We start from the raw sequence: 72,089 nt of genomic DNA, 5'->3' as shown, positions 1-72,089 counted from the left end.
CTGTACCAGGAAGAAGAGAGATGACCTTATCCCTAGAAACTCTTAATGGGGAAGGCAAGAACTTAAGTTGGTTGCTGTCTGGCAATCTCATGTAACTGATTTAGGGTGGTGGCTTCTGACCTTTACTTAATCCAATTTGATTCTTGTCTAAAAGTCATGGGATCACCCAACGACCAGACCCCACCTGCACTGATACCATTTTAACTTTTTTTCATGTTGTTTCCTTTGTCTTGTAAAGAAATGACTCACATACCCATGCCTTATAAAATTAGCCCTAACCCTCAACTCGGGGCAGCAGCAGGAGCTCTGACTGCCCGTGGGTCCTGTCCCCATACCAGCAGGGGCAGCAGAAGCAGCAGCAGCAGAAGCTCTCACTGTCCATGGGTTCTGTCCCCATGCTATTCTATTCTCTAAATAAAAGAGCACTACTGCCAGATCTTGAGAGTCCAAGAAATCTTTCTTTCGACTCCTCGGCTCACCGACCCCGTATCATCTTCTTCCCCTACAAGTCCAACCTTCCATCCATCCATCCATCCATCCATTCATTTACAAAGGTGCGCTACCAGCTACGTGGGTATCTTATACTCTTTCCTGAATTCATCATCCATTCACCAAGTGGTTTTGAGCACCTTCTTTGTTCTAGGCACTGTGGAATATGCACTGGTTATATAGCAGTGAACAAAATGCGTAGGATCTCAGCCATCACCTATCAGACCCTAAATGGATAATCATGCAATTATTACAACTATGGTAAATGTTACAAAGAAAAAAGTAAAGCTTACTGTGAAAGCATATTCCAGGGGATAAGTACCATAATTTAAGGATTCAAAGCAGGTTTTCCTGAGGACATGATATTAATTAACTAGGGTCCATAGGTGACTGACCATTCCTTTTCCAACCCTGGTCTTTTTCACTATATTTTCACTTACCAACTGAAAAAAAGTAACAGTAGTTAATATAAACTAAGGACTTATCGTATGCTCAGTTTTGTGATGAGTGTTTTAAACAGATCAACTATTTAACCCTCATACCAATTCTGTTTTAAGCCTGATGCTCTTACTGTCCCCACTTTGTAGATGAAGGAGCAAGCAGAGACATGGAGGGATTAAGTGCTTGCCCAAAGCTGGAAAACTAAAGCCAAAACTCAAATCTAGCTCTGCCTTTCTTGAGTGGCCACACCCTTAACCTTTGACTTTCTTATAAAGGAGCCACATTTTTTCTGAAGAAGTCTATCTCAAATAGCTGCATGTTAAATACACACACACACCCCTCAGAGCAGCTTTTCCCAAAAGAATAAATGCCAATACAGCTTAACCCACTTTTATAGTAAAGAGTTGATCCAGCAAGAACAAGAATATTCTTCCTGTAATGCCTTTTGATTAAGGACAAATATATACGTTAGAAGACACGGTGCAGTATCCAACCTCAGAAAGCCATTTTCAAAGATTGAGTATCTCCACTTTATGTTGCAAAATAATGAACACATGGACACCCCAGAATGCTTATCCAACATAGTTTGCCATGTTAGCATTTAAAATAGGTGAGCATGTGCTGAGAGATACAAAGAAATGTGCCTGTACAGATGATTTCTTCCCCATTTAGCTCAACATTGATCATTCGTTGTTAAGTAAACACGTTAAAGTAAAAGGAGTCAAAGGGAATTTAGATCTTTCCGAAGAAATTGCATGGCAAAAGCTCACTGTGGGGAGGTGAGAAAAGAGTAAGCAAAAGAGCCTCTGGGAGGCTGAAGGGAATGCCAAAAGGCTGATAACCTTGACTGAGAAAATCCTTTCAGAGTGAGTCATTTCCATATTCAAAGAGGATCACTTTTTATGCAGTTGCATTATGACACAGGGACAAAGCTTTTTCTCCTTATGCACACAGGGAAGATGATCCCCTAGATTAACATTAGAAGCATAAAAATATTTCCTTCCCAGATTTCCCTCCAGTGCAAGCTCTTATGGCCTGTCTTAACCCTTCGATACTCACATCTCTGTAAATATTGATTCTTGGGAAATTTTGTAATACAGCTTGAATCCCAATCCTTATGGGGAGCAGCCAAGGCCAGAAAGGCCTCAGGAAACCCTGGAAAATTTTTTTCTCTCTCCTCCAAGGACAACCAAACCTCTCTGAAGCTTGAGTTTCCTCTGCATCTTTCAGAGTTGGGAAATCGGGACCTACTACCGCGAGATAGCGCGTACACAGTCTGCCTAAATTTGATGAACATTTGAAAGGTTTTACAAAAAGCCAAAGCAATGCAATAGGACAGGGGTCTTTTTGCTTGTTTGTTTTGTAGGTTTTCTGGGTTTTTTGCCTATTGAGAGGGTGGAGGAGAAAGAAATGTTTTCAAGCACTATGATGTGTGATAATTAGAGCACTATTTCTGAAGTATATTTAATTACAAATTGTCTTAAGCTGTCAAAAGGACAAAGCTTGTAGATAGATGCATCCTGAATATGAAACATTATGGTATTAATCATGTATTAAATCATTTTTTTAAAACAAAAACCCCACTACTTCTAGAGTATGTAAAAAAAAGTGTCCACAGCTTTTCATATATACTTTGTGAAGGAAAGGGGTTTTGCAAAATTTTAAACATCAGTGAGTTCAAGGGAATAAGATCATCTGTCCAAAGCCTTGTGAGGGTCTAGGTTTCATTCATTCATCCCACAAGTATTTTTGGGGGCCCAGTTGGGCCACCCTTCTAGGTTCTGAGGATGCAGCAGTGAATGAAACAAAGTCTCTCTTCTCCTAGGGCAGGTCTATTACGGGGAAACATTATAAACAGAGAGCAAATAAAAGTGCAATAAAATGTGAAGGAGGAATACAGTCTCTGAAGATGAATACAGCAGCCAAAGAGGAGGTAAGTGAAGGAAGGGCTTATGAAAACGGTCTGCCAATGTCTTATCTTCTGACGTCATCCCCCAGGAAGCGAATGGTGAAACTAAGAAACAGCTCTGGGTTAGGAGCCAGGACATATGGGCTGTAGTTACACCCTTCTCAGCAAGGGCTCATCTTTGTTAGAGACAGTTATATTCAAGATCTCAGGCAAGTCTGGAAAAATGAGAAGGCCTGAGAAATTAAGAAACAAGAAAGAACTCCCTTGACACTGTTTGTTGAAGGCCAGGTCTGTTACTTTATTGGGAGGCAGGAAAGAACACGGGCCATGAAGCAGAAAAGCCTAGTTCAATCTCTTCCTAGCTGTGTGACCTCTGGCAAGTTGCTTCATCACTGTAAGCCAGTATCCTCATCCATCATATAGAGTTATATACCTACCTCAGAAGGTTTCCGTGAGAATTAAACGGGAATCGGGCATGCAAAATTAGCTCAATGCTTGGCTCATGGTAACCACTCAATAAATGGGATACCGTGTTATTACAGTAGATAACAAATAACACAATGACTAACACCTTCAAAACACAGCCAACAAGCCTTTTTTATTTTCTCAAGATGTCCCTTTTTTCCAGGTGAAATAAACTGATCATTGTAAATTGCTTTCTTTAGGCTGGTAAATGGTACCTGTCATGTTATAGATTGGTCCACTAAATATTTTCATTTTTAAAATAATAGAATCCATTTGCAGCTATTCAGATAAGCAGAAGGGGAAAGAATCACTGAAAACTAATGCTAGTCATTTAGATACTGGGTCTGAATCATTTACAGCTGCAGGGGCTGGATTTCCCTAGGTTTGGACTCACATGCAGACATCAGCCACGGAGAGAGGAGCTCTGGTACTAAGTGAGTGTGTTTACATGTGTGAGACTGACTGCATCCAAAATACAAATATAAAAATAAATGGTAACTCTGACTCTTTTGTGGATTATTATTACCCAGAGCTTTCTGCTAAAGCTGACAAAGATATTTGTGTTGACTTGAAATATATTTCTGTCATTTATATACCCTGCTCAGAAACAAAAAAGAAGGAAATAGAGAAACGTTTTTAAAACTTTTCAAGAAAACAGCGTGCAGCAAACAGAAGATTAGCCATTTGGCAACAGAAGGCAGACAGAGGAAAGCTTACGGCAGGAATGTAGACAGAATATGACAGAGAGACATGGTGTATTGGGATAGATGGAGTTCCCAAGCAGTATCTCTTACTTTTGATCCCTGAAGCGACAGGTGTTCCTGGAAATAGGATCCCATGTTTGGCTCGGGCCGTGTCCTCTGTCAAAAGGGGGACAAAGGATTGGAAAAATCACCACCACATCGACAATTCCCATTAACCTCTCGCATGGAATGACATGCTATTATCTACCAGCAACTGCTGCCTGGTCTGCAACCCACCTCTTATCTTCGTTTGCAGGCTGCGGAATTACCCCAGCCTCTGAAAATGCACCAAGAGCAAATATTGCTGCAACCTGAACTTCTTTGGTGATTAAGACCTCCCTGAGGCCCAGAGAGGAGGGTTGCAGATAAATGTTTATCTTGATGAGCACACATCACACTGTCTGAGCTTTTTTATCCAGGCCAGTAATTGTTCTTTGTTCCAAAAATTCACAGGGACTGAATATCAGTCAAACTAAGAGAGGAAGGGAAAGGAGAGTAGCAGTAAGAAGAGGGTTGTTGTCACATGCCCGTGGCCATCCTGCTGTCTCAGTCAGCAAGGCGAGCATTTGGGACAGAAGTGACATCCTTCTTTCACCTGTAAGAAGCCTCTAAAGAAGGAATGGCCAGAGCAGGACATTGCCCAATCACTCACCTAGGACAGACACCCCAAATCAGTGAGGCCTCTTTCACTTGGTCGTACATAAAGAGTCAATCTCGACCCAGTAGTCCAGCAATCACTTCCAACCGATCCAAATGGGCACACGAGAAGAAATGTGCTTCATATGTTTTAGATAAGGACACAGTATAATTACCACGCACACTTTTCCCTATGGGGGATGAAATCCTAAAACAACCTTAAGCTTAGGAATCTTAAACACCATTCCTGGCTAGATATTGACTCACGTGACATCATTTTAGAAACCACATGGTCTATAAAGGAAAATGTTATTACAAAGTAGCAGATGTGAAGCCTTGAAATGTCAAGTGGATTTAGAGAAAAACTGTACTCTTAAATGGCAACAGGTGGCCTTTACTTTTCGTACTCATTTTAAGAGAGAAGATGACAAAAGAGAATACATTTTCTCGTCAAGATGATGATGGATAATCAGGCAAGAGCTGAAAATATAATGCTACAAGTCAAAACATTTGAAAAACTTAAAAAAATTTGTTTTCCATGATCCTGAGTGGTTTTCAATCCTTTTGCGGGAGGAGCGTGCACGAGCATGCATTGTGTCATTTCAACTGTGATTTCTCCTTTCAGGTAGAAAAAAATGGGTTTCGCAGAGAAGGCTCAACTTGTATTTCACGAGCAAAGCAAACGGAGATGGTAGAGAATGAATGACAATGAAAATACTGCATGTGTCTTCTCTACAGTCTAATCCAACTCTCTGACGAAAGTTGCGTTTATCCACATTTCACTAGATTCACAAGTGGTCTCCTACTTGGCAGAAAATCAAGCCTTGCATTCAGCAAGGGGCTCATTGTGAAGCCAAGTCATTTGGTTTTGTGCACAAGTCATTGTCCTGCAGCTTTTTATTGGCTGTGTTTTCAATTACTCAAAGCTAGCCATTTTGCATAAGCAATTTTCTCAGTACACGATATGATGAACTAATGTCTTGTGCTACCAAAATAGAGAACTTCAAGGTGGAGAAACTCTACGGAGGCACTGACCCATCTTCCTGCCCAAGTGGTAGTCTTGCTTGGCAGGTATTTTCTAGTGCTTTGTTTAGTCTTGTTTTAAATATATCAAGCAAGGAGGTTTCCACTGCCTAAGACTTCTCATTGTTCAAGGTTTCCTTTCTTACCTTTAAATGTACACTGGACTATGTTCATCCCATTATTTCCTTTTACTGCTTCTCACCAGCACTCATTTTGTCCCCATCAAAAGTAGGTACAGAGAGATAGAGAAAAAGAGGGACAGAGAATTGATTGTCAGAAGGATTTGAAAGGAAAAACAGAGTTGAAGAAATAGCTCTTAATTCTGCCAAAGAATGAAGAATACATGAAGTGCTTTATAATCATCAGCTAGTTGATCTCCTGCAGCAGCAGGTGAATTTCCTACTCTGTGCCCCAAATTTTTAATGCCTTTTTCTGCTTTCTTTACTTCCAGATGTAAAGTCTCACCCCACTACATTTTCCAGATGTTGATTCCCGCAACTGACTTAACCCAAGACAAAAGAGTCACAGAAATTCTGAAAGAATTTCAAAATTATATCCATATGACAATTGTGAATAATTTTTTTCTGCCAAAAATTCCTAAAGGAATATTTTTATCTTCGGTTATTCATTTTAATGACTTTCAACAATTTTTTTATTTTATTGTATAATTAAATTCTACACAGTTAATAATCAAAATGAATTCACAAATTAGGTAAAGCAACATTTACGTTTTGATATTTGTTGCATTCTTGCCGTGTTTAATTAATGACATTTCAATGAAAATAAATAAATGAATCTTGAATGATAAAATTACAGGGGCTGGCTCCGTGGCCAAGAGGTTAGATTCATACGCTCTGCTTCGTCAGCCCAGGGTTTCACCAGTTCGGATCCTGGGTGCAGACATGGCACCGTTCATCAGGCCATGTTGAGGTGGCATCCCACATGCCACAACCAGAGGGACCCACAACTAAAATATGCAGCTATGTATTGAGGAACTTTGGGGAGAAAAAGCAAAAGAAAAAAAGATTGGCAAAAGTTGTTAACTTAGGTGCCAATCTTTAAAAAAAAAAAGATAAAATTACAGATCAGAGTCATATGATATGATGATTTCTAAGCTCCAGAGAGACCACTCAAAATTCTAACATCTTTTTCTTTAATTTTGCAACAATCTGAATTCAAGAGCAAAGAGGGATGAAAGGACTGACTATCAGAGAGGCCATTTCTTACGGAGAATTTATAATAGCCAAGGCCCCTCCTTTATAAATTATACCTTTGGAAAGACTCAGAATTTTTCACATGTCTCCTTTCCATTTCATGTCCTGTTTCTATCCTGTGTTCCTTTTAAGAATATGTGTATGTGTTTATTGGAGAATACAAAAATACTAAGAATAATAACAAATGACATCTAATGGGAATTTACTCCAGTCCAACTACTAGTTTAAGCTCTGTATGTGATAATGCATTTCACTTGATTATTATGCCCATTTTATGAATAAAGAAATTGAGGTACAAAAAATTAAGTAACTTCTCCAATCTCATCCAGCCATGACGGTGGATCCAGAGTCTAAATTCCTAACCACCACATTTCACTGTATTCCTCAAAAGAGCAAGCTAAATTGAAGTCATCTATTATTCCCTTGTTTTTTCCTTTCAGTCTATTCAACATGAAGAAGCAAACACTTGGTAGGAATTATCTGAGTTGTTTGCCTTCAAATGCTGCTGAGGCCAGAAGATAATTCTAAATTGCTCTGCCTAGCTCTACAAGTCCCTACACGTTGAATGTTATTTCACTCCAACTAAAATGCTATACCACCTCAAAATGGTGTGCTTGGAAATAATTGGCACTATCTTGTCCATTTCTGAAACCTAAGTAGAAGTTAGAACTCCTGATTAAGAGTCAAGGCAGTATTCCAAAGAATGGTGGGGAGATATCTTGCACTGACATTGACCTTGGAGAGAATTAAAAATACCAACAAAATAAAACAAGAATAAAAAGCATTTCTGACATCAACCCTTCACCTTCTCTACTCTCCCTTTTGTTTCGGCTTCATCCAAGAAACCTGTCCCTAACAGTCTGATTCCCACAGATCTCTTCTTCTCACAATCTCTGCAGAGTTGATGTGCCATCCTTGCTTTCGCTGTCATCCTATGAAACTTGCGTAGTTACTGAATGGTTCCATGCATGTGCCCTCCCTACAAACTCCCCTGAGGGTTTCTTCTATATGTTTAATGGATTGCTTATGATCATGATATTCTAGAACAAGAAGGAACTCATGGAAAGCATCTGGTAGATCCCATTATTTGCAGAGGAATGAACTAACGCTAAGGAGGCTAGATAGCACATCATAGGTCACATAGCTAGTTAAGGAGCAGATTAACCACCAGCATCTAGATGTTTTTATTCCTGGTCCTGAACTCTTAACCTGAAATCAAGTCTTTCAGCTGAAGAGAAGCCCCATAGAAAAGAAACGATACAGAAATACCTGGCTGCTTCCATATGTCCATATCTACACATTCAAGCAAATTATATATTAGAAGGTCTGAAAATGAAAAGACCATCAGCAACATTTGAGAATTTAAATAAACAGGAGACTAGCCAAAGAATTGAGTCAGATATATAGGATGACAAATTTCACCCAAGATTAGACTGCAGAAACGCAGGGACAGTATATATATGACATCAAACCCATGCGAACTACAAAAATCAGTGATCAAAAAATGATACACGGGCATTTAGAAACAAATTTCCTCTCCCCTGGGTGCCATTGTGAATTTGTTAAGAACAAGTCATCCTAAAATAATCTCATTCTTTTCTTGACAATCTCATTCCTGATAATAATTAAAGCTACCATTTACGGAGAGTTGCTATATATAATGCTGTGTTCTAATTGCTTTAGTAAGTGAGGCACCCTCGATTCACAGCATCCTTACCACCATGATGAGGGGTAGAAAACCACTGTCTTAGGGGAAGTGGCAGACACTGTTTGAACTCAGGTACCTCTGATGCCTAAGATTTCTCCTTTGACCCTGCCGTACTCACAGACAGCCTGATGGGAACCAATAAGCTGCTGGATCAGGGGAAGGGCTTAGATACAGTTTGTATCCACCTTAGCAAAGCACTTCACACAGTCTTCCATAATCACCTGTTGGGTTAGCAATCCACCCACAAGGATTAGCAATTATTTGAACCATTCCCAGCGAGTGCTGCTTAATAGAGCAATATTGAATTGGAAAGAAGTCTCTAGCATAGTGCCACGAAGCTGTTGGAGGTCCAATTCTCTTGAATATTTTAATCAATACATCAGGTTGAGATGTAGAATGTGTGTCTGCAAAAAAAAGTTTTAGAACACACACACAACTCTGGGAAAGACAACAGTAATTTTCAAAGCCGTCTCCACAGACACACTGGGCTGAAACCAATCAAGAAATTTCACAGGCATTAAAGCAGATTCCTATAGTTAAGCTTCAAACAAACAACAGCAAAAAACCAACTACACAAATGTAAGATGAGAGAGGCCGAGCTTGAGACCCCTCCTTTTAAAAACATTAATGACTTTTATCTCTTCACTGTCTAAGCTCCCTTTTCACAAGAGAGTACAAGGGGTGCTGTCATGGACGGAACGTTTGTGTGCTCCCAACCTTCATGGGTTGAAATTTTAACCTCCCAATGTGATAGTATTAAGAGGTGGGGCCTGTGGGAGGTGATTAGGCCATGAGGGTAGAGCATCATGAATGGGATTAGTGCTCTTAAAAATGAGATCCCAGGGGCCAGCCCGGTAGCCTAGTGGTTAAGTTCCTACACTCCACTTTGGCGGCCTTGGGTTCTCAGGTTCGGATCCCAGGTGCAGACTTAGCATCACTCATCAAGCCACGCTGTGGTGGCATCCCATATAAAATAGAGGAAGATCGGCACAGATGTTAGCTCAGTGACAATCTTCCTCCCTGTCCCCCCGCCCCAAAAAAGAGATCCAGAGAGCTCTCTCGCTCCTTTCCACCATGTGAGGACACAGCAAGAAGATGGCTATCTATAAAGCAGGAAGCAGGCCCTCAACTGACACTGGATGTGCCAGGACCCTGATATTGGACTTCCCAGCCTCTAGAACTGTCAGAAGTGTTTATCGTTTAAGCCACCCAGTCACTGGTATTTTTTATAGCAGCCCAAGCTGACTAATAAGACAGATGGCATACTGGCAGATGAGCTGGAGTCAGGGGTGGGTAAGGCTAGATCATGGGCTGGAGAGCTATCCTGAAAGGAAAAAATTGGGGATTGGGCCATGCAGAGTCCTAGTGGAATATCACACAAAAGGGGCAGGAAGAACAGAGGAAAAGAGATGCAGGGTAACGGGATGTGACAGGAACAAGAGGTCTTAGGGCAGTGCTAGAGAATTTGCAACTGTGAGAAGTAGGCACAACTCCTGAGGTCCTAGACTGGACATGTGGCGTTTATAGGCCATGACCTGCCAGAGATAATATGTAAACAGATGAGTGTGGCTGTGTTCCAATAAAACTCTATTAGGACACTGAAATACGAATTTTATATAATTTTCACATGTCACAAAATATCATTCTTCTTTCATTTTTTTTCCCCTAACCATTTAAAAAATGAAAAAACATTCTTAGCTCACAAGTAGCACAAACACAGGCTGGGGCTTTAGTCTGTCAACTCCAGTGGTAGACTATAGCTGAATGAATGAATGAAAATGACTTATTAGGTGTTTTAGGGAACAGAGAAAGATAACACCGGGACCAATGGAAGCTGGACTTCAAGAAGAGAAAATAATTCTATGATAATCCAGCTACTATAGGAAAATTCTGGGGGGAAATGCTAATTTGTGAAAAATACTAAAAAAAAAAATCACAACTGTGCAGTAGAAACCTAGGCCAAAAATTCACCCCTGGAAATGTGGAGCTGCTTCCTTCAAAAGAAAGGAATTTCATCATTCCGCAGCTTAAGACATTCCTTGAAGCTGAAGTCAGGAGAGACACATGAGGGTTGAACATGTGCAAAGGACAGAGGACAGCAGCTCCTCTAGGACAGGACTGAATTCCTATGACATTACTTCAGACTGGCAACACAACACTTTCTTCCCCAGAAGAAAGCCTTTTTAGAAATAAACACAAATTAAATTCTCTTCCAGAACACTTCCGAATTACCATAAGGTTAGTTTCTACCCCAACTCATTTGACTATTTTAATTTCATTCTCCTTGTACTTAGAAGTTGAATGAAACTTAGCAGCAGAAATGGCAGCTGTTCCCTTGCTGAAAGAGAAATATGAGAGCAAAGCTAATGGGCTTCCTTATTAGATGTGTGCTTTACACAGAAAAATGTGCTCCCAAGTTTTAATACCACGGAATTGCTTAGACTTAAAGATTTTCCCATGAATCATGTACTGCAATTAAACACTTGAATGCTATTTTCAACAAATATTGCTTTTATGTCAAATATTATGTTCATAAATATGGTGGGTAGTTTACTAGTTTCTAAATGAACAATGTTAATACAAATTCTAGGGTAAGAGTGACAGTCTGGTTGTATATTACACTGCAGAGTTTGCCATCATCCTTTTTACTTTAAAAAATAATGAATCTGGTCTCATTTGTAGGTTCTTAAAAGCAAGCATTATGTGGCCACGTGACCACGTGAAACCACAGCTCATAAATAGTAAATGCAAACAGGATTTTCTTACCTTTCTGAACAAGAACGACTGAAAGCTTTCTGGTCCTCCAGGGACTCAAACTTCTTTACAAAAAGTTTGGAAGTTAAAGGGGAAAATGAAAAAAAAAGAAACAACCCCAGAAGCCTCTGAGGAGTGTGATAGATCAAGGATTTGTTTTTCCCTCTTTTCCCTGGAAGTCTACCAGTCATTCTACAGCTAAAATAGTTTTTAGGATGGAAAAATCCAGTGACTCTGGAAAACCTCCATTTGCTCATTTTTATGAGTATCACAAAAGTTCTCTTTTTTCTAGAGTAACTTTGAGAAGTCACGGTCATTCAGTTGAGCGTAACACGTATCAATTTCTTAGGGCTGCCGTAACAAAGTACCACAAACTGGGTGGCTTAAAATCATTTAGAATGTATTTTCTCGCAGTTCTTGGGGCTAGAAGTTCAAAGTCAAGGCGTCAGCAGGGCCGTGCTCCCTCTGAGACTCTGGGTTGCAACCTTTCTTGCCTCTTCCCAGCTTCTGGTGGTGGCCATCAAGCCTTGCTGTTCCTCAGCTTACGGCTGCATTACTCCAGTCTCTGCCACCGTCATCTCGTGGCACTCCTCTCTGTGTGTCTCTTTCTCCTCTTCTAATAAGACATTGGTCATATTAGATTAGGGGCTCACCTTACTCTAGTATGACCTCATCTTTACTAATTACATCTGCAATGAGTCTATTTCCAAAAAGGTCATATTCTGAGGTTCTGGGGGTTAGGACTTCAATAAGTCTCTTTTGGGGACGCAATTCAACCATCACAGTACTTAAAGAAATCTGACTCCAAAAGATTTCAGGACATGTGAATGAAGAATACTGAACAGAGGCCTAGACCATATCAACAGACATTCGTGTTGAACTCCTTCCATGTAACACTAATCCTACCCACCTCTTCCTGAGCATCTTTTCCATCACAGGCACAGTGCAACATGTCCCTCACTCAACACTGTTAATTCTACGACTACACCGCATGGTAGATGTTTCATCTCAGGTTTACAGATGAGGAAAACGAGGATCTAAGAGATAGGTAGACCTGCCCAACGTCAACTCAAGAGAGCAAGAGAAGCAAGCAAGCTTCAAACCCAAGTTTGTCTGATAGGCAAAGCAGTGAGTAAACTTACAGAGCCACGTGGCTAAATAACAATAAAATAAATTGCTAATTGACAGTGAAGTGATCTCATTTGGAAAAGTTGTAAATGTTCAGAGAAATCAGTGTGTGGGCTGACCATTTTATGAGGCTTTCTTCTGAACCCTCTTACAGATTGAATTACATTGAGAATTACCAGTTCTTGAACACTTATTATCTGCCAGGCCTTGCAGCAGACACTGGAGATAGAAGATTGAATAAAACATAGTCTCTTCTTTCAAGGTGCTCATAGCCTAGTAGGTAAGAAAGACAAGTAAATGGACAATTAAAATTTGATGTGGTAAGATAATAATAGGTAAGATTTATGAGGACTTTATTCCATTCTTGGGTCTACTATAAGAGCTTTTCATGCATAAACTCATTAATCCTCACGTGAGCCCTGTGAGGAGGTACTACTTTAAATCTCTGTTTTACAGATGAGGAAACTGCAAAGCAAGGTTAGCTTACCTAGAGCAACATCGCTAGAGAGTGGCAGAGCCAGGTTTAAGCCCAAAATCTGGCTCCAGAATGCACACCCTTAACTTGCTAAATTCTACCGTCTTCCCAATAAAATATGAAAGAATGGAAGTAAGTATATTTGCTGCAGAAGCTCAAAGGAGAGGGGTAGGCCAAGGCTATAGATTAGGTAAGGAGTGCCTCACAGAGCAAACAATAGGTAAGCAAAAACATAGAAGAGAGGGAGTTTACAGCAAATTCAAAGACTTGGGGCAAAATGTATAATAATCTTACCTAGCTCCTGAGATTGTTATATGTATTAAATATGACAAATTAGATAAAGCCCTTAGTTTACTGCTTAACAATTAGTAAGTACTCAGTACATTTGAGCTTCCTTCACCACCACTAACGTTATCCCTAGGCTGACCCCCAAGAGCTGTGCTGTCGGAGGGAGTTCAGGCATCAGGCAGGATGGAAGGAGGTTAATTTGATTAGGATTTCCCAAACCAGAATGGTTAACAAAAACACCTAGGAACTTTTTTTAAAAAAAATATACAGATTCTGGAGTCCCACAGCAAACTAATAAATAAGAACCTCTGAGGGGTGGAATACAAGAATGTTGCATTTTGGAAGTGGCCCAGGTATGAGATTTGGGAACCACTGAACTCTATGACCTTTATCTTTGCTTGACATTCTAGGAGTCCAACCTAACATCTGATCTGGTATCTAGGAAGTAGGAAAGACTGATACAAGTGGAAAAGAGAGAGGAAAGAACATTACAGTTCTTCTCAACAACAACACAGGTGAAGTAAGCAAGATTCTGGCATGGGATTATTTCGATGCTGCTCAAAACAAGATCATTAAATCTTCTTTCAAAAAAATCACACAAGATATCATACTGTCATATTCACCCAATGCTAAATTTCACTCCAGGCCTGATACTCAGTCCACCTGTGAACCTGACTTCACCTCTCACCACATACTTGAATCTCTCATCATCTTTGATTCTCATACTGTCCCTGAACCTCAAACTATTCTTCAGTCTTGTTCACAGTGAGGGTGCAAGAGGGGTTCATGGATAAAGCATGTCTAGGTCTCTCTTAGTAATTACATAAAGTATTTTTACTGTGACAGAGCAAAAGTGATTTAAGGATTACTATTCCTAACCTTACCTTCCTCAGTTCTCTAATGAGAATTCTGTCTTTGACAGCTTGGTTCCTGGGATTTTGTGATGGAGAATCTGGGCAATGCAACAACTAGAGAGAGGCAGTGTCAAAAAAAATTCATGATTTGCTTATGGAAGAAGAGAAACAAGTAGTGGAAGGAAAAGGGATAAGGTATTGAAAACAATACCTTAAGCTTGCTTAAACTATAAAAGGAAGAAAGTTGAAGTGTTGACAGTGAAGAGAAAGAGAAAATTTTAAGATCAGCTACTGGTCTGAGAGATATCATGTTTCAGAGAACTAGGAAAAGACAATTTTAATAAAAATTAATAGGAGTTTCAGATTGATTCTGCCTTGATATTATTCAAGAGATTCTGGTAAATATTCAAATCGCCTAAATTACTTTTGATTGCTGGATTGAAATTTTCTTCTAAGGCAACATTGACAAGGACTGGACTATGTAGAGTACCAGGTTTTATTTGGGTTACATACATTTCGACATAGCCATTTTGATGAGATCAGATCTAAATGGCTTGCCTAAAAGTTCCAGAAGCCTAGTCACCTAGATGAGTGCTTTACTCAAGGCTCGATCTACATCTTCCTAACGTAAGAGCACAGATCCAACTATCACATCTCCATAAGGAAGACAGTAATTTCTACTTGGTTACATCTGTTAACTTGACTAAAGACACATTTGTTGACTGTATTCCTCTTCAGTTTTAAATTTAATGGAAACCTGGGTTTGTGCCATCTCTTTGTCTCAGGTATTAATCAACTCCCCAGTTTAAATGTATTTGATAAAAATATCTGGACTCAAATTAACTATATTCTGGGTAAAAGGAGTTTTTCTGAGACCTAAACAGGCTGTGTGGATATTTCATAGCTGATAACGGAGTTGCTATGAGAATAAGACAGAGCTGGGTTCAAATACTGGCTCTTAAAGTTAATACACAGCAAGATTTCAAGCAAGCTGCTAATTACCCTCAGCCTCCGCTCTTGCAAAGAAAAGCAGCAGAACAATATCTACCTCATGAGATTGTTGGGATGAATAATGGGTTGATATTTGTAAAGTGCTTAGTGCTCAGAAAACACATACACACAAAAGAACTTTGGAAAACATACTTTGCATAAACATCAATAAAAAGGCACAAAAACTTCAACTCCCCATTAGAAAAAAACTACAAATGTTGAAAATGTGATAGACTTGTCAAAAGTATATTACATCACTCACAAATAATTGTGAAACATAGCTTACTCTTCTATTTATTACGTAAAAAAATGCAAAAGTCACAATTTTATTTTTGAGGAAGATTAGCCCTAAGCTAACATCCACTGCCAATCCTCCTCTTTTTGCTGAGGAAGACTGGCCCTGAGCTAACATCCATGCCTATCTTCCTCTACTTTATATGTAGGACGCCAGCCACAGCATGGCTTGATAAGCCGTGTGTAGGTCCACGCCCAGGACCCAAACTGGCAAACCCTGGGACGGCCAAAGCAGAAGACGTGAACTTAACTGCTACGTCACTGGGCTGGCCCCCCAATTTTTTTCATTAAGAAAATAAAAATGAAAATGCAAAGTCCAACAGCTGATAATGCTTCAATTGCTCATTTTGTTGCCAAGTATAAAATGTGTTCCTTGTTCCTGCAGCCCCTCGCAAAGCATATGAATCATGCTCTACCTATGCTCGTGTGGGACAGCCTGGCTAATAAGGAGACTGCCCAACCCAGGTGAACCATGGGTAACATAGTTAAATGCAGTCTCTGTGTGGGCCACAGGTTCTGCCTGAATTCTAGCTTTCCCATTATAGAAAAGGTAAATCTGAACAAATTTACCAGCTGAATTTTCACTTCCCGTAACTAGTAAGCAATCATCCTCCATTGAAAATGGCAATCATTACTCCATTTATTTTACTTAAAAAAAAAAAAGCAACTGAAGCATACATCATCTACCTTCTCTGTTCCACCCTGATGAATAAAGTGGTAATCATTATCAGATTCGGTATTGCAAATTTATTGTGATAAATTAATAACCGAGGAGAAAATGGCCCACTGCCTCTCTTGTTAACGGGGCTAGTTCATGGACCTGGTTTAGTCAGGGCACGTCTATCTTTGGAAAGAGATGGGCGGCAGATAAAGAGGTGGATTTTCTTGTAGCCCATAAGGAACAGAGGTTCCATCCAGGCAATTCCAGAAGTTACTCAAGAGCCACCAAACCAGTAATCGAACTGACGCATTTCTTTTGCCCAGACACAGAGAAGGCAAGCTCCTTTGTAATGGATATGATGCCCCAGACATAAGTTCAAAGCATCAACAGGGAATTTGGCCTGAGGTCACTATAAATCCATACTGAGAAACCTCCAGAGAAATAGCTTTAGTCATCCTCAAATTAGCAAGTGGAGTCCAGGAGAATAAAAATTCCTTACCTGTCCCAATGGAAGTATGAAATGCTTCCAGGTCACAGGCAGCTAAATATGCTAAAACTTTCCACTGTGAGTGGAGAACCAACTGCCTCCATCAAAATCACATGAAATACACATTTGTCCCTCATTTATCTTCACCTACTGGTTACACTAAACAGAGTCATTCTTATTACAGAGTTCTGGCATTCTATACCGATTGGTTATTTACCTGAAGTTTCAAGTAAAAGAACCTGTCTAAATATTGGCAAATATACCTGGATTGGGTGAACCCTAGTGATTAGAGCACAATTTAGAAACTGGAAGCCCAGGAACAGGATGGGCCCAAAGACATGGAAGATTTCTATAGAGTTCTAAACACTTGAATTAGCTACCATCTTGGCAATATTTTTAAATGAAATATTTCACATAAAATTCTGTATCTCTGCAAAGAAGATATACAGATGGCCAAAAGACACATGAAAAGATGTTCAACATCACTAATCATTAGGGAAATGCAAATCAAAACTACACTAGGATACCACCTTATACCCGTAAAAATGGCTATAATCGCCAAGACAAAAAATAAGAAGTGCTGGAGGGGATGTGGAGAAAAGGAAAACCTCATACGCTGCTGGTGGGAATGCAAACAAGCACAACCACTATGGAAAACAGAATGGAGAGTCCTCAAAAAACTGCAAATAGAAATACCATATGACCCAGCTATCCCACTACTGGGTATCTACCCAAACAACTTGAAATCAACAATGCAAGGTAACATCTGTACCCGTATGTTCATTGCAGCACTATTCACAATAGCCAAGACATGGAAACAACCCAAATGCCCATCATAGATGATTGGATAAAGAAGATGTGGTATATATACACAATGGAATACTACTCAGCCAGAAAACAGACAAAATTGTCCCATTCACAACAACATGGATGGACTTAAAGGGTATGATGTTAAGCAAAATTAGCCAGACAGAGAAAGACAAACACCAGGTGATTTCACTCATATGTGGAAGACAAACATACACATGGATAAAGACAACAGTTCAGTGGTTACCAGGCAAAGGGGTGGGCACCGGGGGTCAAGGGGGGCACTTATTTGCTGACAGACAAGTAATAATGTACAACTGAAAGCTCACAATGTTTTAAACTATTATGAACTCAATAAAAATTTAAAAATTAAAAAAATTTTTTTTAAGGTAAATTCCTGAAAAAAAAAATTCTGGATCTCTAATTTCTCTTGGCAAAACTAGATCCACATTCTCACAAGACGACAATCTAATAGTACTGAATAGCAGCTGCCCACTTTACACACGACCTATTCTTGCCAATTCGTCACAGTCCCACCCAGGCCATTTTACTCACTTATCAGCCAGCCTCCTGTAGACATCCTGGTTTGTGATGGCTGTATGAAAGATTCTGGCAGTCCCATGAGCCAAACCAGAAAATCAGCCTTCCCTTCACAGAACTCTCATTTAACATGGTTTATATCTGTCTTAGTGCACTACTTATTATATTTGTATCTTTCACCGCCCAGTGTCTTTCACAGAATAGGTGTCATACATTTTAGTTGAATAAATCAATAATTTAATTTGAAGACAGCTGCTTACATTCTGCTAAAACTTCTCCTCCCTTGTTTCAAACACAATACTTCTTTTAATACAGCCTGAGGTCACATTAGCTTACATTAGCTCACATTATAATCATTCAGCTGGACCCTCCCCCCGTTTCCTACCCTAACAATAAAACACTAAGAATGACCTCTTATAATCCGTGGGCACAAACTCAGGAACATCCTTCAAGCATCAGAAAGGAATGGTTCTAGTTATGCGATTTTAGTATCCCTCCAGCCTCGTTTAAGGGATGATCCCAATGACCTGGTGATGAGCCATCTCTCGGAATCTGCAGTGCCTTAAGCCATAAGAGCATCTGGACCAGATGATTAAATCATCAGGAGAAGAGACCTAATGTGAAGACCAACGTAGCCATCACACAACAACATATGTCAAGATGCTGGATGAACATTTGGCATAAAATTCGTGGCAGAAACTGCCTGATGTGAAAGAGATGGAGAGAGGTTGGAAAAAGAGATAAGGGGAATTATTACAGGAAGAGACAAGTTAGCTACCAATGGTTACATTTTATCTCCTGACTGGTACTTTTAAAGAAAGCTTTTTAGGGTTGCCTAAATTAGCAGATCCGCTAACCTATTACATTACCAGGAAATTAGAAATTACAAATACATTTATCTCCGGTTGGCTAATGTGGGGTTGTATGTGCAGGCTTGTTGCTGCTCATAAACTCCAGGAGCCACACTGCTAGCTTTGACATTTCAGCTGTGCTTTCTCAGGCTCACGGGCACAGAAGGATTTCTGTCTACTTAACAAGGCAAGGTATCCATCTGTCCTGTCTCTGCCACCTTCCCCTGCGATTAAATTTGCAAGTGGCGAGGAAATCACACAGATAAAAGGATTAAAATGCAATAATTTAAGTAAGGGCGAGGCTTCAAAAGGATATGACCTGAGTTGTCTCCTTCTCTCTCTATAAAAATAACATTCATAGTAGTAGACTCGCAGTTTAAAATGCAGATAAAAAAATAAATGAAATACTCATTGCATATTTTATCCCCAGGGCAATACAAACCAAACGGATCACTCTGTCTTCCCAAAACTTGACCATGCTAAGCTCTAGAAGCTTTTAGGAGATACCCAACATATTAAAAAAAAATCACACTTGCACTTGGGGAGTTTACAGTTTTGCTAGTAACTTGGAACTCACCCAATGAAAACACTTAAAGAGTATTATCGGGCAATACACGAAGATGACGGAAGGCTAAGGCAGACAAGCATAGGTACATGAAATTTCTTATTTTTAAGCCGGTGGAGAATGTTTTCTTATTTGAAAATAGAAAATTAAAAAATTATTACACTCCCTTGCTGTGCCAGGCACTCTCACACGTATTATGTCACTGCACCTGTTCAAACAGGCAGCGGCGATGTGTCCCGGCTTCTCTAGGTGAGGCAACTGAGGTTCAGAGAGGTAATTAATTTGTCAAGGCTCATCACAGTAGCAAGAGCCAGGGTCAGGGGCTCAGCTGCTCTCTTCCATCCTGCTCCAGACCTCTTTGTACCACATCACGACTCCATCCCGGCGCAGTTTCTCATTTTAAATGAAGGGAATTAAACACATCAACGCTAGAGAGGCTGTCCAAAAGGGGATGTGAAACATGTTACTATGACCAATTCACCCCAGTCTAGCCACAACCTTCCTGGTTTTAGCACCAAAATACCACACCCAAGGAAATCATTAGGTCTCAGTTTAAAAAAGGAAAATTTGATGCACCAGGCAACCCGTCAGTTGTAGGTAAACTGGAAGGGTTGGTCACCCTACCTGTGGCTTTCCCACATATATAGGGACAGAGTCAATTCTAATGTCTGCCTCTCTAACATCATTTCCCTGTGTCCCCACCACAGCCCGCATCTGATCCTAGAGGACCTAGCTAAAGCTCAGAAAACTCAGAGCCGAAAACAGCCCCTAGAACATGGTAGAAACTCAACAAATATTTGCTAAATTAGTGTCCATGTTTGTCCAGTCTCCCAGTTCATAGGCCATAGTGCTTTGCAAGTAGTCAATGCTCATTGATATTTAGTGAATCAAATATAGATGAAATTGGTCCATGATAAATGGGAAGAGTGATCTTAAAGAGTTAAAGACAACTCCAAGGAAGCGGAGTGATCCATCTCCATGACCCGGTGATGGCAGAGGCCTTGTGGCTTGATTGCACATTTATGAAGATCACATCTCTCTCCTCTAGAAGACCAACTGGTGGAGCCACATTTCCTCTCCCGGGCAGCAGCCTCCCCAAATCACGGTTCAGCTGCCAACATCAATTGGCTTCCAAAGGACCAAAGGCCAGGGTAGGTGCCCCAATGACTGTACTGGACAACATTCCTTATGTCCCAGGCAATGTGCTAATAATTTAACACACATTATCCCATTTAAAATTTACAAGAACGTGAGGCCATGGTTATCATAATTACCATTTTATGGATAAGTTACCTAAAGCTTCTAAAGGGACTGAATCTAGAGCCCAAGCTCTTAGGCACAATGACATAGTACATCCCAAGGTGTCACACAGTTGATGGACATTCTATGCCTAATAATATGGTACCTCACTGATTTCTGATGTCTTTGGGGCGCCTTGATGATAACTAGAATAGTTATTTTCTGGAAATTGAGAGGTGTTAGCAAAAGATTATGTAAACCCATCTCTGTATAATTTAAGGTAGCTCTTTCTTTTGCTTTTTGGAGCTTGGAGTTTGTAGATCTGAACTTGTACCAAATGCTGTAAGCAGTTTTCCTATAACTGCATCTGCAAGTACTCACAACTTAAAAACACTTCCCTTGAAAGGCCCAAAATACACCCTTCTGAAAAGAAATCCCATACAACATCTTTGTCAAATGTTCCCTTTTTCCCCCCTTCCTTTCCCTTTCCTTTCCTTTTGTGTTAACTGGATGTTCTTGTACTAATATACCTAACTGAGTGAATCAACCAAAATGTAAATGTAGATGAAGCTGTACTCCTTGGGTATAATATTCTTAACTACTGATAATTACACAGAATATATTGGAATTAGCCAAGCCCTACAGGAAAATACTTCTTTAGACACCCCAACTTTAATTTAACCTTGGAAATGCGTAAAATCAAGGAATTTTAGCACTAGAGAGAACCTTAGAAATAATCTAGTTTGGTGGTTTTCTAACTTTGGTCTGCAGGGCCCTTGGGAGCCTGTTTAGCATGTAACCAGCCAACAGTGTCCCATCATCTTTAAGAAATGGTGATGGTGAGGGTCGAGTAGGGGCTCCTGCTCTGGCCATCTTCAATGAGCGCTGATGGCGGATATTGTGAGTTGGCCCATCCAGCACCCAGTCCAACCCCTATCTAGCTGGCTTCCCATTCTGCACAGGGCCTGGGTTTGGTCAAGCAATACATAGGTACTTAGGAACTACATGAAAAGGCAGCCACAGACTGGGGGCTCAGATCTTCTGGCAGGGACAAGGGCAGCATCATTATGGAGAGCTGTGTAGAGTTTCTGGATTCCAGTCCATAGGGTGGTAGGTATCAAGTGACGGGCAACAGCGACAATGGTGCTTCCACAAGAATAGGTGTGCAGTGGTGGAGTATGTTCTCTAGCTGCTTTGCTCCTGGCTGGGCAACATCCATGCTCAGCTCTCCAGCTCTTCCAGAGACCCTGTAGACCAACTAATACCTTTTAGTAAATCTTTTCCTACCTAAACTACCTAGAGTAGATTTGGTTGTTGAAACCAAGAACCCAGACAAATTTGCTTTTATGTCTTGATGTAGTGTGTCCTTATAATTTAATTTAACCAAGGAATTCTAGAGGGAAGAGAATGTGAAAATAACGCATTCTATGGGCTGCCTCACTTTACACATAGCGAACTTGGGGTTCAGAGAAATGAAACTATTAGTGCTAAAGCTTCATCTAGAATCCAGTTCTCACTGTAGGCTCACCAAGCGATGTTCCAGGAATGACCAACACCCGTCCTGGGCAAACCTCAGCCCACATGATTGCTCAGCCCTTAAGAATAAACTAGGTGGCCCATGGCTGGCCTTTCCTGCACACCTGTCAAAAAGCTCCAGTGTTTCAAGTCAAAATTTCATTGCCTTTCACATTTCAAAACTTGTCAAATCCCCTGCTGTTGACTTTCAAATCTTATTATTTTGTGAACGTCACTGTTATTCTAATAAAATGCGAGTGGTGTTCCTCGTCCTCCTCCTTTCTGCAGGAATTAAGGTATTTGGGAACAGTTTCTGGGACACTTCTTAAATCTGTTTTGTTTTTTTTTATTTTTAAGTTTTTTTCCAAACAGGCGTATCTATGTCAATCTGATCAAAATGGTGCAACCTTTCAGATCATGTTATTCGAGCACAGATAGGATCAGCGCCTATAGATTATATCATAGCCAGGAGGGTGAGTTCTGGTATCTGGGGCAAGTTATTGACCCCCGTTAGGATCTCAGTTCTCTCATCTGAAAAACCGAGAGTGAGAATCATACCCATTTATCTCATGGAATGTTGTAAGAATTATAGGGAATTCATGCAAAAATTGCACAATGTCTAGTATGTAATACATGCTTAATAAGAGTGAGCTGCTATATTTTCTTATTATTATAACAAAATCTTAACTATGATGGGGAAAATTCCACAGAAAATTGCTTCCTGCCTTCCAATCCCAGACTCCCTTCAGGCTTCAAGAGAAACTATCCTACATGGCATTTAGTCACTTGTCCCAAAGTCTTCTAGTACCACGTTTTCTGCCCAGGAATGAGAACGAAGGGAGCAGGAACAGTCGGCTGGTGCACTCTACATTAGATACCATCCACGTCACACAGACGGTCACGATCTGTGGGAACCTCATTCCGGAAACTCATCTCTCAGAGAGGCTTCCACTATCCTGGCATCATGAAAAAATAGTCCACATATTCCAAAGTTTGCAAAATGCTTCCTTGATTTGATTAAATCAAAGTCTCATTTGATTCAGAAAACAATCCTATGAGAAGACAGGCTGGACATATGTCTTTACTCTGACTTTTCAAAGGACACATTAAAGGTAATGGCACATTGAGAGGTATAGGCCTAGTCAATGGCACACTTGTGTCTTCTGACTTTGGTTCAGGACTCTAGAGATCTGTATGCATGCAATGCATGACTAATATATTTGAATAGCCAATTTTGAATCAATTTGTAAATCAGAGGTTGCACATCCGAAACCACACAGGTGGGTAACATAAGTGTGTGACTCAAGCTTGGTGTAAGGCAATAGGCAGGATGGTGACTGAGATCATCTAAAAATTCCTACCTCACTAAAGGTATTCACCTTCCAGAGTTTTTAATGTGTGAGCCAACTGGTGCTCTCACCCTGCTGGTGGGAATGAAAAATGCTACCACCACTTAGAAAAACAGTCTGGCAGTTTCTTAAACAGCCAAACTTACACCTACGTATGATCCAGTCATTTCATGCTTGGATATTTACCCAAGAGAAATGAAAGCATATATCCAGACAAAGACTTGAACACAAATATCCAAAGCAGTGTTAAATGTAATAGACAAAAGCTGGAAACAAATGTCTATCAACAGGCGAATGAATAAACGCATTGTGGTATATCCACACAATGGAGTTCTATTCAGCAACAAAAACAAACTATTAATACAAACAACAACATGGAAAAATCTCAAAATAATTATGCTGCATGAAAGAAATTCTAAAAAATACAAATTAATCTATAACGACAGAAGGCAGGTAAGTTTACTGAGTGTAGGGATGGGCAGCAAGGAAGAGGCATGGCAGGTAGGAAGGAATCGAATACAAAGAGGCACAAAGAACCCTTTGAGGGTGATGGATCTGTTCATTGTCTTGACTGTGGTGGTGGTTTCAGGGTGTATACAAAGGTCAAAATTGTATAATTTGAACATGTGCAGTTTCTCGTATGGCAACTGTATCAGTTTGCTAGGGCTGCTCTAATAACTACTGCAAACTGAGTGACTTAAACAACAGAAATTTCTTTTCTCATAGTTTTGAAAACTAGAAGTTGGAGATCAAGGTGCCGGCAGGGTCGGTTCCTTCTGAGGCTGTGAGGGAGAATCTGCTCCAGGCCTCTCCACTAGCTTCTGGGGCTTTGTTGGCAATCTTTGTTTGGTTTGTTCCTTGGTTTGTCGAAGCTTCACCCTGATCTCTGCCTTTGTTTTCACATGGTGTTCTCCCTGTGTGTGTGTCTGTGTCCAGATTTCCCCTTTCTATAAAGACATCAGTCAGATTGAATCAGGGGCCCACCCCACTCCAGTACGACTCATCTTAACTAATTATATCTACATTGACGCTATTTCCAAACAAGGTCACATTCTGAGGTACTGGGGGTTAGGACTCCACATCTGGGAGGGACACAATTCACCTCATGCCAGGAATTACACCTAAATAAAACTGTTTAGAAAAAGAACACAAAACTACCAAACTAGTTAAACCCAAATTCAACCATCAATTTTATGTGATAATTGAACTTTTTCCCTTCTTTTTTCCAAAAGGAAGTCACCTCTCGAAGTGTGAATATGGTACTGATGCCCGGTCTCTCTCTCTCCTTTTTTTTTATTTTTTGCATGCTTAGACTACTCCATGTTATGAGGTAACTCAGTTCTCTCACCCTTTTTTTCGCGTCCCATCACCTGTAACTCATGAAATTTCTGTGGACCCTTCTTTCTTAGAATGTGCTGGCCTTCACCTGGTGAGAAGACATCATTTATACATCAAAACCACCCTATTTTTCTCTCACTGGTTCCAAATACTTTCAGTGGTACTGCTTGGCATGGACGTGATCATAAACACAAACATAGCCACTGGCATTAGATTCACCTGTCTGCATTCAGTTATAAGAAGATCACTCAGATGATTCAGAATGTGCTTATGTTAATCTTTCAGATTATTGGAATTAGAAAAATAAATTTCTTATAGCAACCTAGTAGACTCTTGAGAGTATATCCACAAACTTCTTGGAGGCCTGAGGATCCCAGTTAAAGTTACACTAATATCAGGGAAAGATCCCTCATGTAAAAATCAAGAGAACTAGATTTTAGACTTAGCACTCCTATTAACCAGTGGGATGACCTTAGGTAAGGGTTTGAATCCACCCAATTTTCCCAGATGCTCTGAAATACATGGAAGTGTCAGTGTTCTTGAGACTTGACTTTGCTCATCTGTGAAATGAAGAGGTTGAGCCAGATTATCTCTAAGGTTCTTTTCAGCCCTCAAATCAAAAAGTACTCGCTGAATTGAATTGCAGTACAGCCTTGCTTCTAGCGACTAGCGTAAGCCACGATTATATATCACATCTCTCTCTGCAGCTTTTCTTTTTCCAAAGTTACAAAACGCAAAAACTAAGTCCCTTTTCTGAAAGACAGGGTGTTGCAGTGCCAGGTTTGGGCAGGGATAGACTCAAGGGTACAATGGGAATCAAATTTAAGGGGATAAGGATTACAACAGATGACTAGTCTAGTAGACGAGTACTTAGTTATCCATGAAAATGGAATACCGGCAATGTTTTACTCAGAAGAGACTGCTAACACTCAGAAAGTGTGAGCGTCTCTACTATAAAAATAAAATGAAGTGCAGCAAAATGCAGACAGACTTGACAAAAGAAGGTGTTCGACGAAATGGAGGGAAATTCTGAGTCCATGGTTTCTGCAGAATGTGTATAAACCAGCTGTGTCTACTTGACCTGCCAGACTTTCCTTTATAGCCTGGTAGGCCCCCAGGCCTATGTGGATATGAAATTTATGATAATGGGGCACTGAATTCCAGTGCAGTAGTCTCTAAGAATTTTCTTACGAGGAACGATTGTGAACTTCCTAAAAGTTTTACGGTTACTGAAAGAAAAAGGATGTTACTGAAAGGAAAACGAGTATAAGCTGCTGACGGGGCAGCTGACGGTCTTCCTCTTCCAGCCTGAGGTCTCTGGGAACTTCGAGAAGGCAATGTGGTGATGCTTATCAGGCTAGTAATCATCCAAGAACAGTTTTAAGAGGAACTGAGAATTGGAAAGCCTGCCTAGCAGCTGTTTCATATATATTTTGTTTGCTCTAATGACAGCCTCTTAGTTGCTGTGTGACCCTGATCCAGTCATTTCCTCCCTCCTACCTCATCAGACTTGTTATGAGGACTAAGTAAGATGAGAACCAAGAGTAGGAGACATTGCTGTATTTCTAATGTATATTGCTTTACTTTTCAGATTGATTGCTAAATGTTGCAAAATTTCTCCCTCTACCTTTTAGGCACACACCTGGTCTACACTCCCCAGCTTCCCTTGCTGTTAACTGTAGCTACGTGTCTGAGTTCTTGGCAAAGGAATGTAGGGGGAGGCACATAAGGCATTTCTCAGTCGGGTCCATAAAATTTTCCCACGGGGTGCTTTCTTCACTCTCTCTTTCCCATCCTCTGTGTAAATGGAAAGACGTCTGCAGAAATAGGGAAGAACCAAAAGAGGGAAGCAGCCTGGGCTCTGAATGACCAGGTGGAGTCTACCCAGCCAGGAACACACTCTGTTACACTAGTGTGAAATAAACGTGTCTTATTTAAGGCACTGGGGTTCTCTGGTTTCTTTGTTCCAGCAGCTAGCATTATATTAACTAGTGTGTTACCACTTAGCGAATGCTTGCTACATGCTGGGCACATAGACATCTCTTTAATCCTCATGAACCCTATGATATAGATACTATTATAAACACAGAGAGTTTAAGTAACTGTTCAAATTCACACAGCTGTGTTGAACTGGAATATAAAGCTCATGGCATAAATCAAGAACCACAACTCTTAACCATTATACTATACTTCCTCTCTCAATATAGGAAACATTACTAACCGTAGGATCTGACACAGAGTAAGTACCCGATTTATGGTAACTATTATTATACAGGCAAGACGGAAATCAGAATGGAGAGCAAATAAAAGAAACTTGATTTTAAAACTCTCTTATCAACTAAAATCTTTACAATATAAAAGCAAAAAACCTAAATAACTGTTTATTTTTTAGTAAAGTCTGACTGTGTAAAGGTAAGTAGTAATAAAAAAAAAGTAGAAAAAGTTGAATATGTTAAATTGGTAATCCAAACTGTAGTTTATGTATCTATAGTTCAATAACCAAAATGGGCATTTCTAATAAGTATGTTTATTATAATATATGCTATAGCAAATAATTGTAAAGCCCTTAGATCTCACCAACAGAAGACTGGTGGAATTATATAGGCATTAAGCATTATAGTTTCAAAAATTGTTTAATGATACAGAGAAAATGCTCATGATATAATGTGTTCCAGCCACATAAAGACATTCATTTATTAATTGATTCAATTCATCCACTCAAAAAATGTTTACTGAGTACCTATTACATGCTAGGGGCTGGGCTTCGAGCTGGCCATCTGGTCTCCTCCTTCAAACGGTATATAGTCTCATTTTTTTAGTGCTGGCTTTGTCAATAGACTAGCAGAGTCCTTTTCTAGGGCTTGGTTTCCTTATCTATAAAATAAAGAGTTTGGATTAGATTATTATCAAGGGCTCAGCAGCAATTAAGGTCTACAAGCAGAAGCAGGATTCTCAACCCAGTCACACACAAAGACATTTTCTGGTGTATCTGCAAGGGTATAACTCAACTAAAATTGCAACAGTACCATAAACTTATTCACGTGAATTCCATCTAGAATAACAAACCATCTTGGTTTGCCTGGGACTGAAGGGTTTCCTGAGATGTGAGACTTTTAGAACTAAAACTCAGAGAGCCCCAGATAAACTGAGATGGTTGGTCACCTTAGTTCCATGTCAAATGATTAGACTTAAAAGCTAAAATTAATTTTAATCATATAAACTTCAACGAATACCTTTTTTGTGTTGAAATGATTTTGTATGCAGTACAAAACTGGAAGAACAGGAACTATGTATATGTAGCAAACCCTCTCAATTGTCCAAAATTTTTAGAGAAAACGCATTTGGCGGGAAACTTGACAACGATCACAGCAGTCACACAATTATGAGTTGCGCAGTCACCATCAGCTTGGTGGTGGTTGTTTTAAAACTATAATATTAATTCAAAGACTGAAAGGACACTGACTACCAGCACTGTATTAATACTTCAGTTAGACAGAAACATATTTTCAACTTTCAAAAACTGGTTTTAAATGGCATCTTATAATTTTGTTCTCAAAATACAGATGTTCTTTTAAAGATTATCCTAATACGATCACCCTTTAAAGTTTCATTGCTCTTTCCTTCCCTCATTTACCACATAGATCAGTACAATTAGCCTAATACCAATTATAATGTTTCTTCAAACCGAAGCTAAGGAACCTCAAGGGGATGGTGGGGCAATCCAGAGGGATTTGTGGTGCCTCAACACAGCCAGCTCCAGAGGCAAGGACTCCTCCTTACATTGACAGTAAGACCTGGCCCTCTTGGGAACGCCTGGGCTCTTTTATCCATTTCCATTCTATTCCAAAGCCTCCAAGGTCTTCTACAATGACTTAAATGAATAAATATTAAGACAAAGTCTTTTTATGCTCATAAATTCAGGACCCCAGGACTGGGTGAGCTCACTAAGAGTAATTCAGGTAGATGTAAAGATTCTAAGAAAGAAACAACTGAGTTGAGTTTAGTTATGCTGGTCCACTGGGAGTTTCCTCCTTTTTTTTTTTTTTTTTTTGCAGGTAGAGATTCGCCCTAAGCTAACATCAGTTGCCAATCTTCCTCCTTTTTTTTTCTTCCTTTTTCCCTTACAAAGCCCCAGTACATAGTTGTGTACAGTTTTTTTTTTTTTCTTTTTTAAGGCTTGGCACCTGGGCTAACAACTGTTGCTAATCTTTTTTTTTTTTTTTTCTGCTTTATCTCCCCAAACCCCCACTGTACACAGTTGTATATCCTAGTTGCATGTCCTTCTAGTTGTGGGATGTGGGATGCCGTCTCAATGTGGCCTGACAAGCGGGGCCATGTCCGCGCCCAGGATTTGAACCCTGGGCCGCCGCAGCGGAGTACACGAACTTAACCACTCAGCCACAGAGCTGGCCCCCAGTTTTAAATTTTTCTATGTGAGCCACCACCACAACATGGCTACTGACAGACAAGTGGTGTGGTTCCAAGCCAGGAACCGAACCCGGGCTGCAGAAGCAGAGCATGCCGAACTTTAACTGCTAGGCCATCAGGGCTGGCTCAGGAGTTTCCTCTTCCTTCATCCCAATGACAAGGGGCTTTTAAGTGTTAGTTGGTAAAATAATCCTGAAACCTTTTCACAGAGTTACAAAACAGCAGTTCCTAAAATTTGGATGAATTAACCATTTAGGGAAATCATTAATTTTCCACCAACTACCAAATTTCAGACTCCTTTGTAAATGTATCCCCACATTTGTCCTTTTCTCTCCCACACCAATTTTTCCTACACACACACCCCTCAAGTCCTCTCCCCATCTCTGACATATACATTTCTTCCTAATGATAATATCCTTTTGTTTAGAGCCAAATAAATGCTGTGATCAAGTAGAAATGGGCAGAGCTTCCTTTCTCATTCTTGCCTTGGGGAAGAGGGAAATTAGTTTAAATAAATGATTCGCTGATCTAAAAACAAACAAATTAAACAGTGGGGAGATGGTCTGTTGCTCTCACTGGACCTGCTGGTGTCTTTAAGATATCCTGGCACTTGTGTCAATTCTTTCAAATAATCATTCTGCCTGTCTGACCTGATGTCTTGCTTAATCTTCACTACCTGGCCAGTAATGCATAGTGCTTACATTTGTTGTATGCTTCTATATACCAAGAACTGCTACTTGCTTACTCTCACTTAGCCAGCATGACCTTTTGGGATGGGTACTGTTATTAACCCCACTTTATAGCCAAGGAAAGTAAGACTTAAAGAGGGAAAGTGACTTGCCCAGAGAGACATAGCCCATCAATCGCAGTGCTGAGATTTAAAGCAGTGTTGGCCTGGTTTCAAAGCTTATACACTCAGGCTTGACTTGTTTTCTTCTTAGCTGGGCTTCATACCAGCCTCATGAAGTCTCTTCCAAAACTTGGAGGCTGTTAAAGATCTTGCCTCCCAGAAAGAGTAACTCCCCACCAGTACTAATGGCTACAACTGGCCCCCAAGATCTACCTCCGTAAAGCTCCACTCTGCAGGGTACAGCATCATCTCCCTTTCACTCTCAGAGAGACAGGCCAGAAAACCCAAAGGAGACTCCTAAGAAACTGTGTTCTCTCTTTCCCCGATCATTCAAATTCTGTATTTCCACCAGAGGCTCACCTTTTTTCAGACAAACTCCAAGCTACACATAATCAGCATGAGAAAGGGTGAAAGAGGCAAAAGTACGACTCTTGGGAAAGGTTCTAGACTCGACTTGCTTTGAAAGTTCTTCAACCTTATTCATTTATAGGCACCCTCCCACCTTTTGAACACTAGTTGCAATGAGTCTTTTTGTATAGCTGTCCTTTTACTCTTCATTCTACCTTCTACTCTGAATCCTAATATCTTCATTCTCTAGAACCTTCTAAGGCAAGTAAGTAGATCACCTACTGCTATCTACGTGACAGTGTCAGGATAGTTACCAAGTAGATGGACATATAGGAGCATCAAACATTTATCAGTCATCTATGAAATACACCAAGAAGTGCTATACAGATCAGATAAAAAGATAAAAGATTATTTTTATTAAATTCAGACTATGTCTTCAAGGAATTCAAACGATGATTCTGTAATATTATGTCCTTCCAAATTCCCCAGAAGCTCTCAGCTTGGACATCATGAGGAAATGTCACTACGTTTTCTTGCTCAAAGTCGTTCAGTACTGAGGGGTTAATAATGCCCTAGCTTAAAGCAGATGCTCCAGCACAGGTACCAGGGTCTTCTCCTGAGCCTGGCTCTTAGCCCGCCACTCGGAAGCTGAGGCTCAGATTCATGTGCAGTTTCCAAAGACCCCTTTTCACCCCTTGCTCTGACACCTCCCACTTCGGACTACATTCTCAATCCTCCACTTATTTGAACACAACTTTCACACCTAACAAATCAGAAAGCTGTAATTGCAAAGTTTCAGAAACGTTTTCCGAAAGCCTTCCTAAATTGGAAGTGGCTTCGCCATTCATTTAAGCGTCTGAATACCACTTCCCGCGGCGAGGGCGCGGACCAGTTCCCCAGCCACGCGTGTACGCACACCCAGGCGTGCACATACAGCCCAAGGGATCGCCAGGCATTTCAAGACGAAAGGTCAGATTCCATACTGAAACTTGGCGCTCTCTCGGGTTGAATTTTGTCTGCTTCTCAAGCCCTGAGCCCAAGTTCCACACTGCGGAGAGATCTGGCCCCATTGTGCCCAGCTGACCTCCCAGCACCGGCATTGTTTTTTCGGTATGTCTTTTGCTAAGAAACGGCAGTGTGCTTTGCCTCCCTAACCCAGCCGCAGCCTGTCGTCCCCCAGACAAAAAGCGGCGGCCCGCTGCTCTCTGCAGCGGCCGCGGCGACGGCGCAGGACGGCGGGGCCACCCGAGACCCGCGGCGCTGCGCCTTTGTTGGGCGGGCTACAGATGGTGCCCCAGCACGGGGCTGAGCCGGGGGCGGCGTGGGGGGCGGGAGGCCGGGAGGGGAGGCCGGGAAGGGGGTCGGGCGGGAGGGGAGGAGACCGCAGAGCAGCCAATCGGCGCGCAGCCCATCAGCTGACCGCTTTTGCTTACACCAGGTGCACGCCGGCTGCGGGGAGCACAAAGCCGGGCAGACCGAGGGCGCCGGCAGCGAGCCGGGGAGCTAGGCGAGGCCCGCGCGCCCGCGCCTGCAGCGCCCTTCGGGCGAGGAGAGGAGCCGGCGGCGTCAGCCCGGGCGGTGGCATCCGTGCGGTGGCATCCCTAGGCGCCCCAAGCGCCTTCCTCGGGACCTGGCTGCTCGCTGTCCTTCCCCCTGCACCTCACTTCTCCTACCCTCTTGCCCAGCCCTGCCTGCCTCTGCCCGGCCCCCGAGAGCCGGATTGAGCCCAGGCCCGCCCAGCAGCTGTTGCTCGTGTGTCGCTGCCTTGCCTCCTGTCTTGGTGCTCTGCCGGGGGCCCCCAAAGAGCCAGTGAGCGCTGCGGGTTCGGAGGGAGGCGCCGCTCAGCCGGTGCTCCTCCTCCTCCTCTTCCTCCTGCTGCCGCCGCCGGTGCCCAGTCCGTGCGCACCCCGACACCCCCGCCAGCCGGGCCTCGGGGTAAGTGCTCTTGCCCAGCCGGGAGGCGGCGGGAGATGTGGGCGGCAGCAAGGGGAAGTCGAGGCAAACTTGGTGGCGCGGCGGACCGAGAGGGTCTGGGGAATCGCAGGATAAGATCGCGGGCCTTAAGAGGACGAGGGGGCGCGGCTCACGGAGCTGGGGAAAATGACGAAGTCGGAGAAACGGGAATCTAGTAATACCCGCCCCCCCCCCCCCAAATGACGGGTAGGGGAGAGCGATAGTTCGGAAGGAAGGCCAGACAGAAATGGGCAAAAGGCAGTGACAGGAGGCGAGCCCACTGGATTTCAGGGAACGACGCAGGGGTGGGTGATGCCCGGGAATCCGGAGGAAGGAGGGCTGCTGGGATGTGAACTGGGGAAGGCAGCTCGGGCCAGAGAAGAGCGCGGAAAGGGGACCCGAGGAGTTGGAAAGACGACCAAGAAAAGGTAAAGGAAGGTGGCAGGTTGTGGGAAGAGAAAAGAGGAAGGACGTCTTGGCGGTGGCCTTGTCGGCCGAAGAAGGGGGCAAGGGGCATAATTCACAAAGCACCGAGTGTGTTGAGGTCAGAGCATTCTGAAGAATCTGCTCAACTGTTGGGCGGTCTAAGTGGGGAAAAGACCTCACCCTACACATTTTGAGCCCAGAAGAGGTGGCAGCCTCAGGAGGCTTGCCAGAGATGGTAAAATGTCAGGGAAGCCTCGGTCCGCTCCAGGAACGCAGCCGGTGCTGGGTTCCCCGCGCGGTCGGGGTCGGTAGCGAGGAAAGTTTGCCAGCGAGTGTCTTTTGTGCCGCGTGCAGAGGGGTGTGGGCAGCCGCCGACTCGGCGCTTCCCAGGGCCCAGCCGCGACCGCCTCCCGCGGAGGGAGTCTCTGCTGGCTGGCTGGGGTGAGGTGGAAAGATCCAGCAGCGGGAGGGGTGCCGCGCACTCGGGACAGATGGGAAAACCCGTCCCGGGACGCTGGCGAGGGAGTCGGCGTGGATACGCGGACTGGGAGATTCGGCGGTTGTACCTGCTTTGCGAGAGGGGGACCTTGCCTGCTGGGTTCACCACTGTAGCCCCAGCGCCAAGAAGAGTGCCTGGTACTGGGTGAGTGAATGCCCGAGGTGCGAATGGTTTTGAGGCATCTGAACCCCACAGGCAAAGGCCAAGAGTCCAGGAAAATGGACCCTTCTCTCAATCTCATGCCACCATTAGCATTCTCATTCTCAGATCTAGATAATAAAGGAAAAGTGAGATTCTGTGTGAGAACAGATATTGCTGACTTGGGCTTTTGCTTGTAGGATTTTCTAAAAGACAATATGTTGTTTTCTTTTGCAATTTGCTGTGCCACGACGGTCTAAATAATTAATATTACTTGAATATGCTTATTACTTCATTTTTCCGAGGTAGGACTAGAGGAGTGGAAAGTTCAGGAAGGTACTTTGATCACTGTTAAGTCTGGAGTAAAAGTGGTGTTGTTGGCTCCCGGGCCATGTGTGTCCCGAAGTCTCTGATTTGCATGCAAATGTGAGCGAATCCTGGCAGATGTCTGGCCTCATCCATTCACATGAAGGAATTTGAAAAGACAAGGAGTCTTTAGTTAACAATAGACCTTAAGAAAATGGAATAAAGGCACAGTGTGAGTTTTTCTGTTTGGAAATTCCATGTCTTGCTGATACCTTTATTCAAGAGCCAAATTCTCTGAGTGCTATTGTATAGAAAGCTCCAAGTACTGCTTGCTCTTTACCTGGCTGTGTGTTTTTGTGCAACATTGATGCTGGACGTTCTGAGCTAGTGAGGAAAATGTTTATCTGAAGCAGACAGTAACTTTAATCCACTTCTGGTCATTGAAGTGATTTCTGGAATTGACCCCTCAACTTTTAGAGTTTCTTTTCTGCTTCCTTTAGTAATTCCACCTCCTGCTCACATTTGCTCTCCACCCTCAGAGATGTACAATGTAGGAGAAGATAGTTGTAGTTGACCGACATGAAGATCTCACTCGAATGTTCACTGTCCAGTCAAAATTATTTTAGTTGTTAAGGCACCAAACTTGTAGAAGTGGAGGTGATGAAATCGTCATGTTCTCAGTCACCTGAGGGGTTTTCGGGTCACAGGACAGAACAATGAATGGGGACGCCGTCATGCAATAGACTCCAAAACAGGGAAATTTCAGCCTTGTCTAACATTAGCTTTAGACAACAGCACTGCTCACCTCCTGGCGCTGTGCGACGACTGAACAAAAGGCGGGTGGTGTGGCCGCACGTGAGCCCTGGGATTATGCCTACTGACAAGCCAGCCCAGTGGCCTCTTCTTTTGTCAGCCTCAGACACTGCTCAAGGGAAAAAGAACCTATTCACTGAGCAGCATTTGCCCCTATATTCTATATATTCACTGAAAGGGGCATTAAAATACAACCGAAAAAAGAAAAAGACAACATTGTTTTGAGAACTCAGTTTTGGGGGAGGAGGGATGGGCAACAGATGTTAGTCTGCTATTTTACTTGTTTCCTTAAGTTATTTTTGCTGGTTCAGTGACTTTTACTCATAAGGCAGTATTTTCCCAGGAGCAGAAAAATGAATTGAGTCAAATTTAAGTCAGAGAATTTTATAGCCAAGATTACATTTTCTGTCTTAGAGCTCTCTAGAAATCAGAAAGTAACAAATCATTATAATAAACTCTTCTGTGACTTAACCCTGGGATTCTGTCTTCATTATGGACCTGAGGGCTAACTATAAAATACAGTTGACATTTCTAAACTAGGCTATAAACCATTTTATTGTCAAGTTATCATCTAGGTTTTTTTTAAATAAACCTGGTAACTTTAAAATGGCCAAAGCCTCACCTTTGTGAGAACTTCTCTTTGGCTACTGTCCTGCCTGTGTGAAATCTTTATTCTGCAAGTCTAATGAAAGGGAAGATTAGAGCTCATTCGTTGGTAAATAAAAGTAATAAAGCACTTAGCAAAGGATCACTGTGCTAAATAAAATCTTAGACCAGATCCAGCTGCAGACTCCGCTTCTGAATAACACAGGTAGCTCTGGGTAGTGTCTGGAATGCCCCAAAAAGCAAGGGAAAACTCAACCATTGATCTCTCTCTGGTTTTAGACCCTGCTAAGGCTAGCTTCTTGACCTGAACTGCTGGAACAAGTACCACATATTCTAAAGCAGTGACACTCATGGGAACAAACTCGGTAGGTACTGAAGAAAGGCTGCCTCTACAGAGTTGTATTGTTACTTCCCAAGTCAGTTGGGTATGACTATAAATAATCAGAATGGTGGGCTTTTTATGCCACCATAAATAAGCCATAAGCCATAAATAAAATATGGTAAATTATAGGACCTAGATGGCATTTTTTACTAGACTTTCTTAACGCTTTCTTACAATTTATTTTTAAGTTATAAAATAATAGTTCTTTGAATGATTTCCTTGAGCACTAATGTAAGGTTGCTCAAATATTGTATTTAATTTTTCAAAATTATTATGCTGAGCATCTATTTTCGGCTAAGCCAATCTGGAGATACAGCAGATTCCATTTTAGAATCATATTTTGGTTTCTGGGAACAATGGAATTATCTTTAACTCATGAATAGAGCTTTGATTAATATTTTATTCAAGATGAAATTATAATTATATAGATGAAGTCAGGAAAACATGTATTCTCTCTTGTTTTGGCTCAAAGTGCAGAACAGAGACAAAAGTTAAACCCTATCTGTAAAAAAAAAAGGGAACCATTCACTTTTATAAGTCTTCTTAAATGAATTTTGTTTTATAAGTTTTCTTGTTTTCGCATATTACCATTCCCTACTTTATGGATATGTTACAGAGTGTAGCCTCTGAGTCTTGAAACATAGGCAAGTGCTTAATAAATGGTTTGTTGACATTGCAACTACAATACATGATAAAATAATATAGAATATATTTACAGACTTTATGGCCACCCTATAGAACTGTGAAGCATATTACTCAATAATTAGAACATATACCTTTTTATGTTACAATAATTTTTTTTAGAGAAACAATATGCAGGCTTACATATTGTTATATTTTTTACTTTTTGACTATTTTTTCAAAAGGTCTAGAAAGGAAGGATGTTATTAGCAAGTTTATCAGTTATTTGATTGGTAAGCAAGCTATTTTCTAGTCATGGCAAGGTGATCTTGGATCAGTTTCTTAACCCCACTAACCCTCAGTTTCCTCATTTATAACATGACAGGTTGGGCAAATAGGGCTGGAAGGACTGACTGCCACAGTCAGTGAGAGTGCTAAAAGATTTGTAGAGGCTGTGCCTCCACTAGCACAACTAACAAACATTGAACTTGGATGGAGTCATTATACTTAATACACTGAGAATCATCCCTGAGATGCAAAGAAACGAGGTTTAAACTTGCAGTGATACACACTGAAGGTCCGTCAACTCTGACTTGGGAGGACCCTCCAAAGATGCTGTTGTATTTACTTTTGACATTTAATTTTGAAAGCTGTGGAGTGAAAACTGCCTTTATGGTGGCTTATTGCCTTCCATTTACACTCTTTATCGCACAGGGGTTGGAATGTTATTTGAAAGCTCTGATTAATATAAATGAGTCGCAATTTTCTGACCCCAGCCGTCCTAGCTCACATCTATTATCCCACTGGCGGACATGTGGACTCCACAGCTGTCCCCTCATTTGTGTATGAAACAGACACACTGGTGGCATTTTTTGGTTACCATAGTTACATTAACAATATACATGTGGCACGACATCCTTCCACATGAAAGGTTTTTGTGGCAGATATTTTGTAGACCTGGGACTAAAGGACAACTACTTAAAGTTTGGGGAATACATAAATTAATCTGCCGTGTTTCATGGAGCCACCATTTCAATTATGGGAGGAGAGCCATCCTAGAGTGGTATCCAGCAAAAGCAATTGCAAGTCTCTGGCTAACAAAGATTTCTAAGGGAGGCATTTCCAACAATGTCTAACCTCTACAGGAGGGTGTCTATTAAATATTCATTTCAAAATATTTGCTCCTCCTGTTTATGACTGCCTTTTGTGAGATAATGTATTAGCATAGTCATTTTCAATTCATACAGGAAAAACTGGACAGCATCAGTATAAGCATCCATCTCAGTAAGACCGAGGAGACAAAAAATCAGTTTGCACTATTAAGCAGTAAGCACAAAGAGAGAATCTTCATTTAGGAAAACTAAAAAAGCTTTACCAAGAAAGAAAGGTTGCTTAATTGGTTTCATGCCTATAATTTTCCCCTCTAGAAAAAATGTTAGCATGGCAATAAAGAATATCATTAACCTGCATTGTTATTTCACAATAGTAATAAGTCTTAATTTGCATCCATAATAATCACTGTAATCAAGTATTGTACAGGGAGTCAGGAAGGCGCAGGCTCATTTCCCAGCTCTGACATTAATGACTCAATGTGACCTTCTAGATGTCCTGCAACCCTCCTGGTGCTTTGTGTCCCTATCTGAGTTGTGTTTTCAAGGATCCAGGAGTGCTGGTAGATGTTTCTAGCATTACTGCTGTAAAGAATTTGATTTCTGCCCCAAAGGCCATGATTAAATGGAGAGCTAAAGGTCTAGGGGACACGGCCACCGTGCTCTTTTTGGCGAGGTGATTCTTCTGCTTCCTAATTCCACAGCTGAGAATTTTTTTTTTTTTTTACTATAATTGCTTCTTGACCTTTTGGCTAAGATCAAGTGTAGAAATTATTTTTATCATTTTAAAAATTTCTCCCTCTAATATGACAATTCCCCACCACCACACCTGGTCCTTCTTGAGGGAAAGAATTTTGCCTGGGATACAGGAAGCTGCTAATGATCGTGGAACACTTGTCCACCCATAGAGATACATTGAGTGCCAGCTGTGTGCCAGGCATTATAGGACGTACTGAAAACAAAAGAAATTAGCTTGATTTTTCTGCAGCTTATACATTGAATCCATCATAAGCATTTTGTTTCCATCAGTCATGTATTCTACAAATGTTTCTTGAGTGCGTGGTATGAAAAAGGCACTCTGCTAGATCTAGCATGGAGGTTTTCAACCAGGGGTGATTTTTGCCTGACAAGGGGGCTTTTGGCAATATTTGGAGACATTTTTTGTCAGTTATCATCACAACTGAGGATGGGCGTTGCTACTGGCAGCTAGTGGGTAGAAGCCAGGGATGATGCTAAACATCCTAAAATGCACAGGACAGTGCCCAGAACAGAGAATTATCTGGTCCACATTGTCAATACTGCCAAGGTTGAGAAACCCTCCTCTAGCAGACATTGGCTCTGCCTTCACTGAGTTTAGTAAGGGTTACAGAAAGGAGACTGACAAGTGCAGTGAAGTGTGCTGTGATGGCGAAAGTGTGAGCTACAGAAGTGCAGAAGGAGTCTTCATTCAGATTTTGGCTGCCAGGAAAGGTTTTAAGAAACATACTGGTTAATACACAGAACAGGCTATCACCTGGAACACAAGTGTTCAGCAAGAAACAATTTTGAGGGTTTTATTTTCCTTTTTCTCCCAAAGTCCCCCAGTACATAGTTGTGTATTTTTAGTTGTGGATCCTTCAAGCTGTGGCATGTGGGACGCCGCCTCAGCATGGACTGATGAGTGGCGCCATGTCTGCGCCCAGGATCCGAACCGGCGAAACCTCGGGCCGCCGAAGCAGAGCGCGTGAACTTAGCCACTCGGCCACGGGGCCGGCTCCTGCAGGAAACAATTTTAGATCTAATCTCATTGAACACAAGTGAGTTGGTTGGTTGGTTGAGAGAGGGTAGACTCCTTAAGTTTGTCGAGAACTCCAAGGTGAAAATGGACTTGTTAATTTTTTGTAGGACTCAGTCAGTATTCGGAGTATTGTGAGTAGGCAGGAGACTGGAAACAGAATGAAAGTCAGTAGTAAGAAACATAGGACTGTGCAAGCGGCAGAAAGAGAAGATGGGGCTGAATTGCCAAAGCCTCATGTTTTAAAACTTCAAATTTTGCAGAGTCCTTAGTTGACCTGTAACGTTCTGAGACACCAAGGATTATTCCTTCTCCCTTTTTTCAATAACTAAGGGATCAGAGCCATGGAGAGGTTCAGTGTGACCTTGGACAAGTCTCTTAATACAGCGAAGGTTTAGCTGTAAAACAAGAGGGGTTGCAAAGCTTCTCTTCCTGGAGCAAGTTGAATTTGTCGTAGGTCAGGTGTCCAGGGAAAGAGCAAAGCTGGGGTAAGCCCCAAGGCTCCCTGCCTCTCTCAGACCCAGTGCCTTTCCCACTCACACAGAGCCTGCTTCCTGGGCCGTGGAGTCAGAACAGTGACTCAGCATTCTAGCTCTTGGCTTAACAAAGAGAGCAAGGACCTAGGATGCGTCAGTTAAAATGTATCATGCAAGGAAACTTAACTTGGGTTTCCCAGACACCTAAGGACTAATCAGACTTTCTCTCTAGTATCTTATCTTAAGCTGACTTTAGAAGCTTAAAAAAGTACTTGTGACAAGCTGGAAGATCGCTGCTAGGTAAGAAAATGAGACAACCCAGAACATGTGGAAAGATTAAGGATGTTCTGCCTAGAAAAGAGATGCAATAGTGGCATGGTTTTCTGGTTTTGTTTGATTTTTGCTTTTTATTTTGGCAGAGGTATTTTAACTTTTCTCCCGGAGAGTGCTGGCCAGGGTATACATACACACACATGCACACACACATATATACAATAGAGGAGACATTAGATTCCATACTTAGAAGGTTATGTTTTGGTTTTAATAATAAAACTTGCATATCAAAATGTGTTTTGGAGAGAGCCTTCTCTGAAAGTCTTAAAGATGTAAGGATCTCTCACTTCTCTGGCATGGTGTAATGCTTTCCTATGAGCAGGAGGACTGAGAAGCTGCATGATTGCTCAAGGTTCTTTTCGTCTTCTTGATTCTGTGATTTCCAAGATCATGAGCAAGAGTTATGTAGGACTTCAGCCATGTCCTCAGAGTTTCCAGGACACTAATGGAATCTATATTAACTCATCCGACCATGATAGAACCACTGAAGACGCTGGGGTGGCAATTAACTGGATCTCTCCACTTGTTCTCCCAGCTGATTATGGTTCTGTGCAGTGAGGACTACATGTAAGGTTTAAACACTGCCCCCCCCCCCCCCTCCGACCCCAAAGGACCAGTTAGCTTTGCTGTGTCCTGTGGGAAGAGCCTATCTCTGGAATCCCAGCCAACCTCCTCACATACTCACAAAATCATCATTTCTCACCTGGGAGGCCAGGTGAAAAACTTGAGTCTTTTCAAAGCTAAAGACACCAAGTATGTGGGCAAATGCTGGTGGGATGTTTTTCTCTTCATGCATGAAGGATAGCACTGTCAAAATGGAACCTAGTGAAGAAGTTTCCAAATGGCTTCACCCTAAGGCTTGAACAATGGAGTGAGAGATTTACTCCAAGTAAATGAGAGGCTTTAGTAATTAGGAGGAAAATATTACATAGGTCTCCCAAATTGTATCCCCAGAGTCCACCATATTACCTAATATAGAGTGTGGTAGAAATAGGAGAAAGACAATGATATCCAACATCATCATGCCTTTCCAATGTGTGCCAGAATCCCATACCCCTAATATGTATTAACTCATTTAATCCTTGTAACTACTCTACAATGTAGGTACCCACTTTATAGCTCAGGAAACTAAGGCACAAAGCAATTAGTTAACTTGCCCAAGGTCACACAACTAGTGTGTACTCAGTAACTGTTTGTGAAATGAATGAATAATGAATGAAAGAATATACGTCTGTTTCAGAGGAGAGAGTCCTTTATTCAAATTCTCAGTTTATAGCAGTCCTGCTTTCTAGGCAGGGCATTTTCATGAACTGGCTCTGTGGCTGGGTGACAGATGAAGTCTCAGAGCTGGTAAGTGGCAGAGCAGGGATGTGAACTTGCCTCTGTCTGACTCAGATCCGCACCGTTAAAGCACTGGGTTATGTTTTTTCTTCAACTGCAGCTATAAAACAGAAAAGACTAGACTAGCTCTCATAGGTCCTCTGCCTCTAAAAATTCTATAATTCCATTATTAAAGTAAGGTTTATGTAAAATGAAACATGGTGTATTTTTTACTTTAAGTTTTGAAATCTAGCTTGGTATTTTTATTTAACCAATTATCATTGAATTATCCTTTAAAATTATATTGTAATTATTAACAGAACATTTTTATCTCGTATTTAAGGTAATTTTAAATGGATTAAAATGCATACTTAAAGATTGCACTCTCCTAACCATTACCATCACACTGCATATTAAGTTATATCATCGTCTAAATTTAGAAGGTTTCTAAAAATTGAAAAGCATCTTTCTGTTACACAGAAAAAAAGACAGAAATAAAATGATTAATTTTGAAAAAAGTTAGTCTTTGATATTTGCATAGATAAGTAGATTACTGAATCTTATGAGAAGTGTGGAATGATTTTTACAAGAGCTTAAAACTTCTAGCAATATTAAAAACTACTCAAGATTTGCTTCCAAAGATTGTTTTGCTTTAAGGGATCCTTCTGACATGCAAGAGATGCATCAGAACAACGTGAATCACTGCCATGGTGTTACAAGATGTGCAGCCCAAGGCAGGGCAGAGAGTGGATAACTAGACGGGTCTTAGAGTTGGGAAGCATTAGTTCCAAAAGTGCATCTTAGCTCTGTGGTCTGAAGTGATTGCAGTGAGCCTCAGATTGTCATCTATAAAATGGGGAAAATGGTAGAACCCACCTTATAGAATCATTGGACTTCTTCAGTGAGATCGTGCGTATAAAGCCCTGTGCACAGTTTCTGCACCGAGGTAAATACTTGGTAAATAGTAGCAATGAGTAGAAGTGGTATTATTCTGTCGAAATCTGACACTTCCGACTGCTATGGTGTCTGCATTCCAAGGATGCTCATTCAGAGGCAAGTAGAGGGATTTTAAGAGCCAAGATTCAGACCAGATGTTTGTGAAGTCAATAGTTCACGTGGTTGTCACCTTTTGTGGTAGACCCCAAGAGAGGTTTGTATCTGTCCAGACGTGCAAGAAATCTTGAGTCAGCTGACGTGCTTTGAAAGAACTGGCGAACAGATGAGTACATTAGAGACTTTTTTGTTTGTTTCTAGATTCTTTTCTCTCTCTGAAAATATTATAATGTTGCTAAGTTGTAATTCATAGAATCATATTTTCCAACCAGAGAGAACAGGTTTGGTTCAGAGCTACCATTCCCCAAAAAGGAACTGAATTCAAGACATTGTCAGAACTTACAGACCAAAAAGCTTCAACTCTCTGGGATCCACTGTTATATAAGAAAGTTGCTGAAGCAAGTAAAACTCTTAGAACAATGGCTAGCATCTTGTAGGTGCTCAATAAATCATGCTGCTACCATTGTTATCGTTGATTCTTAGTATCAGCATCTTCATAACATCATCATCTTGCTTCTTGACCAAACTGCAAGGCTCCTGGTTGGGACCAGATCAGAACCCAATACAGTGTAAGCAAGAGTCCTCCTGGGAGCAGGATCAGTCACAAAGTCATCAGGCCAGCCAAACTGTGTGACCCGTAAGGAGACCCCTGGTAGATTGACACAGGGACAGGTTGCTGTGACTTATCCTTTCCCCTGTTACAGCTGGCAGATTTTTATATACATGTGAAGGGGAGAGTTGAAAATACTATTAATTAAGTACCTCGTTTTCTTTGAATTCTTGAGGAGCTGGATAGAATAATTCTTTACAGAGAACTTTATTTTCATCATATTGTTTAATCCTCCTAATCAGAGCTTCCCAACTGGTAGGTGGCTGCATTTACAGGTAATTGGAGATGTCAATACTCTTAGCTCTTGGGGACAGCCAGTACCACTCAGCTAGTCACGTCTGGCTACCCCCGTGGGCCAATAAATAGCATTTTCCAAGTGTGCTGAGAGGAGTGCGTAGCAATTCTGTGAGGTAAGTATTACCCCACTTTAAAGATGAGGAAAAACCTGAGACAAGGAATTCAGCCACTATCTTGCAGCTAGTAAGTGTGTAGCATCAGGTACTCTTAGCTCTGGTTTTCCCCCAGGCTGAGTTAGTCACACTGTCCTTTATTCTCCCACATCTCCTTGTCCTCACTTCCAGTATGGCACGTGTTATCTGAATTTAGAATTAGTTATTTGCATTGCTCTGATACCGTCACTACCACCAACTGCCCCTTGAGGGAAAAGTCTATAACTTACTCAGCCTTGGGCTCCTGGCACCTAGAAGAGCACTTGGCACGTGGAAAATACACTTAGCAAACATTCAGTGAATGCTTGAAGAAAGGAATTTCCATATCATATGTCTGTTTCATTTTGCCGTACAACTTCCTCTTAACAATTTTTACAAAATTATTTCCTATATAGTGTGTTTGGTGGTCTACTGGTTAAGATTTGATGCTCTCACCGCTGTGGCCTGGATTTGTTTCCTGGTCAGGGAACCACACCACCCATCTGTCCAGTGTCATACTGTGCATGTTGCTGAGACTGAAAGCTATGCCACTGGTATTTCAAATACCAGCAGGGTCACCCATGGTGGAGAGGTTTCAGCAGAGCTTCCAGACTAAGTCTAGGAGGAGAAGGACCTGGCCACCCACCAAAAAAACTGGCCATGAAACCCTATGAGTAGCATGGAGCATTGTCTGATACAGCGCGCCAGAAGGTGAGAGGATGGGGCAAAAAGAGCAGGCAGAGTTCCTCTTCACTGTACACAAGGGTCTCTAGGAGTTGAGGAATCAACTCGACAGCACTAACAACAAGTATAGTTTGTTAGAATTGAGCAGATCATAAACCTGTATTATAGCAGAGATGTTAGTGCATTACTATTTTAGAGAGGTTATTATAGAAAGTTGAACTCATTTGGGGTGGTTTTGTGATATTAATGCCAAGGAAGTGTTACTAATCAAAATTATTCATTAAATGCATGTAGAATATCAAGTGCTATTAGAGGGGTGATGTGGAGGATGAAAAAAATGTACATGGTATTGCTTCCCCAGATGAGCTTCGGGACTCACTGGGGACATAGAATGAATAGAGACAAGTCAGAAAATAATTGAGTGATCATCTGTGGAAATTTCACAACAAAACAGAAAAAAATGGACTCAGATGAGACGGGTCTGTGTTTGCATCTCAAGTCTATCACGTACCAGCTCTGTGATCTTGGTTAAAAGACTCAATTTATTTGAGCCCCAAGCTCTCTCATCTGTAGAATGGAGGGATGATATGAACCCACAGCGTTGCTATGAGGGTATGGGGGGAAGCACTTGAGACAGTGCTTAGAACATGACAGTCATGCACTTCAGTCATTTGGCAAATACTGGCCGCACCACTTCTGTGCAGATATTTTTGTCTTAGGTGAGGATACAGTAATGAGCAAAACAGATGAAATGTGGTCCCTTCCCTTGTGGAGCTTGCCATCTGATGGGAGATGAGCATTAATCCAATTATCACACAAGTGAATGTGAAACTCTGGCTGTAGTAAGTCTACTGAGCAAGAAGAACATGAGGCCAGAAGAGAATATTACATGGAGGCTTCTAAGAGAAGACCTCCCTGAAGAAATGACTTTTAAACCAAAGTCTCAAGGGTAAGTAAGAGTTACCCAGGCACAGGGGGTTCCCGGGTAGAGCTTTGCAAGTCAAGACCCAGAAGCTGGAAGAAGCTTGATGGATTTGAGGAACAGAGAGAAGACCAGTGTGGCTTAGAATAGAGCAAAAGGGGGAACATTAACCCCAGACCTTCCTTTCCCCCTTCTCCAAAGTATACTTGGAGGTCAGAGAAGACAGAACTAGTATGAAGTTCCACAAAGGGAGAGTTTGTGTTATTATACAGAAGGAATGGGATGTGTCAAATCTAGTCGTGGAAGGGGCAAGACCACAGAAGGCTCAAATTCCTGGAGAAACAAATCGCATGAGCAAGGGTTCAGGGGTCTCGGCTGGTTGAGTGGCATGCCAGTGCCTGGCATATTTGGACTGGCACATGTCAAGCTCCAAAAGCTGAAGGACACACTAGGGAGAAAGTCTTCTTCATTTCTGTGTGGTCTTGCACACGTTGTTTAACTTCTCTGACTCTTGGTTGTGAAACAAAATAAAAATATGTAACATCACAGCGTTGTGAGAATGGAAAGATATATAGTTGGTGTCTGGGAAGTTATTTTACTTTCTTTTATTTCCTGCATTCCATTGCCTTTTTTCCCCCCTGTAATGCATTTTCCTTTTATTGTGGATGAACTCCTGAGTAAGACACTGGCTTATTGACAACACATCACTTGTGTTGCCCACAGACGTAAATTTTTTAATACTAGTTTGAGGATAGCTCAAAAAATCCCTCTCGCTTGGCATGCAAATGCTTGATGTGTAGAATATCATTCTTGTTCACTATCTCCATTATGTAAATTGCACTTAGCCACATCTGGCTGGTGTTAACATGAAAAAGGTGACTGGTGTTGAGTTTGCAAGATCCTCCAAGAGATTTAGATGGTGAGTAATTTGATTAGGGTGCTAATGACCATAAAACCTAGTTGTTATTGATTTGGCCTCCATGGACAGATCTACTTTTCTGCCTTATCTCAATTATTATGGTTCATAATACAGAGATCATTTCAACACTGAGTTAGCATGCTGCCCCTGTAATAATTTGTTGTAGCTCCATCTTTGTATTGACATATAACTAAATTCAGACACTATTACCAAATAGTGATCAAAGGAGGTGGTAGAGTTAGAGTCACTTATTTTTCAGCAGGACGCAGCATTACCCTTCATAGTTGTACTATGCTTTATGGTACATCTCTGGCTCCCCTGCACCCTTTCATTACTAACTTGCTTCTCTCTCTGTGCCTCTTAAGATCTTAAGTCCTCTATTAGACCTTTATGAAAAAAACATTTCTCTCTAGCCGTAATCTCACTCCCAAACTCCAGTCCTGTATTTCCAAATGCCTGCTGGATATTTTCACTCTAAAAATCACAACATCACTGAAGGGTCAATAGGGGGCAGTGGTTTTCAGCACCCAGAATGACCTGTGGCTGTACAAGAGGATGCGTAGCCTTCTGCAGAGGAACAAAACCACTACAAACTGGCCCAGAAGGGAGGGAACCAGAGGGAGAAGTACTCCAGCTTTTCTCTTCCCACCTGTAATCACTTAAATGGAAATTCATCCCACTTCCGAAATGAACTCTTGCTCTTGTATGACCCTATCTTGTTTTGGGTTCCACTATCATCGTAGTCATCAGACTCAATGTCTTGGCATTATTTTTAACTCTTCCCTTTCTCCACATCTAGTCATCTGTAGTATCTAATAGATACTTCTCTAGTTGTGGTTCTCTAATATCTCTTAAATATGGCCCTTGTCTGTTCCTATCACCACAGCCCCAATTCCAGTTCTCATTACCCCTTATTTAGCTTTTTGTAGGTGTTTCTTAATGGGGTTCTCCATATCCATTATGTTCCCACGCTAGTCTCTCTTACACACAGCTGGTGGGTTAATCTTTCTGAACTATAGAAATTATCCCATAGTTCCCTAAACTAAGGACAGGGAAAGACATTTATTAGTCTCTGTGCCTATGTAATTATGCTGGATATTTCCATGCTACCCGTCTCCACTTTATTGTACTCTGGGAATTAGACTTGTATGGACTGTATCAATGGGTCTTTTGCCATCTGGTTTCTTGTTGGGTTCTGCTTCCTACATTAGCTAGCTCAGAGGGCCTTGACCATCCTTTGTAAGTTTACCTTAACCTTGTTCATGCCTTATAAATGGTCCCTTTTTAAAACTTTATTTACTTCCTTTTGAGTGTACCATCTGTTTTCTGCTAGATCTCTGACATGGATAATAAACTGAGAGAAGGCTCATAGCAGGCCTCGTCCTACCTCTGTCTTGATTTCCATTGCTATCTTGGCAGCCCTTACATCCCATTCAAAATGAAACAGTTCCTACTCCGTGTACTTATTCCAGTTCTGCTGCTTTGGTGTCTTTACACCAATGATGTGCTGGTTAATGTTTAACAGCCAGCTCTCCAAAAAGCTAATCTCTGATTTGTAGTGTGTGCCAATTTCTGTGGTGTAAATACACTCACCATGACCAATTTTAAGTTACTAACATGATGTCTGTGAACTTGAATTTGGAAAAAAATGCTCACAATTCACTCAAGACACCACTGCCTTGCAACAACTTTCCCTCTACCGAGGATGCCCCCCCCGCCGCACTTCCCGCCCCCAACCCCCAGTGCCCAGTGCCTTACTCAGAATTGCTGCTCAGTAAACTACTCTAACTCATTTCTGTTACTCCTGTGGGCATTTGGAATGGTACCGAATTGCTAGCCACATGCTGATGGTAATACTTACTAACTTAGAATTTTCTTGAGTGCTGACATGACTGCTAGTTAGATTTTTAAGACTTAAAAGCCCTCAAGCGAAAATAAGCTACCTGTCCACATTTTATGCCAAGTTGCCAGAGCCTACTACTTAAAGTTACTTAATTCTCCAAGAAAATCATTCTCATCCGCTGGTCTTGTTTTCAAATTGTGCCTTTATTATCCTCGTTCAAATATGATTTGAAGACATAAACCACCATGAAAATATATTTCCTCACTATTATAACCATTTGAACATTCCACAGTTTGACTTGTGACCCCTTAAACCTAAAACTCTACAGAAAACTTTTAATGTGCACGTTGGTCCTAGATATGTAAGATTGCACTGCAATTTACTCTAAAAGATACTTTATTAGAAAGAACGTTTTTATTTAGTCAACCTTACTAAGAGATAACTTTAATTTTGCTTCATTAAAAAAATGATTCCGGGGGCCGGCCTGGTGGCTCAGTGGTTAAGTTCGCACCTTCCTCTTCGGCGCCTGGGATTCACTGGTTTAGATCCCCAGTGCCAATGTGGCACCGCTTGGCAAGCCATGCTGTGGTAGGCATCCAACATATAAAATAGAGGAAGATGGGCACGGATGTTAGCTCAGGGCCAGTCTTCCTCAGCAAAAAGAGGAGGATTGGCAGCAGATATTAACTCAGGGCTGATCTTCCTCAAATAAAAAGAAGATTCCTATATTTAAAGTTCAAAAAGTAACTACAATTTCTATTAGGGCAGTAGGAGGTAAAGTAGTGAAGATGATTTTATAATAGCATTGGATTATTTTGTATTTTAATGGTTAATGACAATATGGATATTCAACTAAAACTGTTCTTTTACTTTTAATTTAATAAAACACATGAATTGAAGAGAGACCGTGGAATGTACTATGATTTATAATGCCTGCTGGCATTTTAATATTCTTAGCTGTTCCTTTGCACCGTTTGATTACACAAAGCCTAAACTGTGTAATTAAGGACCATCCCACTAATGTGCTCTGGTGGATTTATGGCATCCAGGTCATTGACGATCTGAGCACTTTGAGTATTGGACCATTAGTTTGAAATGCATACTAACATCAGGGAACACATTGGCATCAAGGAGAATCTATAATAAGAAACTTTCCAATTCAAGGAAACAGCTTTCACCTGATTTTAATTTACCAAAACAATTTAAAAACCTGATTACCAGAAATCCTAATTAACTGGAATTTTTTTCCTCTGCAGTCCACTTTTAGAAGCAAAGGGAACATTGGAAGAAAATAAGCTAATAACCAAGACTGTAGATTAAAAACAAAAAGATTTCCAATATGAGTTCTCTATCAGGGCTTTGAAGAAAAATATCTTTAAAAAAAATCAAAACCTTTACCCTTATTAAAGGCAGGAAAGTGGATATTAAAGATTGAAACTAAAAGCTTTCTAGGTAACCTTCAGCTACCCAGAAAATTAAATTTGCAAATTCCCAGAGCCTAATCTTCTGGTCAACCAAGGTTTTATTCTGCAAGTTGGTTTTCTTCTGTGTACCTCAGAGCATGCTGCCGTGCACTCACAGTATTTACTGGAGGTCCAATAAGACAGTTGAGGCAGGTGGTATCACAGAAAGGACCCTGACTTCAGAAGGCAATAAATTTGGGTTTGCTCTCAGCTCTTTTGCCAATTAGCTGTGGGAATTCTGACAGGTCACAATCTCTGGGCCCTAAGGTCACTTGTAAAATGAGAATAGTCAGATCTACCTTCATGGGTGCAGCAAGAACCTAGGTAAAGCGCTCTCCACGGTGCTCTCCCTTCTGTTCTGTGCCCTGCGCCCCACCCCTGTCCTTTGGCCATTGTGAGATCTTCCTTAGAAAGCCCCTGCAGCCCCCGAGCTTTCAGAGGGAAGGTCTGAACAGGCAGCACACTATTCATTCTCTCCCAATGAGGAAGAAAACCGAGTTCTTTAAGTCCTTATCAGAACAGTTATATAAAAATAGTTTAGAAAAAGAACTTGAAACCAGGTTTATTTTAAGAGTTCGGGGACAGATGGCTTTATTTTGCTTCTATGAGAAAGATGGCATTCTGTAGATATACAATGTACTTGAGGTCTATCGAGTCGAAGGGCAAACACTGTCATTCACCCGAACACTGCTGTCTTTAACCTTGAGTAGCGGAAACTTCTATGCTAAAGATATGTACATTTCCATATATTGGTCTCCAAATTTTAAAGGAAGATTTTAATGTGGAAGCGATATGTTCTTGACATTTTCTCAGTCTAAAGTTTAAACAGCACTTAGTCTTCTAATTGGCAAATTCTAAGCAGACTCCTTAGAGAAATATCACCAGATCAGAGCTAAAAGTAGAGGCTCCTGTCTTAAGGACATTGGATGTTTTATTTTTTTAAGTAAAAATTTTGTTCAAATGTCAGATAGTTAATAAAGATTACCACTAGACTAAAAATATAACAAAAGACATTATAACAGAACTCTCTTTGAGGAAAGAAAAATGCAATAAATATTCTGAAATAGTTGGGAAAATGTTTGCCATTTTCTTGATGAGAAGTTATTTTCACTATTACAGACTAAATTTTACTTTGTCCTGGGAGCAAAAGCAAATCTGATACAGTAATGGAATTGCTTGCCTTGGTGAGCATCCAAAAATCTACAGTATTGGTATTAGCAGCCAACATATTGGCACTTCCAGTGTCAACCATGATGAATCTATTTTCTCATTGGTCTATCTGCAGTTTTGAATGTATAATCAAGAGCAACTGGCTCCTTCTGCAACATTTATTAACGTGGCAATGGTGAAGTCTCTGTCTACAGTGAAAATACTACACAATATACTGTGAAGTACTTAAAAAGAAGTCATGAAACTGAGCCTTCTAGGCATATTAAGGCTGCCAAACTCAAGATTTCACATTTATTTAACATTTAATCATGTCGGTAATTACAAAGCAATTATTTCATATAGACATATTACGGGAGTAGAATTAAAATAATTTGTAAAAAGACTAAAATTAATTGATTTCATGGTAGTTTTTATATCACTGCACTTTCTGGTACTAAAAAGGAGCAATAAAAATAGCCCAGTCGTTGGTTCATGTTTTGTTATGTCTAGCCTTCTGTCAGTTTCTCGCTTCGATAATGTTAAATTGCTACTTTATGATTCCAGCTTTGCAAATAGCTCATTTCTTACAAAGAAGGGAAAAAAAACACACTTTCTTGATCCTACAAGTGATTTAAACAGAAAAAAATTTTTCCCGGTCCTATTTTCTTTGCCTATCACAGAATCTCACGTTTAAAGGAATTGGAAAGACCAAAGGTTCAAGAATTCTTCAAGCTGTATCTGGCATGTGACTTTCAAAATATTGGAGGAAAAGTAATTTTGACCTAGAGCTGAGGTAGTTCATGAATAAGTATTAGTCTTGCTTGCCAGGTCCTAGAAGAAGAAGCTGCAAAATTCATCAAATTTACCACAGCTTTTAAAATTAAGGAATGGGTATTTCCCTACCCATAATATTTATAGGCAACGGTAGCAAACAACCTCCTTTCGTAATCAGTTCTTATGTGTAATAGGTGTGCAGTGGGGAGGGGGAAGGTGAGAAGAGTCACCGTAAGTATTTAACAAAATAAGCATTCATATAAAAATAATTAGGAGAGTAGTTCATGCATCTACAGCACTGTATTCGTTTTCTAGGACTGCTGTAACAAAGTACCGAAAACTGGGGGGCTTAAACAACAGAAATTTATTGTTTCACGGTTCTGGAGGCTACAAATCTGAAATCAAGGTATCAAGATATCAGCAGGGTCAGGCTGCTCTGAAACCTGCAGAGGAATCCTTCATTGCATCTTGCTAGCATCTGGGGGTTTGCTGGCAAACTTTGGCATTCCTTGGCTTGCAACTGTATATCCCTCCAGTCTCTGCCTTCATGGACACATGGCATTCTCCCTGTGTGTTCCTGTCTTCACAAGGCCATCTTCTCTGTATGTCTCTGTCTTCACATCATCTTCCCTCTTATAAGGATACCAGTCATATTGGATTAGGGCCCACCGTACTCCAATATGACCTCATCTTAACTAATTACATCTGCAATGACCCTATTTCCAAAAAGTTACATTCTGAGGTCCTGGAGATTGGGATTTCAACAGATCTTTTTGGGGGAGGACACAGTTCAACCCATAGCAAGCATTTTGTTCCGGATCATCAGACGCATGGTGAGTATCCTAGGAATTTTACATATCTTAACTCGTTTGAACCTTTTAACAACCCCATGAAGAAAGGATGAGGACACTGCTCTCAAAGGAAGACCTGGAAACTAGAAAAGTGATGTGCATGCATGCTGAGCTGGATTTTTAATTCAGTCTGTTGCCTCCGAACCCTGAGTTTATTTTAATATTCAGAAGAGCTGCCTTCTTGGGTGTCACGTTTTCCCATCCCCTTTTCTTCTAGTGAGAAATATACAGATGATTTCCTGAGTTCTCAAAAACAATTTTCACCTTTCCAACAATAATATCAATTTGCCTTGCTAGTTTTTACAATTATTTTTATCTCGTATCTTCTGCAGTTATCTTGCTCAAGGATATGATCCAGAAATGACAAATGTTTCTTTTTTATGGGAGGAAACTAAAGTGCCTCAGATACAAAACAAATAGGTACATTACCTCCTAAAAAGGGCTATTCATTCAGCAACCATGTTTGAGTGTCCACTCTGTGCTCAGCACTCGACTGGGTACTGTGTAGCAAACTTGCCATCAAAAGTTCTTAATTTCTAAAACGTTTCAGACAATCAGCTTTTCCTTTAGGGAAGATGGTAAGAGTCATGACATTTGGTACAGGGTTAAACACTTTTGTTTAGGTTATTTTCTATGTAAAATGTTCTTTGCTAACTAATGCTTTCAAAGACAGTAGTGAGGAGAACAATGGTGCGCATTGATACTTGGTTTGAACACAAGAGCTCTATTTGGATGAAAACTTTTGTTTGCCTCATCCTGAGATTCCGGACAAAAGAATTATTTGTTTATGAATTTCCGTCTGGGGTCAAATTATGAACCTTTTTAAGAGTGCATTGGCTTTCTTGTGTTTGCTTTTTGTACTCCATTGTCTATACACCTGTTTCAGGTGGCCTTTGTTCTGTGGTGCAGCAGGCCCCAAAGGTGGAAGACCATCTAAAATGTATCTTGTGACACACCTTGGTTGCTTCAGCCAACATTCACTGAACACTCGTAGGCCAGGCACTGTGTTAGGAACAGTGTCTACCGAGATCAGTAAAACATAACCTTGGACCTCAATTATATGTTGGCTTGGAGTTTAGGCCACCTCTGAGAACACTAGGATGAGTGGGTAGAGGAAGGAAGCAGAGCGGCTTAGAGCAAAGCCAAGTCAAGCCACGTCTTTTCAGTTACCAGGCCCAGGCCAACGTGCCTGCCAGACTCTGCACCTGTGAGCAGTGGTAGGACAGAGCTGAGCCATGATGGCCTAAGGCAGGAGTATTTAAATTTGGTCTGCATTAGAGCCCTCAGTGGAGCTGTTTAAAAATATATATATGTGTATATTCGCAGACCTATGTCATCAAAATTCCCATAAGGCATGAGAATCTGCGTTCTTAATAAAGCTCCCCGGGTTAATGCACAGCTAGGTTTGGGGTTCTAGGACTGTGCTGCCCGATATGGTAGCTGTTGGCCACATCTGGCTACTTCAATGGAATTGAAATAAATTGAAATAAAATAAAATTTTAAATTCCATTTCTCATTTATGCCAGCCACCTTTCAAGTGCTCAGTAGCTACCCTCTCTGGCAGTTGCCAGCACAGAACATTTCTGTCATCACAGAGAATAGCACTGGACAGTGCTGATGGAGCCATCACAGGTGGCAGCTCTCATCTCTCCTTCCCAGGGATGCACATATCTCCCCACTCATTCCTCTCTTTTAACATATATCATTTACAGAGTTACTCGTGTATTTGTCTTATTCCCTCCCCAAAGGATTATAAGCTCTTTAAGGGCTGGGTCTGGTCTTTCTGACCCTGTGACACAGTAAATACTCAATGAGTATTTGTTTAATTAAATTAATCTGGTTAAATTAGGCACCAGTTTATTGGACCTCTTTTGCATTTAGACTGAAACCAGATTTCATCAGGATCTGGAGAAAGAGATAAGTCAGAGAGCAAGTTTTTCCTAAATTACAAGCATTAGGATGGATGGGGAGCAGACATGTGCTAATTTGCAAGGTTTAAAAAAAAAAAAAAGATACAGCTTTTAAAAGCACAGGGTTTGTATCAGTCCAGGTGTAGAAGAGACCCAGCAGAACTGTGAATATTTGCAAGCTTAATATTGTTGTCATATTCAGGCACCTGAAAAGCACATTTTAATTGATTCAATCAGTTATTTTATTTGTTTATTGAGTGCCCACTATGTAGATGCCAGGCCAGTGCCTGACCCTGGATGACTCATTGTGAACAAGACAGAAACGGGGTCCCTGCCCCAGGAGACTCAGTCTAGTCCTGGCAGATTACAATATTGGCAAGGACTCGCCCTGCCCAGACAGGTTGGGATAGCAGAGTAGTATGGTTTGGGCTCCAGCCTCAGATGCCTGAATTCATATAGAACCTCCTCGTTCTCCTGGCTCTAAAGACCTTGGGCAGGATGTTTCATTTTCTTGAGGCTCCATTTTGTCATCCATAAAAATAGGAAAAATAATGGTTCCCACCTCATAGGGTCGTGAGCATGAAATGAAATAATTTACGTAAAGTGCTTAGTGCAGTGAGTATGGCATAGTAAGAGCGAACTGCTATTAGTAAGTACGAACTACTATTATTCTTATGACTACTACTCAGTCAAAACGACCCTGCAGTGAACGTTAGATGTAAAACATGAAAAATGTCTATAAGTCTAGAACATACTTCACTATTTGCAAGAAAGTTTCCTGTCTTTCTTGGGCTAACAATTTAATTCTCTTTCCTTATTGTTTATGTCTTTGCATCTAGAGTAACTAAGATTGATATATAAATGTGTTGGTAAATGCCCATCTCTTATTTCATTTTTTGTTTCTTTGCTTGGGATTGAACTCCTTAGGATTTAGCTCCTTTGGAACACTTGTTTCCAAGACAGTTAGGAATGGAAATACTGTGGGTGTCATTCTACCGCTCAGGGTAGAGAGGTATGCACTTCTTAACACAGGGCTTGCAAAGGAGAATCCTTTCAAGAGGCTTACCATTAAATTACAAAATTGAAATCCCAAGTAACTAGCATGCAAAGATTTAATTAGCATTGTCTCGTTAAAATAAATGTGTGACTTTTTTCTTACTTCCAAAAATGACATAGCTTTGAAAGTACATTCTAGAAATGAGCTGAGAAAGAGAGGGCATTGAACTTTGAAGGCAGTCATGTGATACTTGGGGAGTTTGCAGGTTCAGCCTTTTCTGAGTCCTGAGCCCATTGTTTGGTCTGAGGGAAAACGATACCTGCTTATATGCCTATATATCATATTAAAACAAAATAAAATGAAAATCTTGGGACCTACCAGATTCTCCCATAAGATTGAATGCAAACCAAACTGCAGAAATATTCATGTGCCTTTGCTTTAAAACCTTTCTAGCATTCTAGAAATCTGGCTTTACCCAAGGAATAGAGGATGGCTCAGTGGTACCCAAGCTGTTTGGCAAAGAGAGAAACCATCCCTAGATCTTCACTGTGATTCGTGGATCTCCAGTCGTTTGGGAAGAATCTCGATTGCCTTCAAGAGCTGTAAATGCTCCCAGCCAGCTCCCTCCCCATCTATACTTCTGATACTTCGTTGACAGTCCCATTCATCAGAGTCCGAGTCGGGGTTCTTTGGGATGATCATGTAGCGTGTGGGAGGTGGTGTTTAGGGCATGGGCTTTGGAGCCAGGCTGTCTCAGTTTGAATCCTGCTCTATCACTTTATAGCTGTGTGTTTGGGGCAAATTACTTGATATCTCTAGGCATTGGTTTCCTCAGTGTGAAAGAGATGATCATACTGCTTACCTCCCGGGGATGTTGGGAGGAAAAAATAAATCACCAAATAAGGGTTGAATTTTAAAAAAAGGAAAGAAAGAAAAGAAATCTATTCCAGATAATTTTCAGGAAGTGCATTAATTTCCTTATTGGGAGAGTAAATATTAACTTAGGTTTTCAGCACCCAACTTTTAATTTTCTGCGTTGAGAACGTCAAAGAAAATTTATGATGGTTGAGATTCTACTATGTACCAGGAATTGCTTAAGACAGATTCCCTCATGACCTGAGAGACAATCTTGAGGAACCCACATGATGCAGATACATAGCTATCATCTTCTAACAGATGAGGAAACCATGGCCCAGAGAGGTGGACTAATTTGTCCAAGGTGCCATAGGTAGTGCCAGGATATGGGCTTAGCTCTCTCTGCCTCTTAAGACTGTACTTTTCTTTTTTTAAAAAAAATACTGAACACAGTTTCTCTTAAAAAGCCAGAATCAAGCATTTTGCCCCAATCATAAGGAGTACTGCTTACGTGAATGCCTTTAAGAGTACAATCCCAGAGAAGAGGCACCAAATACCTAAAATCCTGGAGCGGTGGAGTCATAAGGTATCTTCTAGATTTAGCCCAACCTCATCACTCACAGGCAGGGAAGATGGCCAGCATGATGTGAGTTGGAGGCAAACCCAGAGCTTAGGACTCGAACCCCCTAACTCTTGGTCCAGTGCTCCAGTCTGTGTACCACACCGCTTCTCAAACTACCTGCAAACCAGTAGGATTCAGAGCTGGATAGCATTAGGGCATGGCCCTATGGCCTTGACCATTGTCTCACTTCAGATCTTGGACAAGTGACAACTTCTTCAAGAAAAGTAGAAATGATCATACTTTATACCATATACATGTAAGTCACTCACTATAGTGGTTGATACACAATAAGTCTTTTATTAAAGTAAGCCTATTAGTAAAGTTTTCTATATTCATATTATTATATTATTCACGAGACCTTGCCTATCTTGAACGTCCACTTCCAACTCCTACTCATTATTCAAATCCATTTTACACTTATTATATTTGAATTTCTGTGCCCTTATAGAGTTTGCAAAATACTTCATCACATTAGGAGAAATTTAATTTATGCATTTTACAAATTAAACTTGCAATTTGGCCATGCTTATGTAGAATAGATCAGCCATTATGATCAATTCACTGCCATGTTTAAAAAAAAAAATCAGTGAACATTGTTTAGCTGACCTGACTTAATTTTTTGGAATAAGTTGGCCATCAGCATGATTGATGGAGCTCTCCACTCTATCCCTGATCTGCCTAAGCAAAGGTCAAGATGGAGGTTATTAAAGAAAACAAGCCACTGCACTCTCCCTAAATTATTAGGATGATGTTTCCCTCTACTTCCAATAAATGGTACCTGATTAATGGACTACTGGAGGCCAACATCCTTCAAAGAGCTTTAGACCCTGCCTAAGTGATCAAAAGTACAAATTTTAACTACACCTAGACTAACCGTAGACTAAGGGAAGCAGTGCCGGGTTCTGTAGAATAAAGGATTGTGTGTTTGGAGAGTGGGAATGGAGTCAAGCTTGGCCTCCAATGTGTGGCCTCACCTCACTAAGGTGTCATCCTCTATAAAATGAGAGGTTTTGTTCGATGTGCCAGGTGATCTCTAAGGCCTTATCCAACACTCACAGTGTGTGTTTCTCATATCTCACAAGGAGGCAAGCTTGCTTGCCTTTGATCAGTTGAAGCCAAATCAGAGTCTAAAGTAGATGTTATTCCCTAGGGCTTTTTCCAGAAACACCTTTCCCGACTCCGCCACGCCACCTACTTGGATTTGGATTCATGCCAGCTGGCTCTGTTTGGACTTTTGGCTTTTCAATTTTCTATCTTTCTTTCTTTCTTTCTTTTTTAGTTGTCCTTTGTAATTCTTCAGTCCATCCAGTCCAGCCCTGCCCTGTTTACCATGCCTGGCCAACCCTCCTGCAAGGGCTAATATGCTGTCCATGCCCAGCTCCTCTCAGGAGCTGAATGAATTGTGACCCCAGCTTTTATGCTCAGCTTGGAGACCAGCTGCGTCTTTGGGCTTTTCCTGGAGATGGTAGCCGAGACTGCTCCTGCGGTGAGATGGATTTGCCCGGGCCCCAAAGAGGAAGGAAACTGAGGGCGAATCAAAAGATCACTTGTGTCCACCCTCTTCTGTGCACACTAGTGCTCTTATTCCGCCCAAACATACCCGAGAATTTTTGAGACTTTATTAACTAATAATAACAAATACAAGATGAAAAAGGAGAAGAAGAAAAGAAAATTAGGGAGAAGACAATCAAATTTTTCTCCGGGAGCCAGGCAAACCAACACAGAAATTTCAAGTGGTCAGATTAGGGAATGTTGAATTGGGGATCAAGGCATTTGGGTTTTATTTTGTTCCTCTGCCAATTAACTGGGTCATCTTGGATCACCTAGCAGATCTCCAAGGTTCTGCCTGCCTTTAAAAGTAGGTCTTCCGACAGAAAGGAGTGTAAAATGAATTTTTGTAAATGTAATGCTTTCTTAAAAAGCACTAAAGAAGTTTTCTTCAGAGCAAAGATTCACAGTGTCCTACACTGAGTTTGTAATTATAGGTTTTCACATCTGGAGTATTTGCCAATAATATTTCAAAATTTATACCTAATCATCTAGTTATCAAATACTCCCATTAGCTCAGCATTATAGGTGATATTATTATACTTATTTAGAGGTTGCACACTGGCCATAAATGGCCTTAGAAAGCAGAAGGGTTTGGTTTGGCCTGCAGTTAAAAACATTTTCGGATGCCTTTTGGAGGGCATGCAACACTCCAGCTGTTTACATGACTAGGTTAGACTCAGCTGCCTTCACCTACCTAGCCCCTGGAGGCATTGGAGTTTGAGGTCCTTGGCAAAATTAAATTCCTTGCTTTCATGAAAATTAAATAACAAAAGGGAAAAAAAGGAAAGAAGGGAGAGAGACAGAAAAGGGAGATAAGAAGAAGAAGGAAGAAGGATCACCTCTGAAAATGGCTACAAGTATGGTTTTTCATGACACCAGGAGAATGGGTTGATAAGATGACTCCCTGAGGTTCCTTTGGGCCTGGGAAGCTGTGACTACCTTTTCCCTCAACCTACTTACTCTAAGATAAATAAAATAGGACACGAATTTACTAGACTTGCTCAAGGTCACCTTGGAAGTTTGTGGTGAAGCCAAAATTAAGACTCCCTTTCCTGGCGTCCTCGTTCTGTTGCTCAACCCACTCAGGCGGGCTGCTGAACTGCTGGTTGATGAATAACATGGGCTCTCAGGAGCAGTTCCTTATGCAAAAGAGCCTCAGCAAGCTCCATTATGTCCTTGCAAGGGAATACACTTTATTGTTTCCTTAATGCGTTATGGAGACTGTTATAGCTCTTCCTCCCATACGCACCCTCCATCTGCGATCACTAACACACACTACAGGGTGTTTCGCTTTGGATAATGTGTGAACAAGGAACATAATTTTGGAAAATGGTTGGAGAAAGAAATCTAAGAGTCAGAAAGGGTCAGGGGCCAGACAAAAGTCCAAGAAACTAATGCCTTTAAAAATAGTCAATGCAGATTCAGCCTTCAGAATGCATTTGCAAGACCTTTTTTCCTTCCCCAGGGAAATAAAATATACCCTCCATAAAGACTTTGCTGTAATCTCTCTCTCTGGCTCTACCTGCACTAGCTGTCTACACATTGTTAGAAGGCCTCTGGCCAGCCCCTTTTTAGAACTTGTAGTTGTTAATACCGCAAAAGGCACCCTCTGCTGATTTCAACTGCCCACTCTTTCCTTTCATCCTCAACACCCATAAAAAAGACTCAGATCCAATATGAGACATCCAACCTGTAAATAATAATGGCAAACATCTACTGGGCACTTGCTATGTGCCAGGCCCTCTGCCAAAAGCTTTACATTTAACATCTCTGTCGAATTTTCTCACCACCCTTCTAAAATAGGATTTGTCCTCTGCATTTTCTAAAAGAAGGAAACAGACTCAGAAAAAAAGCTTTGATAATTCGTCCAAGGTCACAGAACTGAATTTGAAACCAGGTCTGTTTCTCCTGAAGCCACAGTCTTAGCTCTATGCTAAGCTCTTGTTTCAGAAAGCTTGCAGCCTTTGTGAGTCACAATCAGCCACTTGTACCTGCAGCAGAAGTCAGGGTGGCCTCAAGGCACAAGGGGATTCCCTCTGGGAGGTCGATCCTTAGAGTGGCTACATGTTGTTGCCCCCAACCCCACCCCACTCCCTCCCATGAGAGTGGCTAGAGGGAGAATTTTTATTGAGACAATGTATTTTTTTTTAACCAAGAGACAAGCTTACTTGAATGAAAATCTCATCTCCCCATTATTCAAGCCGTTCACAAAGGAAGATAAGAAAATTTGAATGCTGTATTAGCCCTGGATCTATGTGGGGGACCAACAGAGCTAAAAGAATGATTTTTCTAAACATGTACATGGTGTGAATTTGGTCACCAAAGAAAGTACACATAAAAGCGCATGTCCTAAGAAGGCATTTTTCTTCATATTTTGGGAATCAATTTTAATTCTTCATGGCTGTGACTACATGTCTGAGATGATGTTAATCTCCAGGTTGGAGGTCTGTATTTCATAATTTGCTTGCCTGCGTAGGATTTTAATTTAGCCCCAGTGTAATTGGTCTCTGGACTTCTAACACTTAATTCTAATAATACTGGTTGAAAATATAATGGAAATGGTAAACAATAATAATACTGACTTTTTCTAAACACCTGTCATGCCCAAGGATCTTAAAGAGAGTTGCTTATTCACTCCCTCCCAATAGCCTGCAGAGGGAGCATGAAATTTAATGGCAAACTTGATGAGGTTCCAGAGATTCAAATAAGTTATTTGAGGGCTCACTCTGTGCTGGACTCTTTCCCAGGTACTGGGCTGAATACCTTCATATAGATTATTTCACTTATTTATCACAATTTTCATATATGAAGTATGCATACTTAGCCTTAATTTTAGCTATGGAAACGGAGACAGAATTTACATAGTTTGTACAAGGCAACAAATCTAATAAGTGAAAAAGTCAGAATCTGAATATGGATCACTTGATCCCTCAGGACAGAATTCTTTCTATGAGCTGAGAGCTATCTGGTTTTTAGCATAAATAGAATTCACATAACCATCATATTTTGGTGGTTCCTTATTTCTTTCGCCCAACTCCTTAAGAACTTAGCGCATAGGGATCCTAGCCCGAAGTCCTACCGAATATTGTGATTTTGTTAAACTAACATCCCATCTGACATAATTCCAGGGGAAAATGGGGGTCAATGCCAATTCACTGATGGTGATGACCATGCATTCCATTTCCTTTGGAATTTTATATTCAGATCAGAGTGTCCCAAACGCTTTCCACTTCTTATTGGAAAAAGAAGCACCAAATGTAATTATATAATTGTTTGTGGAGCCCTTTGAAATGCGTCCCTTGCCAATGTGGGGCCTTTGAAGTCATGGTTTGTTATTTAAGAGATTGTTTCTTTAAATTGCCAGGCTTGTTTGTGGAACATCATTCTGGTAATTAGCAGGAGATTTTCTTCTCACACTTGACCTACTTAGTCCAGTCAGCACTAGAACGGAGCAATTTCACTTTTTAAAAATCTATGCCAGTCATTTTTTATTTGTTGCAGAATTTAAGATAATTAATTTGTATGTGTGTGATAAAAGTTGGCCTGAATTATAATGGATTTACTTTTTTATTATGATATAAAAACAGTAAATTTTCCACCTTCCATTTTTTAATTTTGCAGTTCAGTGTGATAAATATATTGACATTGTTGGGCAACAGATCTCTCAAACTTTTTCATCTTGTGAAATTGACACTATACCCATTAAACACTAATACTTCCTCTCCCCTTCCCACAACCCTTGGCAAACACCGTTCTACTTTCCGTTTCTATGATTTTGACTATTTTAGATACTTCATATGAGTAGAATCATACAGTATTTGTCCCTTTGTGACTGGGTTATCTCATCTAGTATAATGTCCTTAAAGTTCATCTATATTGTAGTTGTGATATGATTTCCTTTTTTAAGGCTACATAACATTCCATCTTATGTATATGCCATATTTTCTTTCTCTGTTTACCTATCAATGGACATATGGGTTGCTTCTATTTCTTGACTATTGTGAATCATGCCGCAGTAAGCATTGGTGTGCAAATGTCTCTTCAAGATCCTGCTCTGAATTCTTTTGGATATATACCCAGAAGTGGGATTGCTGGATCTTATGTTAATTCTATTTTTAATTTTTTGAGGAACCTCCATACTGTTTTCCATAAGGGATTCACCCTTTTACATTCCCACCAATAGTGCACAAGAGTTCGAGTTTCTCCACATCCTCACCAACACTTATTTCCTGTTTTTTTTTGATGGTGGCCGTCCTTAAGTGTGTGAGGTGATATTTTGTGGTTTTGATTTGTATGTCTCTTGGGGTTAGGGATGTTGAGCATCTTTTCATATACTTATTGGTCATTTGTATCTCTTCTGTGGAGAATTGTCTATTCCAATCCTTTGCCTATTTTTAAATTAGATTATTTGTTTTTTTGTTGAGTTGTAGTTGTTGCTGTAGAGTTGTAGGCGTTCCTTATATAATCTGGACATTAACCCCTTAGCAGATTTTGATTTGCAAATATTTTCTCCCATTTTGTAGATTGTCTTTTCACTCTGTTGATTGTTTCCTTTGAGATGCAGCAGTTTTTAAGTTTGGTTTAGTCCCATTGGTCTATTTTTGCTTTTGTTGTCTGTGCTTTTGGTGTCATATGCAAGAAATCATGCCAAATCCAATATTCTGAAGCTTTTCCCCTATATTTTCTTATAAGAATTTTCTAGTTTTAAGTCTTGCATTTAGGTCTTTAACCATTTTGAGTTAATTTTTGCATATGGTGTAGGGTAAGGGTCAAACTTCATTCTTTCATCTGTGGATATCCAACACCATTTGTTGAAGAGACTATGCTTTCCTCATTGTGTAGTCTTGGCACTTTTGTCAAAGATCATTTGATCATATACAGAAGAGTTTACTTCTGGGCTCTCTCTTCCATTGGTCTATATGTCTGTCTTAATGCCAGTACCACACCATCTTGACTATTGCTGCGTTGTTGTATGTTTTGAAGTCATGAAGTGTGAGTCCTCCAACTTAGTTCTTTTCCAAGATTGTTTCATTTTGGCTATTTTGGGTCCCTTGAGAGTCCATATGAATTTTAAGATTTTTTTCTCTATTTCTGCAAAAATTGCCATGAGATTTTAATAGTAATTGCATTGAATCTGTAGATCACTTTGGGTAGTATGGACATTTTAACAATGTTAAGTCTTCCGATCCACAAACATAGGATGTCTTTCCATTTATTTGTATCTTTTATTTCTTTTAGCAATGTTTTGTCGTTTTCAATGTACGTGTTTTTCACCTCCTTGTTAAGTTAATTCCTAAGTATTTTATTCTTTTTGATGCTATTGTAAGTCAGATTATTTTCTAAATTTTGTTTTAGGATTGGTCACTTTTAGTGTATAGAAACAACTGATTTTTATGTGTTTATTTTGTGTCCTACAACTTTGCTGAAATTTTTTATTAGTTTTAACAGTTTGGGGTTTTATATGGCATCTTTAGTGTTTCCTACATATGAGATTATATCATCTGCAAATGGACAGTATTACTTCTTCCTTTCCAATTGGATGCTTTTTATTTCTTTTTCTTGTCTAATTGCTCTGGCTGGGACTTCCAGTACTAAGTTGAATAGAAGTGGCAAGAGTGATCATGCTTGCCCTGTTCCTGATCGTAAAGGAAAAGCTTATACTCTTTCACCATTGAATATGATTTTAGCAGTAGGCTTTTCATATATGGCTTTTATTATGTTGAGGCAGTTTCCTTTATTCCTAATTTCCGTTTATTCCTAGTTTTATCATGAAGGGGTGTTGAATTTTGTCAAATGCATTTTCTGCACCAACTGAGATGATCATGTGGGTTTTGTCATTCATTCTGTTAGTATGATGTATTACACTGACGGATTTTCATATATTGAACCATGCTTGCATTCTTAGTATAAATCCAACTTAGTCATGGTGTGTAATCCTTTTAATGCACTGTTGAGTTCAGTTTGCTAGTATTTCGTTGAGGATTTTTGCGTCAATATTCATCAGGGCTATTGGTCCGTAGTTTTCTTCTCTTGTGAAAATGGATTTACTTTTAAACACTGTTAGTTAAGAGCTCCTGAGACATTACTTATGTTTTAAATGTATAAAATGGCTTAAGAACTCTATGAAGCTTTGTTCTATATATAATGTCGTGTTCAAAAATTAGGCAGGGGAAATAAACTAAAGAGAATTTAGAATTGTATACAAATAGAAACATTTTAAGCACCTCCTTTCGTGTTAAGGAAATTTCATTCTCTGCTCCCAAAGGAGCCAAATGCAGGTTTGGAAGAGGAAAATATGTGTTTGATATGATATCTGACATTCTGAGCTTGTGTGGTTTGTTTGTTTGTTTGTTTGTTTGTTTACAGAGGTATTTGTATCAAAGAGAAATTTGATTATTGAAATACAGTTATCTCAAATCAGATAATTTAAACTAAAATGGAGGCATGAAACTATTCAAAGTGTAGGCCCATAAAAGATATTTTTCAATGGTAACAGATTGTTCTAGGAGGCTGACACAACTTTAATGCATATTTTACTTCTTGCTATGTTTCTTTAAATTCAGTCAAAACATAAAAATTAGTTGAAATTCCATCCCAGCATTATGAAAAGTAGATTTATTCTTTTGGTTTTCTGTTTTGAATTATGAATAAGGAATAATGCAAATTCCTTTGTGGCAGGAATTTCCTTAACTGAACATTTATTGTGATCTTTGCACCTGCTTTAGGATTACTCTATGTGGAAACAAAAAGCATGGAATTAATTTGTGGAGGTAATAATTTGTGAAAAATGTTATTCTCTGAGGCGTGTTTTCCTTTTATGGAATTTCCTGATAAAAGTCAGAATCAGGTAGTTTTATAATATTGAAAAGTTTTGCACATACATGATACATGGCAAAGTAACCAGATTAGGGAGGATCCCAATGTGGTTTCTCCCCGTAGAGTATAGCAGTTACTCAGCATTATGCAATACATTCACTTCCTTCTCCTCCCTCCAACTTGCCAGGTCTGGATTGGATGATTTTTTTAAATTCCATCTTGTTAAACCAGTATCTAGGTTTGCATATTTTGTAAACCAACAACCACAAAAAAAATCTAGAACTTTTCTTTCCTTCTACCAAAATATGACAAATATAGAACTTTTAAGACTGGCTATTTGTATTGTTATACTTCTTTATCAATCACTAGGATAACTATTTTTCAAAGTAAAAAGATAATAGCAGCTCATAGGAATTGAGAGCTTGCTATGTGTTGAGTGCTAAGCTTCAGGCACATTACGTGCTCTATTTTATTGAATCGACAGTAATCTTCTGAGGATAAAGAAAACACTAGTCTCTTAAATTCCTTTAATACTCAAAGCTGAAGTTCATGACAGAAAGACAAGTGTAACGAAAAAGACCACTCTATTTTTAATACCTTAGCAAGTGACTGGACTAGTCTTGGGAAAGCAAGACAGATTCTGGATCCATGATGGCTTTTACACCTGAGTGGAATCTGGAAAACTAGAACCATTAACTACTAATACTATCTTTACAAGCAGGTGAGCAATACATATTTGACCTCAGAAGACCTTATTAAAACCAGTAGATGATGGCTAAATAAAATCAAATGTCCCAGCTTTGCTTCTTTGACTTGTCCTCCAACAAGCACTATTTAGCTAAAACTGAAATCGATATGAGATATAATAAGGTGATAATAAATATAATTAACTTCTACAAGCTTTAATATCTTCCAGGCACTACACTAAGAGCCTTACATAGATTCCTTTAATTCTCTTTAATCTTATGAGACAGAGGTACTTTTATGACAGACCCTATATTATAGTTGAAGAAGCTGAGGCTTCAAGAGGTTAAATAAAATATCCAATATCTCCATGGTCTATAGCTACTAAGTGGTCGGTGACATTCCCATGAGACTGATGAAATTATACATATGAGATATATATCTGAGTATAAATATGTTTGTGTTTGGGGTGGGGGGGTTGTTTCATCCTTTTTGATGAGGAAGATTGTCACTGAGCTAACATCTGTGCCAATCTTCCTCTATTTTGTATGTGGGACACCACCATAGTGTGGCTTGATAAGCAATGTGTAGGTCCATGCCCAGAATCTGGACCAGTGAACCCTGGGCCGCTGAAGCAGAGTGTGCGAACTTAACCACTACAGCACCGAGCCAACCCCAATATGTTTGTGTTTTTAATGAAGATCAGTGGTATAACAGAGTAGAGTCCTTTTACTATTTTATTTGGTTAAGATCAGATGTGGCTATTAGAATATAAGAAAAAGTGATATTTTCCTTTTGTAGTTGTGTTAAATTAACTTTTTGCATAAGGATAATTGAGCTAGAAAAGCATTGGCTGAATATGTCCACAGAATGTACGATTTGGAAAAGGCAGACTTGCTGAAAACAAATGAGGTGTTAATTAAAATATAAATAAATAAATATGACCATAAAAATAACCAAAGCTGCCTTTCATGTTTTGCTTTTGACATTTGATTTTTTTGAACCATAAATATAATGTAGTTTCTAATGTAGTTTAGATACTAAGTATGTACTAATAGTGAGGTTTCACCTTTGTTTTTAAAGAAATGGCATCTGTGGGTTTTTCTGAGTATTCCTATTAAGTGTGTGTATGTGTCTGATGATTTTACCCAATAATACAAGCAGTCCCAATTTAATTGTAAAAGTGGTAACCAGTTTTAGGGCAGTAAGTGGAATCTAGTAAAAGTGCCCTGCAATTTAAAAGCTTTTTTAGTTATTTTGAACATTCTGTTATTAGATTTGTAAGTGATTATGCCTTTTTAGTAGACAAAAGAAAGGCTTTAATGTCGAAAGTATGTGGAATAAACGTACTGTCTGTCCTAATCTGATTTTCAGGCACATCTCCAGACTTTGATTTGGCTGAAGTAACTTATACCACAGAGCCGTGGGCATGCCTGGAATTGAGAGGCACAGATGAAACACTCCAAATTGTGTCCTGCCTTTTGAAAACTCCAGAAGACTATCCCTTCGGACTCTGGAATTCTACACATCTCAACAGAGACTTCGCTTGAATGTTTACATTTTCTGCTTGCTGGGCTACATACATAGCACTATTTAGTGTTCACCTTTTGTTAAAATTTACAAGTGTCAGGGGTCGAGCTTGCTCAGCAAGCCAGCATGGCTAGGATGAGCTTTGTTGCAGCAGCTTGCCAGTTGGTGCTGGGCTTGCTAATGACTTCATTAACTGGGTCTTCCCTACAAAACAGCGAGTGCCCACAACTTTGCGTGTGTGAAATTAGGCCCTGGTTCACCCCACAGTCAACATACAGAGAAGCCACCACCGTTGATTGCAATGATCTCCGCTTAACCAGGATTCCCAGCAACCTGTCCAGCGATACACAAGTGCTTCTCCTACAGAGCAATAACATCGCCAAGACCGTGGATGAACTGCAGCAGCTTTTCAACTTGACTGAGCTAGATTTCTCCCAGAACAACTTTACAAATATTAAGGAGGTAGGGCTGGCCAACCTGACCCAGCTCACTACTCTACACTTGGAGGAAAATCAGATTACGGAAATGACTGATTACTGTCTGCAAGATCTCAGCAACCTTCAAGAACTCTACATCAACCATAACCAGATTAGCACTATTTCTGCTAATGCTTTTTCAGGCTTAAAAAATCTTTTAAGGCTCCACCTGAACTCTAACAAATTGAAAGTTATTGATAGCCGCTGGTTTGATTCAACACCCAACCTGGAAATTCTCATGATTGGGGAAAATCCTGTGATTGGAATTCTGGATATGAACTTCAAACCCCTCTCAAATTTGAGGAGCTTGGTTTTGGCAGGAATGTATCTCACCGATATTCCTGGCAATGCCCTGGTGGGCTTGGATAGCCTCGAGAGTCTGTCTTTTTATGATAACAAACTGATCAAAGTCCCTCAACTTGCTCTGCAAAAAGTTCCAAATTTGAAATTCTTAGACCTCAACAAAAACCCCATCCACAAAATCCAAGAAGGGGACTTCAAGAATATGCTTCGGTTAAAAGAACTGGGAATCAACAACATGGGGGAACTCGTCTCTGTGGACCGCTATGCCCTGGATAACTTGCCTGAACTCACAAAGCTAGAAGCCACCAATAACCCCAAATTATCCTACATCCACCGCTCGGCTTTTCGAAGTGTTCCTGCCCTGGAAAGCTTGATGTTGAACAACAATGCCTTGAATGCCGTTTACCAAAAGACAGTAGAATCCCTTCCCAATCTGCGTGAGATCAGCATCCACAGCAACCCCCTGAGATGTGATTGTGTCATCCACTGGATTAACTCCAACAAGACAAACATCCGCTTCATGGAGCCCTTATCCATGTTCTGTGCCATGCCGCCCGAATATAGAGGGCAGCAGGTAAAGGAAGTTTTAATCCAGGATTCAAGTGAACAGTGCCTCCCAATGATCTCTCACGACACATTCCCAAATCATTTAAACATGGATATTGGCACAACAGTTTTCCTAGACTGTCGGGCTATGGCTGAGCCAGAACCTGAAATTTACTGGGTCACTCCCCTTGGAAATAAGATAACTGTGGAAACCCTTTCAGACAAATACAAGCTAAGTAGTGAAGGTACCTTGGAAATATCGAACATGCAAATTGAAGACTCAGGAAGATACACCTGTGTTGCCCAGAATGTCGAAGGGGCAGACACTCGTGTGGTGACAATTAAGGTTAATGGAACCCTTCTAGATGGTACCCAGGTGCTGAAAATATATGTCAAACAGACAGAATCTCATTCCATTTTAGTGTCCTGGAAAGTTAATTCCAATGTCATGATGTCAAACTTAAAATGGTCATCTGCCACCATGAAGATTGACAACCCCCACATAACATATACTGCCAGGGTCCCAGTAGATGTTCATGAGTACAACCTAACACATCTGCAACCTTCCACAGATTACGAAGTGTGTCTCACAGTGTCCAATATTCATCAGCAGACTCAAAAGTCATGTGTTAATGTCACAACCAAAAATGCTGCCTTCGCACTGGACATTTCTGATCAAGAAACCAGTACAGCCCTTGCTGCAGTAATGGGGTCCATGTTTGCCGTCATTAGCCTTGCGTCCATTGCTGTGTACATTGCCAAAAGATTTAAGAGAAAAAACTACCACCATTCATTAAAAAAGTATATGCAAAAGACCTCTTCGATCCCACTAAATGAGCTATACCCACCACTCATTAACCTCTGGGAAGGTGACAGCGAGAAAGACAAAGATGGTTCTGCAGACACCAAGCCAACCCAGGTTGACACATCCAGAAGCTATTACATGTGGTAACTCAGTGGATATTTTGCTTCTGGTAGTAAGGAGCACAAAGACGTTTTTGCTTTATTCTGCAAAAGTAACAAGTTGAAGACTTTTGTATTTTTGACTTTGCTAGTTTGTGGCAGAGTGGAGAGGACGGGTGGATATTTCAAATTTTTTTAGTATAGCGTATCGCAAGGGTTTGACACGACTGGCAGCATCTCTAGGCTTCCAGTTTGTGTTTGGTTTTTATTCTTATCATTATTATGATTATTATTATTATATTATTATTATTATTTTGTTTTAGTTGTTGTGCTAAACTCAATAATGCTGTTCTAACTACAATGCTCAATAAAATGATTAATGACAGGTTGGGGTTCCCCTGCGCTTTTACCAGTAGCATGACCCCTACTTCTGAAGCCATCAGTAGAAAATACCGTGTCCTCCAAAAAGCTAACCGACAGTTGTGAAGCAGCATTGAACCTTTTGTAGCAATCTGGTCTACAGACTTTTAACTCAAGAAGCTAAGGCTAGACTTGTTACCTTGTTGAATGATGTTAGTTGACTGTACTGTAATGTTGTATCAACTGAATTGAAGGTTTGCCTTTGAACAATGACTTTTCTTTTTTTGTAATAGTTAAAGAGGCTTAGAACAAGCTAACAGGCAATAGAAATATGTATATCAGATTTTTTAATGTAACAACCTACATGTTAATTGTTACCTTATTCTTTTTATCTTTAGTAGACACTTTTAAAAGAAAAGACAATAATTTTGTTGTGTTTAACTCACCAACATGTGGTGTATAATGAAGACAGAACTACAATAAATTAGTTTTGTTCTGATTTTTTAGAACACTTGCAATAATGTATCATTTATACTTCTTGCTAGTTGCAGTGGTGATAGTTTTCACATCCCTAAAAACAACCACTAAAATAAATCAGCTACGGAATCTTGCTTTTTAAAATTAGGCCCTAAAAAGTTTTGAATTGTTTCTCTAAGGGAAGAAATATCTATTTTAATGAAGATCTTTTAATGAACAGGATTTCTGTATTTTAAATATTACTGACTAGAACTTAATGGAGGGAAAAGTTGATATGAAGAAAAAAGGTATATTACTGTATCCCATGCATAACTAAACATGGCAAAATATAGATATATACATACACACATACATGGCATATGTCACATTCCTTTCCGTAAGAGTTTTGTTAAAATCTGATATCTTTTTAGTAGCACCCATACTTCCCATCAAAGTCTAAATCATAGAGCTATGTAGTATTCCAAAATGTATTACATGTTGTTTTTTAACAGCTGTCTATATGCTTAGATCCATATTACTCCATATATCAGTGTAGAGATATCTGCTGAGACAAGTAAATGATTAATAGAAATCAGAACGACTTTTTTACAATTGGCATGTCTCATCCAAATAATATATATAGCCAGTTTTGCAGAATTAAGTGTTTTCCAGGAAATGTGTGTGTGAAATTTAGAACAGAAGGAGCTAGATTTAGGTAGGAGGCCAGTTCCACAAAGTGTGTGTGTGTGTGGTGGGGGTGGCTAAAGATACAGTTAAAAGAGAAAAGACCTATTTGAAAGTGCGGATTGATAAAGCAGAAAAATAAAGAAAGGCTCTACCAGATGGCACCCACTGCCAGGGACATGGTGTCACACCAGAAACAATGAGATTGTAAAAAGGGACTGAGAGCAAGCAGGTGCCAGCTGAGCAAAAGCAAGGAAAAGGGAGCTGAAAGAAAGTGCAGGTGAGGCAGGTGGAAGAGTTTCTTTCTTTGTAAAATTCCTTGTTTCATGAATCACTTAGACAAAAAGATCATCACTTCCTTTCCCATTTCTAAGGGAAAAGAAAGAATTTCAAATGCAGAAGCTGTAGCAGAGAAACGACGATTATCTGAGCTGGAAGCATCTCTTCCTAAAGTCTTCATTTGTTGGCGAGAAAAACGTAGGCCCAGAAAGATCTGTAACTTGCCCAGGTCAGACCCTCCTTCACGCTGAGAACTCTGCACTCTTACCTGTTGCTCTGGATCCAGCAGCCTTCCACATTCCTACGCAGAGCTCATCTTTTACAGTTCTCAACAACCTCCGGTGCCCCTGCTTCAAAAATGCACTTGATCCTCAAGTTCCCATTTACTCAGGACCAATTTTAGCTCAAGGACAGACCAGGGGGTCAGGAAGGGTTCTGCATTGTTGGCATTGCCAAGTGCATGTGGGAAACACAGAATCGGAGGTGCTTGGGATGCAACCTGGGGGCCGGGATGGTTCCTGTCAGGGAATTCTTGCCTTCAAATATCTACAAAGAATGGTGGATCTTCTAACAACTCTCCTGCTAAATCTGCAAGCAGTGAAAGGGGAGTGACATTGCAGTATTAGGTCCAGAGCAGGGAGAAGGCACCGTTTATCCTAGAAAGCAATGATTTGAACCTGGCGCAAAATCGGCACTCAAACATAAATGAACGAAAACAACCATTTCTCTCTTCTGGATATATAGCAAGCACCAGTGAATCCAAGTGTTTTTGTGAACTACCTTTTGCCAGGCTAGTTTGGGGGGGAAATCTCTTTTAATTTCCTCCTCCAATAAAATATTTGGGCTTAGTTTTCCTCTTCTGTGCTAATTGGGTTGGCTTTCAGTTGATAGAAAGCAAAATGGTATAGCACCTTTTCCCTAGCCAAGTATTTCCTCATTTGTACTTAATTTAATTCGATAAGTTAGATAGCCAGTGAAATTAGACATCAAACTAGGTCCTAGCTGATAATGGAGGTTACGTCACCTTTACCAGTGAAGTGACTATTACAGGTCACTTTCAAATTTCATATTTTCCCTTTTGCTTCCTGCTGTCCTCAGGGCATGTATCTCTAACCTGATTTTACAAAGGTATTTTTAGAGCAGTTTCTTAAAACAGGCATTTCCTAATTTGCCCATGTAATTAATGACAAATTGAACTGATGCCATGAATGTGAAAACAAATACAATGTTGGGTTATCAATTTTTCTAATTTGGCTGTGTGATTGGAAAAAAGGAA

The 72,089-nt window shown here is 40.5% G+C and overlaps 1 protein-coding gene across 6 annotated transcripts; it reads left to right on the top strand.

The window, feature by feature from the left end:
* Window positions 1-31,821: 31,821 nt before the first annotated feature.
* On the top strand, window positions 31,822-69,915 carry LRRN1 (leucine rich repeat neuronal 1). 6 transcript variants are annotated; one of them, XM_014868398.3, is made up of 3 exons: window positions 31,822-32,324; window positions 35,410-35,495; window positions 66,651-69,915. In XM_014868398.3, the coding sequence occupies exon 3, from the start codon at window positions 66,933-66,935 to the stop codon at window positions 69,081-69,083; it is 2,151 nt and encodes a 716-aa protein (XP_014723884.1). In that variant the 5' UTR covers window positions 31,822-32,324; window positions 35,410-35,495; window positions 66,651-66,932; the 3' UTR covers window positions 69,084-69,915. The 6 variants fall into 6 exon arrangements, with proteins under 6 accessions (XP_014723884.1, XP_014723887.1, XP_070348819.1 ...); XM_070492718.1 differs by lacking the exon at window positions 31,822-32,324 and adding an exon at window positions 32,423-32,770; XM_014868399.3 differs by lacking the exon at window positions 31,822-32,324 and adding an exon at window positions 33,204-33,411.
* The last annotated feature ends 2,174 nt before the right edge of the window (window positions 69,916-72,089 follow it).

This window comes from Equus asinus, chromosome 21 (genome assembly GCF_041296235.1).
Source record: "Equus asinus isolate D_3611 breed Donkey chromosome 21, EquAss-T2T_v2, whole genome shotgun sequence".
Lineage (NCBI taxonomy): Eukaryota > Metazoa > Chordata > Mammalia > Perissodactyla > Equidae > Equus > Equus asinus.
This window is presented reverse-complemented; position numbering and strand designations above follow the sequence as displayed.

Excerpts from the sequence above, each read along its gene's own strand:
- LRRN1 (XM_014868398.3), top strand. The coding sequence starts at position 66,933 with ATGGCTAGGATGAGCTTTGTTGCAGCAGCTTGCCAGTTGGTGCTGGGC.